This window comes from Heterocephalus glaber, unplaced genomic scaffold, assembly GCF_053883595.1.
Source record: "Heterocephalus glaber isolate CG9 unplaced genomic scaffold, H.glaber_assembly_v1.0 deba00001720, whole genome shotgun sequence".
Taxonomy (NCBI): Eukaryota; Metazoa; Chordata; class Mammalia; order Rodentia; family Bathyergidae; genus Heterocephalus; species Heterocephalus glaber.
In genome coordinates, this window is record NW_028258433.1 from 3402455 (window position 1) to 3463402 (window position 60948).

General features: G+C 37.0%; 1 long non-coding RNA gene and 1 pseudogene across 1 annotated transcript; both read right to left on the reverse strand.

Annotated features, from left to right (window-relative positions):
- Positions 1–21358: 21358 nt before the first annotated feature.
- LOC101696654 (protein LSM14 homolog A pseudogene) lies at positions 21359–31084 on the reverse strand (annotated as a pseudogene).
- A 2496-nt stretch (positions 31085–33580) lies between these two features.
- On the reverse strand, positions 33581–60682 carry LOC147821688 (uncharacterized). The gene is made up of 3 exons (XR_015446655.1): positions 60487–60682; positions 59717–59834; positions 33581–33891 (listed from the first exon to the last, which is right to left on the reverse strand). It is a non-coding gene; the product is annotated as an uncharacterized LOC147821688 (long non-coding RNA).
- Between the last annotated feature and the right edge of the window lie 266 nt (positions 60683–60948).

Below are 60948 nucleotides of genomic sequence, written 5' to 3' on the forward strand. Positions count from 1 at the left end.
TGTTGGATTTTGCTTCTTGACCCATTCTTCCAGTCTATTTCTTTTGGTTGGTGAATTGAGACCATTAATGTTGATGGTTATAACTGAAACGTATTGACTTGTCATTGCCATGACTTTTTCTTTTTGTTGGGTTCTCCCCCTTTACATTTAATTTCTTGTTGTGCCAGATGGGTTCATTCTGCTTTGCTTCCTGGGGTTGTGATCCTCAATGTCTGTTCCTAGGATATTGTGTAAAATTCTTTGGAGTGCTGGTTTGATATTCATGAAGTTCCTAAGGTGCTCTTTGTCCTGAAAGTATCTTATTTCTCCATCCATTTTGAAAGATAGTTTTGCAGGGTACATCAATCTGGGTTGGAGGCTGTTTTCTTTTAGGGCTTGGAATATGTCACTCCAAGCTCTTCTTGCCTTGATGGTTTGTGTTGAGAAGTCTGCTATGATTCTGATAGGCTTTCCTTTGTATGTGATTTGTTTCTTTTCTCTGACTGCTTGTAGAACTTTGTTCTTCTGTTGTGTTTCTGGAATCTTAACAATTATATGCCTATTTGTCGATTTTTTTTGATGAAGGCTATTTGGAGTCCCATATGCCTCACTTATCTGTATGTCAAGCTCTTTTCCCCTGTTTGGGAAGTTTTCTGCCAATATTTCTGTGAAGAGATTTTTTTATGTCATCTCCACTCTCTCCTGTTTCTTCATTGAGCCCAATCAGTCTTATGTTATTCTTCTTTGCATCATCTAGCAGCTGCTGGATTGATTTCTCATGTTCCCTTATAATTTTGAAGCAATTTTTCTTTTCCTGGTCACTAATTGCAATCTTATCTTCTATATCTGAAATTCTGTCCTCACATTGGCTCATTCTGCTGTGTAGACTTTCGATGGAGGTTTTCATGTCTTGGAAATCTATTTGCATCTTTTTTATGGATTCCATTTGTTTCTTATGTTGGGATTCCATCATGTTCCTGAGCTCCTCTCTAGATTTATTAATCATGTCTTGCACTAGGGGCACAATTTCTCCTGTTATCTGAGAAATTATTTCTGATTTCATTTTTTCCAGATCCCCTTTTATTGGCAGTTCAGTGGGTTCAGGTGGTTGAGTATCAGAGTGTTCCATCTCATTTCCCTTTAGGGTTGCTGTAGGTGATCTGGAAGTCTGGTTCTGAGACTTATTTACATGTTTTCTCATTTCGACTGGGGCGGGGGGCTGTTAGTGCCTGCACAGATTACCTCCTCTGAGCTGGGTTACGTGGGACAGGGGTCGGGAGCAGCAGTAGGGATGGTGACCCAAAAGCCCTTTCCTGTGGACTGGGAGCATCGGGAGGGATGGTGGCCGGGAAGCCCCCTCCTCTAGAACAGGAGCAGTGGGATGGTGGCTCAGAAACCCCTCTGTCTGGGCCAGGAGTGGTGGGAGGGATGGTGGCCTGGAAGCCCCTTCCTCTGGGCCAGGAGCAGTAGGACAACGGCTCAGAAGCCCCTACCTCTGGGCCAGGAACAGCGGCACTCAATACCTTGGTCTGGTGGCCTGGTGTCCTCTGCATCTTTGTTGTGTGGAACCAGGTGGCTGCTTGTCTGCAGTGGGGTGATTCGGTGTGTTCCACGAGACTCAGGACCTCGGTAGTGTGTGCACAGACCTTCCTGTGTGAAGCGGGCTGATTTGGCATGTTCCGCAGGACTTGGGACCTTGGTAGGGCATGGGCAGACCTGCCTGTCTGCAGCAGGCTGATTCGGCGTGTTCTGTGCAACTGAGGACCTCAGTAGGGCGTGGGCAGACCTCTATATAGCATTCTTTTCTGTAAGTATTTTTGTTATACTTGCTTTACTCACTCAAATATCTTAGTGATTTTCAGTGTGAGTCAATATATAGTCATCTACTTGTTTGTTAAGTGAGCACTAATATTTCACCATGATATTTAGAATTGGGAATAATGATGCCAAATAGTTACCTGTGGAAATTAGTGGATAAAGTGGCTAGAGCCTGTCAAACATAAGCAAAAGTTATGAACTATATGTAGTTGCAAATAAAAGCCTTGAGAAAAGATAATACAGAACAGGTAACCTGGAGTGGAGAATGAGGAACAAAAATGCAACATTAACTCACTTGGTTATGCTGTCAGCATGTTGTTTAGATTCTGGGATGTGTTCCTTGTTGTGTTGGGGATTCAGGATATAGTGTTGCATGGGACTAATCCCACCCTCAAGAAGTTTATAACTATCTAGTGGGGAGGACAGACACTACACAGTGATGCCCACTTATTATTATTACTGGAAACAGAGGACACTCTAACCCTGGGCAAGGTCCCCTTGAGGAAGGGAAATTTAAACTGGACCTGGGAGTTGAGTAGAATTTTGCTCAGCCACATGAAAATGTCAGTCTGGATTGGGGAATAAATAGTATTATAGATAGGGGAGTAGCCCATAGGAAGGTTTAGAAGCAAGAGGGAATATGGCCATAGCTATAATATGACAATCAATAGAAAAAAGAGCTTGTTTGTACTTGGTAGGGAGCTTGGTTGTACTTCTATGGAAATGAGAAGTCATTCAGGGTTTTGAGCAGGGCTGAGGCTTGTCCAACCTCATCTTTTAGACAGCTATATAGAGTGGTCAGGTAATGGGTGGATTCATAAAGAACCAGCCTAGAGTCAGGGTACCAGTTGTGAAGGTTGTGAAAATAATCCAGATGAGAAATGAAAATGACCCAGATTGGAATAATGGAGAGAAATGCATTGACTCAATGGACAATAAGGCAGAATTGAAGACTGGTTACTGGGAGTGAGAGACAATGTCCAAGTCTCTAACTCCAAAACTGAGGACTAGAGTAGGACAGAAATAAATCTTAACCCTACTGGTTAGGGTTGTCATCCATTTGTTAGTGTAGGTGAACTAGAAAGTGGTATCAGAATTCACATATTTGTATGTAAGTATGAGTAGTAAAAAGTATGCTCTTACTCCAGAACAAAGTTATTCATTCTCATTAATATGTTTTTGTTATTTGTATCATTTTAAATTAAAGAATTCCTTTTAATGTTTAGCTATATTTAAGTCTTTTGTCTTACAATTAATTATTAAGATCTTGGAGTGAGCAAAACCAGAAAAGTAGTACTGATCCAGGTTTCTGAGGTAACTCATGTGATTCTCATTGTAATCCTCTGAACTTGGAAGGCCAGATACTATTTTACAAAAGAAAACAAGTCCAGGAATTGTTATATAACTTGCATATAGTAATAGAGAACAAGTTTTGAGAATTCTATTCAGTTGATTGCTCTTCTGTCCTCAGCTAACTCAAAATCTGGAAAACAATGGCTGGTGTTTTTAACAGGCCAAAACTGCGAAGTCAGGAGGAATAGACCCACGTCAGAAGAGAAAGATCATTAGTAAGAGTCTCAGTGCTAAGACTGCATATTTCTCCTTCCCCAAATGATGCCCAAATGAGATAATAAAAAAACAATGTGTTTGAACTGATTTCATTTTTCACTCGAAGGAGCCTGTACATTAAGTGCCTTATCCTGAATATGGGTGATCTGAATAATATGAGCACAGAACTGCAGTGAGAATATATTTTCATACCTGTGGTCCCTCCACGGAGCTGACACTCAGAGTTGAGAAGCAAGTGACATCAGCATGCTTTAACAACCTCTGAACATGAGCAGGGTCAATAGGTCAGGTCCAAGTTCCCTCCCATGGGATTCTCATTCTAACAGCCAAGTTTCTCCCCTTCACACTGAGCTGATCCTCTGATGCAGTTGAACATGTATCCTTTTAGGCCCATGAACACCTAACAAAGAGATTTGATGAAACTTTGGTTTTATAAAATAATGCTATTCACCTAGATCTCTCTCTCTCTCCTATATCTCTGTTTCTCTCTCTGTCTCTGAAAAAGAAGGGGAGCTAATGATTTCTGTCTTGTTTTGATTTTTAAAAAATATAAGTACCAAAAAAATATGTAAGTACCCATACAAGTAAAAGATTTAACCTACTTTCTCCTATTGTGGGAAGAGCTTTTTTTGCCTTCATGAAGGTATGACCTGCTCTATAAGAAATAGATAATATATTGCATGTACTGAACTAAATAACTTTATGAAAAAGCCCTACTTCAAGCCCATACTCCTCTGTATCATATACAAAGGATCTCAACCAAACTGCACACTATTACCTTAAGAAGGATCTCTAACATGTAGACAAAATAGGACTTGTAAATTTGAGAAAAGTAGCTTTCCCCCTCCCTGTCCTCTCCCTTCTGATTGTTCTGGGAAAATGCTTAAGGGAGGCTCAGTGGTAATTTTGATTAGAGAGCATTTCATGGTCAATTTAGAGTGCATAAGTCTTTTTTTTTTCTGGAACTAAAAAAAAGACTTTATTTATTGAGGGCAAGAGGATGCAAACAATATAAAAATCAAAAGCTTATCTAGCATTTAACTTTCCTTTCTCTGCTTGTCCAATGAGAGCTGGATATTATTTGTACATTTTCTAAGGGTCCTGATCTGCTCATGAAATCTTTATACACGAGGAAACTGAGGGGCAGATTCTGTAAGTGGCCCTTTGGGAGAACTCTCATCTGGGCAGGAGTAAATGTTCAATTCTGCCTACTTCTTTCCCTTCTGCTTCATGTGCACTACAATATAATCATTGCACGCAATGGTGAGGCCTGCGATTAGTGAAAAGCAGCTCTGGAAGCCCACTTTGCCATCTCAGCACTGGTCCAGGTCCTTCATGATTTTGTCCACAGCCAGACGATCTTTTTGATTTTCCAAAAACCCAGGGAACTCCTTTTCCATGAGTACCCGCAGGTCTTCCTTAGTTAAGTAGCCTTTGTCCTCGGCAAATTTGTGAAATGTAAACATCATGGTTTCCATGACGTGTTCCATCTGGGATGGGATTTTGGGGAAGCCTGTCGAAACCAGGGCTCTCGGGCTGCAGGCGGCAGGAGGGCTGCCAAGTGCATAAGTCTTGTTGCTTTTCCTATTTTAAAAATGTCAAGCCAAATATTGGCTTTTGAAGCCACAGAGCCTCACTGCAGGGCAAAGCGGTACTATCTTTTCTTGGTCCTGTAGGTCCTGGATTAAAATAAAGGACTGGACCCATCCGATCTTCAGGTATATGGTATGAAGAGCTCCCATTGGGAGCAAGAGAGATAGGGAGCACCAGGATCACTCACCCATGCTGAGCTGTCCAGAAATAGTCCATTTAGACTGGGAAAAAGGCATAAATACTCATACACTCATTCAAAATTTTCTGAGTACTTGATATCTTCAAAGTATTGTGCCACACACTGGGCTACAGTAATACATAAATTAATCCCAGTCTCTGTCTTCATAATTTTACAGTTTATAACATAATAATGATATTAGAATAATAATAGAAGTATATAATGATATTATAATCACAGGCCAATTCAAGTATAGCAGTGCTTAAGGTTTGCTTTGAGAGAATAGATGATAACCATGAGAAAGTAGAAGAGGAAACCTTAACTTATATAAAAAAAAATCAAAGAAAATTTCCAAATGTAACATATGCTCTCTCTTCTTAGATCAGGTTGACAACATGATGCTCTGAAATATATGTATGCTGCTAGACTGGGCACTGTCATTCTAGAATTACATGGAATTTTTATTTTCTGAGATTAGGATTCAACTCTGAATTATAATTAACAAAGATGACCCATCCTTTAATGATTGTGAACTTGTCTCATTGTCACCAGCTGGTACAGGTCCTTGCTTTTAGTAATAATATAAATTAAAACTAAAGCACACATTTACAGAAAAACTGTTTTATTTGGAAAGTTAGAGGAAAGATAGGAAAGAACTCCAGCTTAGGTAGCTGGTGAGGGCGCCCTCTGATACAGGGATTCAGATGGGCCCACCCGCAAAGGCAGAAGACTGGCTTTTAAGGATTCATTGGTGGGCTGGGATCTGGTTGATCATTAGCTCAGTTCCGGTGTCATAGTTTTGGAATTGTTATGGCTGAGAGATGGTTTTATTCTCAGGAAAGGATTGTCTCTGTCTCTGGTGGTCTCAGTTATTCAGGGCTTTACCTTTCTTGGAATCTTGGTGATCATAGGTTTAGGACAATGGCCGGAGGGTTCTGGGTGCAGCTGAATGTGCTTGTAAACCTATTATCTTGCTATCTTCAGCCTCGAAGAGGGATGAGATTTTGGACATGTAATGCTACTCAATCCTGTCTGGCCAGCTGCTAGATGGGCACTCCCTAAATGATCAACATAACCCATATGCTGAGCAAAGACCTGAACCAAGATCGACAGTAAGAAAGGATACAACATGAAAGTCAGACTGTTCTGCTTTTAGTTACCTATTGAGCCTCTTCAAGCCATAGTGAAGAGTTATGGTTCATAACAAAAATAGCTTTTATGTCCTCCCTGGCTGTCCCAAGAGAAAACACAGTCATCTTTTTAATGAGCAGCAGGTAAGGGCCCAGGATTCTGCCTGTTTCCCCATCCCTATAGTTGTCCCTTACTATGTTGTTGTAGCTGGGAAGCAGAGTCCTGACGTGGTGAGTCTCAGGTTGTGCTTATATGATTAACTGGGTTTTCTAAGGGATACCTTTTCAATCCTCTGAGCTCATTATTTTTGTATAAATAAAATGGGCTGTGTTCTCCAAAGAGAAGTGGGTCCTAGTTTACTCTCTAGGTGAATGTTTCCATTTGTTTTGAAACCTTGAAGTTTTCCCAACCACTCACCAATGACCCAAACTTTATATGGGCCATGGACCTCATCAGCACAGTTAGAGCTTGTTACATTTTCATGAAGTAAAGTTTGAAACCACAGATTGTGTGGCTATTATCTATATCTAATGATTAAGAAAGCTAAGGAAAAAAAATCATATCTTCTTTTTCGTTCAAGTATAGCCCCCAGATGCCTGTCTCTGCCTCCTAATGACTAACTTTCTGCCTAATATTGTAACTTCTTTATCATGATATCACTAGGCCTCTACATTATCTTCAGGAGTGTCAGTAAACATCCACACTGCTTTGTGTCATTGAGAAAGTCCCTTACCTCTGTCAACCACAGGTAAGAGGGAAAAGAAGTAGGATGAATAGGTTTTCCACCTCTCTGACTTGCAATATGATCTATTATTTGCAAAATGAAAGCCAGAGCAACAATTTCCTTTTTTGAAATTTGAGATTGAGTTTTCTAAGTTCATCAGTTCTTTTAAAAGAAAAAAAGCAAAAAAAAAAAAAAAAGAAAGGCTTTTTTTCAGTCCTTCACAGCATCTTTAGGAGCAATTTTGTTTAATTGTTTGATATCTTCTAAATTTGAAAATCATTAACTCAGCAGGCTGTAAGCTCTCAGAAGGAAAGTGTACATTCAATTTAAAAATTCTTGAAAAACTACCTAAGGCCCAACATATGTATTGTTGCTCTCATTTTGAGAAATTTCCTTGTAGGAATTACTTGTTTTTCTTAAGGAAATAAGTGAATCCCATCTCATTTTTGCAAATGGTCCTCAGAGCATTTAACTCATAGCAACATCACAAAGGAAAATGCATTCACCACAAATTGTCAAAAAACCTGTAGTAGGGCTGGAGGTGTAGCTCAGTGGTAGAGTGGTTTAGCATGCATGAGGTCCTGGGCTCCATCCCTGGTGCCACAAAAATAAAACAAAACAAACAAAACTCAAAACAGTAACAAAATCCTGTAGGGATTTTTGGTGGAGAAGTAAAAAGAGAACTTACACATCTGAAGTGTTTGAAGCCATTGTTTTGGTACTTTGAAAATATTTATGGTGTGGATGGGGGAAAATCAACCACAGTTTCTCAAGTTTAAAGCTGGGTAAGTTGCTCAAACACAGAGGTTTTGTGCCAATGAAAGCAGAGAAACAAAGTATTCAAACACTGCACAGACAACCTGTGCTTTGTGGACTTCACCCACCATATCAGAGGTGTGACCTGCCTGCTCCAGAGAACCAGATAATGGCTTGGTATACATAGGTATAACTTTTTTTTAGAAAAAACATATTTTAATCTAATAAGGGAGATTCTACTTAAAGAATTCTGCTCTTCAATCTATCCTCTATATATTCTCTAAAATGATCTGTATAAAAAAATAAAGTGAACCACAAATCAGAGCATGCCTTGCTGTTCCCACTAAAAATGTTCAGTGATTGCCTGTTGCCTACCCTTGATCTGTTTTCAGAACCTTCAATTTGCTGGAACCAATTACAACAATAATAAGCAATTTCTCACTCTTGTAATGTGAAGTAAGGATTACTGCTAATCATACCCAAGGCCTTTGGTTATTGTATCTAAGTGGTCTTCAAGGAGGAAGACCATGAGTGCAGAGGAAACCATGGCAACACATTGATTTTCTTTTTTTAAATACTCACTTACCTTTCTATTTTGTCATCTTTGAGAAAAGTTATCCCTTTTTGTCTAGAGGATTTGTTCATTTCCACTTGAAGAATCAATTTTTTTGGTAGATTTGCCTGATTCCTACAACAGTTAGCTGTTCTGATCTATAATCCCGAAGTGTTTTTGCTTCTATGGTACCAAATGAGTGTGAGTGCAATTAAGCCTAAATGTCTCTGTCTCCTCCAGGACATTCAGATCTGTGGGGGCAGTGGGTCCTGTTTTATTCAGCTTTGTGTCTACCATGCTCTGCCATGCTTGATCTATAGTCAGTACTTAATTGTTTTTTGAAAAAAAATATTTTTTGTAAAACAAGGGTGAATCCTTTTAGGAAATGAAGAACTATTTTTGTGATGTAAATAATCATACCCCAATCCATTTGGTTTACAAGTCTAGATGTTTTTCGGTTTGATTTTCCGTAATTGTAGTGCAACAGAAGGTCATGTAGCTTTAGGGGGAGCAGGAATATAGGAAAATTATGTCAGCTATTCTCATTCCTGATATAGTGATTTATCTTTCAAAATGTCAAAAATGATTATGCAAAGTGGTACAAAGGCAAATGTAAGCCCCTGTCATCATTCTATTTTGTGATTAATTTTCAACTGTTGTCTTTATAACAGACTACAAAAGGTTTAACAAGATAATCTGGTTTGAGATTCCACTCCTCATCCCTCTTTCTACACTCAGAGGCAACCACCAGCGTCTTCACCTCATGTTAACAAATATTTGATCTTTAAACAGCAGGTATTTAAAGCTTTTCAAATACCAGGTCTTCAACTTTCTTTTCATCAATTTCCCCACCAAGTGATATAAGTGACAAATACATATGATGTTTAATTTGGACGATTCCTTTCCTTTTTCTTTTTTCCTTTTTTCTTCTTTTCTGTTCTTTTTCCTTTTCTCCTTCCTCTCCTTTCCTTTTGTCTTTCCCTCTAGAAAATATTGTAGCACTCCTTTAAATTAATTAGGAATCATAAATCATTACAAATAAAATTCTATGATGCTGTATCTTAAAATAGAATAAGTCGGGACCCTGGCTTTTAGTCTTGGATCAGCCCTGATCAATGCTACTTTGAATTAATTAATTTGCATCATTATTTTTTACCTGTTGTATAAAATAACAATAATAATTGACAATCCCTCATATAATAAGTGCAAAGATTATTTGAATAGAGTAGAAACACACTTTGGAAACTGTAAACTACTGCCTTTGAAATGTCAGTACTTCCTTCCATATGTACCAGACACACATAGTCTATGGTGTGCTTGTAGGCAAGCTCTCTGGGGGAGGGAGGGAGACAAAAACCAAAAACCCAATTTAGGTGTTTGGCTATTTCTATGATATAAATACTCCCATTATGGTTCATTTCAAGCCATTAATGGTTTAATATTCAACTTGCAAAATTCTTGAATATTTAACAATTGGTTCTTGATACAAGCTGGCTTCAGCACACTGAAGCATGTACTTCAGACTTGGTGCTCATTTAGTTACCTATCAGTTGAGGGCTCTTTTGCTTGATTCAGATAGAAATAATGAATTGACAAAGTACTTTACAGTTCTGCTAGTGGCCCTGATGCTGGGTGATGGTATCTGCCACTGCCAGCCACTGACCCTTTGACACCAGCTTGTGCTGCTGCCATCATTCCACACTGACTTGTGCAGGATGCCATTGGTCAGCTCTGCTGGTTGCTGCTTTCTGTCACTGATCTTCATTGACTTCTGATCTCTGTACCTCCTCAAGGCTAACAGCTTCTAGTGTTTATTGCTCTTTCTTTTTGGGCAACCATTCTGCCTACACTACAGAAGGTAAGAATTCTGAGTAGATTTACAGGACTTTCTGGGCCCATGGAACCTAAGCAATAAATGATGAGCAGATTTGTAGGACCACTGGAGCAAGGCTTTATTTTAACATGACCCATGTGCTGCACAGAGGGTCAGCATACCAGAGGGAGCCCTCCTGGACTAACCTAAAAAGTGTGAAGGAAGTACTGCTTAGAAAGCAGATACAGGCCTTTAATTGGTCCAAAGTTGGGCCTACTGATTGGTCCACATGTGTGTGGGGTCTTCGGCACCTGTGCTGGTGTCATGGCAGCAGTAGGAATGGCAGGTAGTTGCAGCTGTTTGATTGACAGCTTTCATGTCTCTGCAAAAATGGTGAGGCCAAGAGAGGGGAATCTTCAGAGGGGCTAGCTGTGTTAGTCACAGTTTAGTGGGGTCTGGGGAGGTTGGGATGGTCATTAATAATGGACCTGGATGCCTACCTTGTCTCTGTCACATTAAGGGTGATTTCCCCTCTGCTTCTTCAGCCTCTAGAGTGGCGTCAGTCAGGGAGGGGCTGATAGCAGAGCTCCATCTTCTGTCGGAGCAGCCAGGACAGTGGCCGCAAAGCAGCCTCAGGGGTTCGAGGAGAATACTGAGGCAAGAGGCCAGCTGTCCCAGTGTATCCTCTGGGGCCAAAGCAGAAACAAGGGGAAGCAATGACAGAGGTACCACAGCTGTGGGCCAAATCACACCCCACAGTGGTCTGCATGGGAGAAAGGGGAGAGTCAGGCACTTCTCATTGGTCTTATTTCAATAGATTAGGTCTTTGAAAAACAGCATAATAAAATAACAGATCAACCATTTGAAACACAGCAAGGTGGAAGATTGCTCCTGACCCTCACACAAATCCTTTTACTGTTAACACCCAAGCCTCCTGACAACTGTGAATATCACAAATGCAGGAAAATCATGGCAACGCATTGAGTTTTTAAGACTTAAATATCTTTCTATTTTAAAACAGCTTACAAAATAAAATTTATTATGGCTACCCAGTTGGGACTAAGTAGCTGAAGCACTCTCTTCCCATTTAATTATTTTGTCTTAAGTGACGTGCAGAAAAGTATTAGTAATTATTATTATAGCTAATGTGTAATGAATGCTACTCAGCTCTTCCTCACAACCTCCTGTGTGCCATGTAATTATAGTTCCCCATGTTACACAGCAGGGAAGTGAAGCCCACATGCAGAGCAGGCAGAGGGAGAAGCAGGATGCCATTGTAGAGCCAGGGCTCTTTACTACCAAAGGTCAGCAGGTCTGATTACCCATGTCTTCAGAATAGCCCTGACATAAGGAAGTTTTTCAGTGTGTTTGAACCTTTCCACTAATAGGAATAGCTAGTTGCACTTATTGCAATGCAGTTATGTTCCATTTCATCCACTGCATCAGGAAGCCTTCTAGAAAAATTCTGCTCATTAAGGGAAGAAGCTAATTTGTTTCTATTAATGGCTCAGATATTCATCTCATCATCTTGTTTTAATTTAGACTATTTTTTCAAGATGGTAATTGCAGATTCCCCTGTACTAGATGTGTAGCAGGATAAAGAATTTTCCCTAAGATAGTTGAAATAAACAGTAGAGTACACTCTCATTATGGAAAGCAAGCCGTTTTTCCTTTTTTTACTGCCCAGACAATACTTCTGTCTCTGGGTCTAAACAAAGTTCTCATTTGTGTGGGATGGAGCTAATGTTTGTAGCAAAGCAAAAGCCACAAGAGTTTAAGCAGCAGTTCAGTTTCTCCAAGGAAATATCTAGGAAAAACAGTATAAACAAACTACATTCATTTTATTAGGGAAGAATTCTGGTGTGCAAAGCTGTTCATTATCATGCTATACCATGCTCTGTTGGGAGCTTTTCTATATAAAAATAGAAGGATTTGGGAAGGACCTGGCACCAGGAGCCCTGTAGAGGATTCTACCTATCTTCATTATGGAAGACTTCGCCAAACTTCTTCAGGGCACAGGTGAAAATAATTTTCTGCTGTGCATTTCCTGGCTCTATATGTAAACCTGTCGAATGGATCCTTTTGCAAGTATCATCATTCATTTGACCTGTGATCTATCAGCATCTGCATTATACAACCAGTTGTGTTAGATTCTACAATTAAAAATTTCCCCTTATAGGTAATGATTTCTAGTCTCTCTATTCTCTCTTTTAACAATCTCATTTTAGAATCATGAAATTCATTAAGTTATTTCTGGAAGTACATGATGATAAAATAACCAATAAAGAAGCAATCTTACATATGCTATTAGATTTTTGTTTCTTGATTTAGGCTCTGAGTTCCAGAAGTATTTGATTAGGTGCAAATAGTAAAGTAACAATGAAAATGAGACATATGGGTAAAAGTGAATGCTATAATTTGAGTCATTCTGGTTCAGTTTGATTCAAATGCAATTTAAGTGGTAATTCAGCTAGAATCAAAGTTACACATTAAGAAACTACATAAAGGATGAGAAGCTGTTGCTGATGTTACTGTTGTTTTCTTTTTCAGTGCTGGGGATAAAATCCAGGGGCTCACACATGCTAGGCAAGCACTCTATCACTGAGCTACATCCATAGCCCAAGGAGACATTTTAAAACATTTCCAGTTATAGAAGAGGTTTTCAAATGGTGAATGTTTAACTGTATTTGTCATTTATTTTCATTAAGTTTAAGTGTCCCATTTTAATTTTTCTTAATGTAGTATAGGCACAATTTAAAAAATAAAATAATAAACTACATTTGGCACACACTCAAGTGCTCAATGAAGTTGTATAGAATGAATATATAGATTAAGAATTATATTCTTCCCCAGCCTTAAGCACAACTTCTAGTTCCCAAAGAAAACCACTTTTAACAGTTTTTGTTAAGGTTGACATGTCCCTATACTTTAAATGGTATGGTTATATCACTATTTATTGATTACACACATTAAACATGATTTCCATCTATGTTAGATGAAGATGTGAGTGCCCATTTCTTTCTACACTTTTCTTCTTTGATAACATCAGAGTTGGTCACATTTATGTTTCATTTTATATCTAAATTTGTCTTGAGTATTTATCCAATGAGCTATCTCTAAGAGTTACAAAATAGTAAATATATTTATGTAAGTGTAACTACTTGTATCTTGTTTATTAGGAAGCAATATAGAATTACATTTCATTCTCCACAGCTGCAATGCCCTGACTCATGTCATTTGAAGGAGACAATTCACAGCTAATAAGTTAATTTTCCTTTATTTCCTTTCTTGTTCAAAATCATGCCATAGCTTACCTTGCAATGACTGAACACGCCTTTCTTATACAGTTTTATAGGAAATCCTGATAAAATGGACAGAACTATAAACATTTGTAGAGAAGACCCATCCTCATACATTTGCTTAATAACAATGCCATGTCATACTACAGATCAGTGTTAATGAAATGGCAGAAACAGACCTTAGACCAGTTTTTAGTCTGAATAGGTTGAGACCTAGTGAGACAGAAGCAGGTCCTAGTGGGCTACAGACTCTCCCAAGGAGAGAAAGGACACCAAAAATCAGATTCCTGATTTTCTTATGGAAGGGGACTCTCCTTCCAAATAATAACCACCTTTCATTTCATCCTGCAAGCCAAAGATGTCAACTTGAATGGTGAATATAGTAGGAAATTGTTTCTGGTAAACTAGGGACATTTTATAACTTTTGGTGAATACACTAGGAAAATTATTGGTGTTTCTGGTAAATTATTCACATTATACAACCCTTGTTTATTATCCAAAGATAGTGAAGGGATGCTTTGAGAGGTTCAGAATGTGTTACGGGTATTTCCATTATTTCTTTTGGGAAAAATAGTCTTGACCTACAATCAATTTGAGTTGCAAGTAGCCCTTGTGAACAAATTGAGTTCATAAGTGAAGGGTCCCCTGTATAAGATAATTTTATTGTCATTGTATAATGCTTGGACTCCATTCTGTCCCTTTTTCTTCTTAGGATACAGTGGCTTCTTATTTAAATTTGAATCAGTTGTTTGCTAGAAGTTTTATATAGCTGTCATGCTCAGAAACATTTTCTCTAAGCTCTTCAGAAAGGTCCATTATTTCTTATATTGTATGACTTTCTCTTTCCCGTTGGTCTTCTGTTTAGAAAAGATGCATGAGAGGGAATGTTCTGCATTCTTTAATATCTAAAAATGCTTTCGTTTATCTTAGCTTTGAAAATTTGGCTAGGAGTAGTAGTCTAGGCTTAAAATCATTTTCCCTCAGGATTTAATGTTATCGCTTCATTTTCTTATGACATTTATTGTTGTTGACAAGCAATCCAAATCCTGTCTGAGCCTTGTTATTTGGTGTTTCTATCATGGAATTTTAGGGCCATTTCTTTCCTTTGGTGTTTTGAAATTTCACAGTATTACATTGTTATGGTTTAAATCTCAAATGGACCCAAAGCCTCATGTGCTTGGAAAGTGATTGGATTATGGGGGTAGCATAGCTGACTTGCTATATAGGAGGTGGAATCTGGCCAGAAGAGGTGGGTCCTGGGGGGTGGAACCTGAAAATTCCTTTCCCAGTTCTTCCTTTTTCCTCCCTGCTTCCTGGCTGCCATGAGGTGAGCAGCTTTCTTTCACTAAACCATCATGCCTTCTTGACTTGGAACCTATTGACTAAAATGTGAGCCAAAATAAATCTCTCCTCCTTTAAGTTCAGGGTGTAGGGTATTTTGTTCCAGTGATGAAGAACATGACTAAGACATACATATAGGGAATTTTTCACTACTTCTCTTGGATCACTGAAAACTTTTTTTAAAAAAGAACTTGTGCTTCTTTTAATCTACGGAAAATTTTTGCTTTTAGTATAAGATTTTCCCTCTCCAGTTTTCTTCCCTCTCCATTTGATATATTTGATGGTATAATCCCTGGATTAGAGACTCTTATCTTTTATGTCTTTGTTTTGTATTTCCATATTCTAGGATGTTTCCTTGATTTTAATCTTTCAAATTTATATTAAATTTAAAAGCAATATTCTGAAATTATGATTACTTCCTAAAAGATCTTTCTTGTTTTTCAGGTTTCTATTTATATACCCTGTTCTTGTTTAATAAGGGGAATATATTCTTTCTTTAAACAGCTATATTGAGGAACACTGTATTAGACAGCTTTCCTGTTTATTACAGGTACAAAATACCTGATATTTGCAATTTAAAGCAAAAGAAGTATAAATTGGCTCACAATTTCAAAGGGTTCAATCCATGGTCAGCTGGTTCCAAGACAGGAATATGAGGAAGTAAGGTGAAGTAGAGCAAAGCTTCTCACTTTATGGTACTCAGGAAGCAAAGTGCAGTAGAAAAGTTCTTTGAAAGGTGTACCTTTCGAAGACCTACTCCCCACATGGTCCACCTTCAACTGAATGCCACATCCTGATAGCACATTCAGCTATGAACATCAATTGGATTAATTCTCCTCTCCAGGAATCTCTCAATCTAGTCAAATTGACAAACTGAACAATCACATACACTATATATATATATATATATATATATATATATATATCCTTAAATTCTTTTATTCATACATTTTATGTATACAATACATTTACATTTATCATTGGGAACTTGGACCTGTACATGATGTATCTTAGTTCTTATTTTTTCCCCCATTCCCTGTGCTCCCTTCACCTCCTCCACCCTTCCCTATTTACATAGACTTCGTTTCCATTTTTTTTCTTTTCTTATAATTTTTCCTTTCCCTTCTTTCCTTTCCCCTGCCCCTCCCACCACCCCTACCCCTTTGGATATTTTCCTGTTTCAAAATATCAATTATTCGTTATTAATCCTTTTAAACCTTATTTACACCCTCAGTTTCTCACACTAGAGAAACTATTTGGTATTTGCACATGTGTGTCCTATTTATTTCACGTAAGAGTATGGCCTCAATATGCATTCATTTAGCTATAAGTGACTGTAGTTTCTTGTTCTTTGTGGCTGAATAGTATGCTATTTTATAAAAAAAACCCTACATCTTCTTTATCCAGTTTCCAGTTGATGGGCACTAGGCTCTTTCCAAGCTTTAGCTATTACAAACTGTGCCGCTATAAATATGGGTGCACATATATCACTGTGGTATGATTCTTTTAATTCTTTTGGGAAGATACCCAGTAGGTGAATAGCTGGGTCAAATGGGACCTCTAGTCCTAGTTCTTTGAGGTATCTCCATACTGATTTCCATAGTGATTGGACAAGTCTGCGCTCTCACCAACAGGGGAGAAGGGTTCCTTTCTCTGCACACCCCTGCCAACATTTGCTATTGGTTGATTTCTTGATAGCAGCCATTCTTTCTGGGGTGAGGTGGAATCTCAGGGATGTTTTCATCTGCATCTCTCAAATGACCAGTGGTGTTAAACATTTTTTTCATATGTTTATTTGCTGCTTTTACTTCTTTGTCTGAGAAATGTCTGTTCATTTCAAATGCCCATTTTTGAACTGGGTCTTTGAATTTGGGGGGTCTGATTTTTTTAAGTTCTTTATAGATTCTAGATAATAATTCTTTGTCTGAGGTACAGCTACTAAACATTTTTTTTCCCACATTATAGGTTGTCTCTTAGCTCTGTTGGTGGTTTCTTTTGCAGTGTAGAAGCTTTTTAGTAAGATGAGATCCCAGCTGTTGATTCTTTGTGCTAGTTCCCATGCTACTGAGATTTTGTTCATAAAGTCTTTCCTTATGCCAATGTCTTTAAGAGTTCTACCTAATTTATCTTCCAGCAAGTTTAGTGTTTCTGGCTTAAAATTTAGATCTTTAATCCACTTTAATCTTAGTTTAGTGCATGGTGATAGGTACGGGTCTATTTTTAAACTGTGGTAGGTTGAGATCCAGTTTTTCCAACACCATTTATTAAATAGGCTTTCTTTCCTCCAATGAGGACTGTTGGCTCCTTTGTCAAAGATAAAGTGGCTGAGTATGTCTGGAGGTGTTTCTGTATCTTCTAATCTATTTCGCTGATCCTCAGGTCTGTTTCTTTGCCAGTACCATGCTGTTTTTATCACAGTAGCTTTGTAGTATAGTTTCAAGTTGGGGATTGTGATACCCCTAGCCATGTCTCTGTTGCCTAGAATTGCTTTTGCTATTCTAGGGCTCTTCAGGTTCCAAATGAATTTTTGGATTGTTTTCTCTAGTTCTGTGAAGTATATTGTTGGAATTCCAATTGGCATTGCATTAAATCTATATAGTAGTTTTAGAAGCATAGCCATTTTCACTATATTGGTTCTTCCTACCCGGGAGCAAGGGGTGTCTTTCCATTTTCTCATATCTTCCTCAATCTCCTTTTTCAGAGTGCTGTAGTTTTCAGTGTAGAGGTCTTTTGCTTCTTTTGTTAGATTGATTCCTTGATAATTCATTTTTTTGGATACTATTGTAAAAGGAATTGTTTCCCTAATTTCTCTCTCAGTGAGTCTATTTGTGTATAAGAAGGCTGTTGTTTTTTGAGTGTTGACTTTATATCCAGCTACTCTACTGAATCTGTCCATTAAGTCTAGAAGTCTTCTGGGGGAGTTTTTTGGGTCTTCTATGTAAAGTATCATATCATCCACAAATAAGACTGTTTAGCTTCTTCCTTTCCTATCTCTATTCCATTTATTTCTTTATCTTTTCTAATTGCTGTGGCTAATGTTTTCAGAACTATATTGAACAGGGATAATGATAGTGGGCATCCTTGTCTTGTTGCTGATTTTAGTAGAAAGTTTTAAGTTCTTGACCATTTAGTATGATGTTGGCTGTTGGTTTTCACAGATAGTCTTAATCAGATTGAGATAAAGACCTTCTATGCCAATTTTCGGTATGGTTTTTATCATGAATGGGTGTTAGATTTTGTCAAAAGCTTTTTATGCATCTATTGAGATGATCATATGGTTTTTGTCCTTGGCTCTGTTAATATAGTGTATTACATTTATTGATTTACAAATGTTGAACCATCCTTGCATCCCTGGGATAAATCCAACTTGGTCAGGGTGTATGATCTTCTTGATGACCCTCTGTATTCTGTTTGCCAGTATCTTGTTGAGGAGTTTTGCATCTATGTTCAATAGGGAGATTGGCCTGTAGTTCTCTTTTGGGGTTGGGCCTTTCCCTGGTTTTGGAATCAAAGTAACACTTGCTTCCAGGAATGAATTTGGAAGTATTGCTTCCCTTTCAATTTCCTTGATGAGTTTAAAGAGTAATGACAATAGTTCTTCTTTTAATGGAATTCAGCAGTGAAACCAATCAGGACCTGGGCTTTTCTTTGTTGGTAAATTTTTTATTACATTCTCAATTTCACTTATTGTAATTGGGGTGTTTAAAATTTCTGTAGCCTCTTCATTTAACTTTGGGAATTCATATGTATCTAGAAATCTGTCCATTTCTTCTGTGTTTTCCATTTTATTAGAGTACAGGCTCTCAAAGTAGGTATTGATGATCCTCTGGATTTCTGCTGGGTCTGTTGTGACTTCACTTTTTTTGTTCTTAATCACATGGATTTGAGCCTTTTCTTTTTTTGATAAGGTTGATAAGGTTGGTTATTGATTTTATTTATTCTTTCAAAAAACCAACTCTTTGATTCATTGATTTTTTTGTATCATTTTCTTAATCTCCATTGCATTGATTTCTGCTTTGATCTTTATAATTTCCTCTCTTGTAGAGCTTTGGGTTTGTTATGCTCTTCTTTTTCTAGGAGCTTGTGGTTCTGCATTAGTTTATTTGAGTTCTCTCTGTTTTCCTAATATGGGCATTCACTACTATGAATTTCCCACATAGAACTGCTTTCATTGTGTCCCATAGATTCCTGTACATTGTACTGGCATTATCATTTACTTGTAGAAACTGTTTAATTTCTTCTTTAATTTCCTCTGTGACCCATTGCTTATTCAGGAGGGTGTTATTCAATTTCCAAGTGTTTGTGGGAGTTTTGCAGTTTCTTATGTTATTGATCTCCAATTTTATTACACAATGGCCTGATAATATACAGGAGGTAATTTCAGTTCTTTTACATTTACTTAGACATGTCCTGTGAGGTAGCATGTGGTCAGTTTTTGAGAATGACCCATGTGCAGCTGAAAAGAATGTGTGTTCTTATTTTGTGGGGTGGAACACTCTGTAAACATCTATTAAATCCATTTGTTTAATAGCTTGGTTCAGTTCTAGAATTTCATTGATAGTATTTTGTCTAGATGATCTGTCTCTTTGTGATAGTGGGGTACTGAGGTCCCCCACTACAATTGTATTAGTGTTTATTTGGTTTTTCATGTCCATTAATATTTGTTTTGTACAGTTTGGGATGTTTGTGTTTGGTGCATGTATATTTATGATTTTCATCTCTTCCTCTTGGATTGTTCCCTTCACAAGGATGTAGTGACCATCTTTGTCTCTCTTTATTTAACAGTTTTATTCTGTTTTAGAATTAAAACCTTGCTAATATTAAGGTGCACTGCAGGTATGCCATGCTGTCAGTTGTTACTGGGACAACAAATGCTCCCAATCAGTGACCCAGAGGGCTGGGAAAACACATGAACTCATTCTTTCAGACCACATAGAACTGTTATTTACAGTTTTGTTCTTGAAATCAGCCTGGAACATCTCCGTCTACGTAAGTATTGCCATATCACTTGCTGTGATGCTCAGAATGCCTCAGAAATGTGTTCAGTATTTGATTTGTGGGTCCTCCAAAGATTCTGTTGTTAACATGCAAACAAATAGTACTAAACAATATTATCTAAACTATGGCTGCCAAATACTGGATTTTAGTAATGAAAGCAAATTATAAAACATATCGTTGTAGAGCTATACAAAAGATATAAAATTAAAATTAAAAATGTCAACCATCTTTAAATATTCCAATTCTGCTACCATGCAGTTTTCTATACCTTTATCATTACTGAATGTTTTAAGAGTAATGTTAACAAAAATCAAAATAGATAAAAATATTTAAATCTTTGGATATATTAATTCCATGGGCTTCATAAAAACACAAAAATAGCTAATTTTTTCCATGATAGCTAAAATATCAAAAAGACTGATTAGAATTTGTAATTAGCAATGAACTCTATTCTGAGTCATTTATGGGTCACAGACCCAAAGAAAGTGTTAATGACGTGATACAGATGATGGTTGCCAAAATAATTTTAAAATTCCAGGTATATCAGGAAGAACAGGTTAACTGATACCTAGTTTCAATGTCTTAAAAAAGGGGGGAGGGTTACTTATTTGAAAATACAGCAAAGTATATTCTTATCTCTGATTATTTACATTTGTATACTGAAAATATCTATTATTTGAACAAATCCTGTGATACATCATTTGCTACAAAATGAAGTTCTAAGACTGAGTATGAATAATTTACCCTTTTGGAAGAATGTATCAAATCTTCATTTATGTTCACAACATTAAAAACAGAAATTAAAAAATCTTAAGCCTGGAAAGCTAAGAAAAAAAGAGACCCACTCATAACTTTGCTCCTCAGCACACCAACTTCTGCAAAGACACAGTCTGTTTGCTGACTTTAAAATGTTCATTCTTTAAAAAATTGGTTGCTTTTTATACAGCTATACAAAGTTCTTAATGTTTCTTTGGCAATGGAATATAATGAAAGTTTGCAACTATATAAAAAAGTTACCTTTGCCTAAGAAACTATTTACTGTGTGTACATAGTTGACTGACAAAATTCTCTACCATCCAGCACCCTAATTAACTGATGAAATAAGCTACCTCATAAAATTTCCAAAAAGAAAGAAAAAAGAAAGAGAAAGACACACACACATACATACACACACACACACACACACACGCATTCACAACCTTTTGTGGCTCAAAACACAGTATCACGGCCCTATCTGTAGGCAACTTGTAATAATTGCCAAATACAATTTAGTGATAAGAAAAATCCTCTCAGTAATGAAAAAATACTTATAAGTGCCATTGAAGTACTGCTTTAGTTTAACTATACATAAGAAATTACTTAACCTTCTGCTATTCCAAATATATTTAATGCTCATTTATAAAGATGAGCCTTCCCCAATCTCTTCTCAGCCTTTGGGCTAAGATCAAATGAAGATGAGCCTTCCTCCCCTCAAAAGTAACTGTGTAGTATCATTGAAATTAAGCAGCAAAATAAACAAACAAAACCCAGTGCTGGTGACAAATATATAGCAAATTCACTTCTTCATTCCTCGCAAAGACTGAATTAATTTTCAGGACCATGAAGAGCTACAAATTCACCCATTTTCAAAGACTTGTTCGAAGACTATGCAGCAACTTTGTTGTCTTTCTTTCAGAAAGCAGTAAGACCAATCCAGACCCTTTAGGGTCCAAAAGCTGTGGTTTTCCTATATTCAAAATCTGCAAACTCTCTTCCTCCACCACCTCCTCTGAATCCACCATGAAATCCCCGAGGAGTAGTGAAGGTACCACCTCTGCCACCACCACGTCCTCTGCCACCACGGAAACCAAGACCTCCTCTCCCTCCTCTGTACCCTCCACGGCCATGGTTTGGACAAAGTGGAATTCCAAAAGTTTCAGCATTTAATCTCCTTTCTTTAGCCCAGGTTGGTCTCCATTCTCTATTATCATCACAAGAAATATTATCAAAGAAGGATTTAGTTTTGTCATAATAGCAATTAGGTCGAAGTGGGTCTTCTTCATTAGCATTTCTTTCACTGTTTTGGGTATCAACTCTCGAGTCTCCCTTATCTTTACCATTTACAGGTTTCTCTTGTTTCTCAAGCTTATCTTCTTTTAATTTAAGCTTATTATGAAATTCTCTGTCAATCTCCTCTTTGTTAAATTGTGCATTCGCACTTTCGAAGTCAAAGTCTTTCTCAAATTTCGTTGGACCATCTCGCCGATTACCAGACCTTCACCGGCCATCTCAGTGACCTCCACACCCTCTCCTTGGAGTGGAAGGAGCACCTGGAACTATTTGTCTCTTGCTGTCATTTCTGAGTTGCTCATTTTCTGGCCTTGGAACTTTGTGGACTTCAGCTCTCCTGTGCTCTTGATTCTCTAATGCTTTTTGTCTGGTGGATGGCAAAGGCCTGCTTGATATAGGGCTCCTTCTCCCAACAGGTGCTGGAGCAGGTAAGTGGGCCGAGGAGGTCTGTACTGCTCCATGGTTGGACTTTTTCTCAAAGGGTCTAACTGAGGGCTTGAACGACCTTGAGATAACTGTGTTTTTATAGATCTTGTACCCTGTGTAAAGGCAGATCCAACTGCACTACTTTGGGATAAGTTACTGCTGTTTGACATTTCTCCTCCAAAGGATGTCAAAGAGCTTCCAGCAACACTAACAGCACTAAACTGTTGCCCAACCAATGAACTTGGACTGAACTGGCTGTATGTCGGCATCCTGCCAAAAGGTCCATAGGAACCCACTCCCACTGACTGGAATGAAAAAGTAGATGAACCTAATGAAGACTGAACAATAGCTGGGTCCTGAGGCAAAGAACATTGTGGTTTTGGTGGCTCACAAACAGTGAGGTCTTTAATATCACTCCTGCAGAATATAATGTATTCAAAGACTTCATCTCGAGGTGGTATTGGATGATCTCTTGGTCTGTCTTCTGTAACAAAGGATCGAACTTTGGAGAGGGCTACGGTGGAGTTCTCTGTGTGGATGGTGTAGAGGATGCCCTCGTAGTGGATCTCCGCCTTAGAAATGAGGCTGATCTTGCTGCGGATGTAAGGAGTGCCCCGCTCATGGCGCCGCTCTGGGCAGCTTGCAAAGAGGCAGATCCCACACCGCTGTCGCCGCTCTGCACGTCCGCTCACTCGCTCCTTGGGCGCCTACAGCAGCCCCCTCAGATGCAACATGGCGGCATCGCTGGCTCTGCTACCCTCCCCCAGCCTCTCACCCTCAAACCGCAGCGTGGTGGAGGCCCATCTTTGTCTCTCTTAATTAGTTTTGATTTGAAATCTACTTTGTCTGCAAATAACATTGCTGTGCCTGCTTATTGCTGGGTTCCTGTCACGTGGAGAACTGTTTTCCATCCTTTTACTTTCAGTCTATGAATTCCTTTTTCAGTTAGGTGTATTTCTTGTATACAGCATATTGCTAGATTTTGCTTCTTAATCCATTCTGTCAGTCTACTTGTTTTGATTGGTGAATTGAGGTCATTAACATTGATAGTTATAATTGACAGATATTGACTCATCCTTGTCATGATGTTTTTTTTGTTGTTGGATCTTTTATTTCTTTTTTTTTTTCCCCCTCTCCCTTTAGTTTCTTACCTTGCCTTGTGGCTTCCCTCTGTTGAACCTCATGGAGTTGTGACCTTCGTTGCCTTTTTCTAGGATATTGCATAGAATTTTTTGGAGTGCTGGTTTGGAGTTCATGATATTTCCCAGGTGTTCTTTGTCGTGGAAGGATCTAATTTCCCTATCGATTTTGAAAGATAATTTTGCAGGATACAACAGTCTAGGTTGGAAGTTATTTTCTTTTAGGGCTTGAAATACTTCACTCCAGGCTGTCCTTGATTTGAGGGTTTGTGTTGAGAAGTCTGCCGTGATTCTGCTGGGCTTTCCTTTATAGGTGATTTGTTTGTTTTCTCTAACTGCTGTAGGATTTTGTTCTTCTGTTGGGTTTTGGGGACCTTGACTATTATATGTCTAGGTGTAGATTTTTTTTATAGTGGCTGGGTGGAGTTCTATATGCCTTACTTATCTGTATGTCCAATTCTCCACCTCTGTCTGGGAAGTTTTCTACTATTACTTCTGTGAACAGTTTTTTTTATGTCAATTGTACTTTCTCCTGTTTTTTCGTGGACTCCTGTCAGTCTTATGTTATTATTCTTTGCATTATCTAGCAGCTGCTGAATTGATTTCTCATGGTCCCTTACTATTTTTAAGAAATCTCTGTTTTCATGTTCCTTCACCATAATCCTGTCTTCTATATCTGATATTCTATCTTCAGATTCTCTTAATCTGCTCTGAATGCTTTCAGTTAAGTTTTTAATCTCCTGAATATCTGTTTGAATGTGTTTCATGGATTCCATTTCTTTCTTATGTTGGCTGATCATGGTTTCCATTTCTTTCTTATGCTGGGTATTCATGGCTTCCAGCATGTTTCTGAGCTCATCTATTTTTTTTTATCTGTTTCTGTTCTAGAGCCTCTAATCATGTCTCTCACTCTGCTCAACATCTCTATAGTTATCTGGGAGATTATTTCTGCTTTGAATTTTTCTAGAGCCTCATTCATCTGTTTTGTTACTTCCTGTACTATCAGTTCAGGGTTTCCAGGTGGTTGATTATCAGACTTTTCCACCTCATTTCCCCCAGAATTTGCCTTTTGTAGGGTGGAATTCTGGGTTTGTGACTTGCTTAAATGTCTTCTCATTATGGTTTTTGGTACTGTCCTTGGTTTATTTCCTGGGTTGATATTTTGAAGTTGTTTATCGCAAGTATCTTTGTCCATGTATTTAAAACCCTTATGGAATGATTTCTTCTCAGAGGTGTCTTCCAGATATAGCTGGCCTTTATGTTTTGAGTCTCTAATGACTCTGAGGCTATCTCATTTTCATTATAACAGGAAGGACAACTGTTTATATCAATCACAACACCGTAGTCCAAGTGATACAATCAGCAACACAATAGCATTAAATGCATCTTAGAAAATGACAATTTGTGGCAGTTATTAATCTATCACCTTTAAAAATGAAGTGCCTCCTTCAGGGTATGTCTCTGCTGCCACAGTAGACAATGTGGGCTGCAGTGTGCAGTTATAAGTCAATGAGTCTCAGTAAGCTAGTCCCGGACCCATGAGATTCAGGCAGATTCCAGGTTCCGATGGGAGCTGATGATAAGTTGAGCTCCTTGTCCCTCCAACTTACCAATCATGGTGGTCTGGTGTGCCTTTATTACAGAGATTCCCCTAACTTTTCCAGTGGGCTTGTTTTCATCTTGGAGCCTGAGGCAGACCCTCTCCCTGTTATTCACTTCTGCCACTAAGAACAATGGCTTTTATGTCCTCCTGTGCCTCTGCAACATGTAACAAAGTAGCTGCACAGCCAAAAGGCCAGACGTGGGGGGGCCTGTTGTTGCAGGCACCTGAACAGCCAAGCCGTCAGCTGGTGGGCGTGCCTGGGGGGGTCCTCCTCACCCTGTCTTGGTGGCAAGCTGGTGGAGCCTGTCCTGGGGAGTTTCTTTAAAAACAGAATTACAAATTATTCTTAATGATCACAGCTTAGTTTCCAAAATTCAAGTAAATAAAATTGTAGTACAATCATAATAGCTTTTCCTTTTTCTTTAAAGTTTTCTGCCCTGCTGGAGAAGGAGCTCAGTAGTAAGTGCTTGCCTGGTATGCACAAGGCCCTGGGTTCCTCAGTACAGGAAAAATAAACCGCAAATAAAAATGAAAGACTACTATAGTTATTTTATGCACTTAAATAAAGTCACAATATACTTAACTTATGTGTTTAATTCTGTTTTATGAAACTATGTTTTGATTTTTGCAAATGTCTGGTCATTAAGCAAGATTATTTAATGTCCACTGTGTACATAGAAGTGATATACCTAAATTATTTTTTATTTTGCTAAAATATGTAAATCAATTCTGCATATACCCAATTCATGTTTTTCCAGGGAAAGTTGTTTTCAGTTGTTACATGTTGGTTTAATGTGTTGAAATAAACTGCATCATAGTCACACACAAAAAATTTCTGCCCTGAACTTTATTTAAAAATTAATTTTATTGAAAATCTTTACATATACATAATGATCACATTCATCATATGGAATTTGTACCCATACATGATATATCTTGATTCTTTTCTCCCCAATTGCCTCCTCTCCCTTTAATCCTTCCCCTCCTTATTTAAAAAGCTTTATTTCCATACTTTTCTATTTTTCCCCTCCCTTCCTCCCCCCTTATACCCCTTCCCATTTGAACATTTTCTTCCTATTTCCCAATGTATATTTTGGTCCTTATTTGCCCTTTCAGTTTCTCATGTCAGAGAAACAATGCAATATTTAAATATGTGTGCCCAATTTATTTCACTTAAAAGAATGGTCTCAAAGTGTATCTATTTACCTAGAGAAAAGTCTCAAGTTTATCTTCATTTATGGCAGAGTAGTATTCAATTGTATCAAAAAAAAAACAACCCATCTTCTTTATCTATTCATCCATTGGTGGGCATTTGGGCTGTTTCCAAGATTTAGCTATTATAAATTGTGCTGCTATAAACATCAGCGTGGATATATCATTGTGGTGTGATACTTTCATTTCTTTAAGGAAGACACCAAGATGAGGAATAGCTGAGTCAAGTGGAACCTCTAGTTTTAGTTTTTTGAGGAATCTCCACACTGATTTCCACAGTAGTTGCACTGGTCTATCCTTGCACCAACAGTGGAGAAAGGTTCCTTTTCCCCTAAAGCCCACCAGCATATGTTATTGGTTGATTTCTTGATAATAGCCATTCTTTCTGGAATGAGGTAAAATCTCAGTGTTGTTTTAATTTGCATCTCTTGAATCACCAGTGATGTTGAATATTTTTTATATATTTATTTGCTGTTTGTACTTCTTCATCTGAGAAGTGTCTACTCATTTCAGATGCCCATTTTTGGGTTGGGTCTTTAAATTTGATTTTTTGAGTACTTTACATAGTCTAGATATTAGTTCTTTGTTTGAGGAATAGCTGTCAAAATTTTTTCCCACCCTGCAAGTTGTCTCTTCACTCTGTGGGTGGTTTCATTTCCTGTGCAAAAGCTTTTCAATCTGATGAGATCCCAGTTGTTGATTCTTTGTTATACTTCCTGTGCAGTTGGGGTTCTATTCATAAAATTCTTTGCCTACACCTATATTTTCAAGAGTTCTACCTATTCTATAGTCCAGCAGATTTAGTGTTTTTTAAAAAATGTTTAGATCTTTGAGACATTTATATTTCAGTTTAGTGCATGGTGAGAGATATGGGTCTAGGTTTAATCTTCAGCATGTGGAAAGCTAATTTTCCCAGCACCATTTATAGAAGAGGCTATCTTTCTTCCAGTAAAGAAAGATATTTGGCTCTTTTGTCAAAGATAGGGTGAGTAGGTGTGCTTAGGGTTCTTTCTACATCTTTAGTATGTTCCACTGATCCAGAGGTGTGTGTGTGTTGCTAGAACCATGCTGTTTTTATTAGAGTAGCTTTGTAATATAATTTCAAGCCAGGGATTGTGAAGCCCCCTGCACTGTCTTTGTTGCCCAAAATTTCATTTGTATTTGTAGGTATCTTTTGATTCCAAATGAATTTTAGAATTGTTTTCTCTAACTCTGTGAGGTATGTTATTGGTATTGTGATTGGGATTGCATTAAATCTGTATAATAATTTTGGAAGTATGACCATTTTCACTATATTGGTTCTTTCTACCCAGGAACAAGGGATATCTTTCCATTTTCTAATAATTGACCTCCTTTTTCAGATTACTATACCTTTCAGTGTAAATCTCTTTTACTTTCTTCATTAGATGGACTGCTAAGTATTTCATTATTTTTGATGCTACTGTGAAAAGTGTGGTTCCCCTAATTTCCATTTCAGTGAATTTTTTATTTGTGTATTGGTATGGTATTGATTTTTGAGTGTTGACTTTATATCCAGCTATACTACTGAATTTGGTTATTAAACCAAGAAATCTTTTGGTGGAATTTTGTGCTGTTCCTTTTTTGTGTGTTTGTTAATAAATTTTATTGGTACATTTTAGGTATACAATATAATGACATTCATCATTGGAGATTTGTACCTTTACATAATATACATTATTAGTTTTCACCATTACCCAGCCATCCCTTCAACCCCTCCACCCTTCCCTATTTACAAAGACCTTGTTTCCATTTTTTCATTTTCTCATATTAATTCCATTCTTTTCTTTCCTTTTCCTTACCCCTCCCACTTCCCCTTTGCCCCTTTTGTTCCTATTTCACATTATCTATTATACATTTTAGTTCTTATTTACACTTTCAGTTTCTCACACCAGAGAAACTATTTGGTATTTACATGTGTGTCCTATTTATTTCAGTTAAGAGTATGACCTCAATGTGCATCCATTTAGCTATAACTGTCTCTAGTTTCTCATTCTTTATGGCAGAGTAGTACTGAATTTTATTTAAAAAACCCAAATTTTCTTTATCCAGTCTCCAGTTGATGGGCAATTGGGCTGTTTGCAAGCTTTGGCTATTACAAATTGTGCTGTTTTGAACATGGGTGCACATATATTGCTGTGGTATGATTCTTTTAATTCTTTTGGAAAGATACCAAGCAGAGAATGAGTCAAATGGGAGCACTAGTCCTACTTTTGAGACATCTCCATAGTGATTTGCACGGTGGTTGGACCAGTCTACAATCCCACCAGCAATGGAGCAGGGTTCCTTTTTTCCCCACAGGTCCACCAGCATTTGTTATTGGTTGATTTCATGATAGCAACCATTCTTTCTGGGTTGAGGTGAAATCTCAGCCTTGTTTTCATTTGCATCTCTTGAATGACCAGTGATGTTGAACATTTTTTTCATGTTTATTTGCTATTTCTACTTCTTTGTCTGAGAAATGTCTGTTCATTTCAGATTCCCATTTTTGGATTGGATCTTTAAATTTGGGAGGTCTGATTTTTTTAAGTTCTTTATAGATTCAAGATAGTAGATCTTTTCTGAGAAACAGCTGGTAAAAATTTTTTCCCATGTTGTGGGTTGTCTCTTAGCTCTGTTGGTGGTTTCTCTTGCGTGCAAAAGCTTTTTGTTTGTTTTTTGGGTTTTTTGGTACCAGGGATTGAACTCAGGTCCTTGTGCTTGTGAGGCAGGCAGCTGAACCACTGAGCTAAATCCCTGGCCCCAGAAGTTTTTTAATGAGAGATCCCACTTGTTGATTTTTTGTGCTAGTTCATGGGCAACTGAGGTTTTGTTCATAAAATCTTTTCCTACACCAATATCCTCAAGAGTTCTAACTAACTTCTCTTCCCACAGGTTTAATGTTTCCATTTTAATATTTAGATCTTTAATCCATTTTGAGTTTAGTTTAGTGCATGGTGAGAGATATAGGTCTAGTTTTAATCTTTGCAAGTTGAAACCCAATTTTTCCAGCACCATTTATTAAAGAGGTTATCTTTCCTCCAGTGAGGTTGTTTGGCTCCTTTGTCAAAGATGAGGTGGCTGAGTGTGTCTGGAGTTGTTTCTGCAGCTTCTAATCTGGTCCTCAGATCTGTTTCTTTGCCAGTACCATGCTGTTTTTATCACAGTAGCTTTGTAGTATTGTTTCAAGTTGGGGATTGTGATGCCCCCTAACTTGTTTTTGTTGCCTAGAATTGCTTTTGCTATTCTAGGTTTTTCTTGTTTCAAGTGAATTTTTGGATTGTTTTCTCAAGGCCTGTGAAGTACGCTGCTGGAAGTTCAATTGGGATTGCATTGAATCTACATAGCAGTTTTGGAAGTATGGCCATTTTCACTATTTTGGTTCTCCCTGCCCAAGAGCAAGGGATGTTTTTCTGTTTTCTGATATCCTCTTCAATGTCTTTTCAGAATGCTACCATTTTCAGAGTAGAGGTGTTTGATTTCTGTAATTCTTTCTTAATAACTCGCTACTTCATTTTTTGGATGCTATTGTGAAGGGTGTTATTTCTCCAGTTCCTTTCTTAGTGAGTCTGTTGTTCATGTACAGGAATGCTATTGATTTTTGTGTGTTGACCTTATATCCAGCTACTTTACTGAATTTGATTATTAAGGCTAGAAGATTTTTGTTGAAGTTCTTGGGGTCTTCTATATAGTTTATCATGTTGTCTGCAAATAATGACAATTTGACTTCTTCATTTCCTATCTTTATTCCTTTTATTTCTTTCTCTTGTCTAATTGCTGTGGCTAATGTTTCCAGAACTATATTGAACAGGAGTGGTGATAGTGGACATCCTTGTCTTGTTCCTGATTTTAGTATGAAGAATTTCAGCTTTTGACCATTTAATATGATATTGGCTGTTGGTTTTTCAAAGATGGCTTTGATCAGATTGAGGTAGAGACCATCTATTCCAATTTTTTGTAGGCTTTTTATCATGAATGGGAGTTGGATTTTGTTGAATGCTTTTTCTGCACCTATTGAGATGATCATATGGTTTTTGTCCTTGGCTCTATTAATGTAGTGTATTACATTTATTTATTTGTGTATGTTGAACCATCCCTGCATCCCTGGGATTAATCCCACTTGGTCAGGGTGTATGCACTTCTTGATGATCTTCTGCATTCTATTTACCAGTATCTTGTAAAGGATTTTTACATCTATGTTCATTAGTGAGTTTGGCCTATAGTTCTTTTTTTCGGTTGGGTCTTTCTCTGCTTTGGGGATCAAGGTGATGCTTCCTTCCAGGAATGAATTTGGGAGCACTGCTTCCCTTTCAATTTCATTGAAGAATTTAAACAGTAGTGGCAGTAGTTCCTCTCTAAAGGTCTTGTAGAATGCAGCAGTGAAGCCATCAGGATCCGAGCTTTCCTTAGTTGGTAAGATTTCAATTATGTTTTCAGTTTCATTGATTGATATCAGGTCATTTAGAATTTTTAGGTCTTCTTTGTTCGACTTTGGTAATTCACATGTATCTGGGAATCTGTCAATTTTTTCTGTTTTCCATCTTATTGGCATATAGGTTTTCAAAGTAGGTATTGATGATCCTCTGGATTTCTGCTGGGTAGGTTGTAAATTCACCTTTTTCTTTCCTAATTGCATGGATTTGGGCCTTTTCTTTCCTTGTTTTGATAAAATTGGCTAAGAGTTTGTCAATTTTGTTTATTCTTTTGAAGAACCAACTCTTGGCTTCATCTATTTTTTTGTATCATTTTCTTAGTCTCCAATTGCATTGCTTTCTGCTCTGATCTTTATAATTTCCTCTTTTGTACATGCTTTGGGTTTAACTTGCTCTTCTTCTTCTAGTAGCTTAACATTTAACATCTGGTTGTGTATTTGAGCATGCTCTGTTTTGCTGATGTGGGAATTCATGACTATAAATTTTCCTCTTAGGACTGCTTTCATTGCATCCCATAACTTCTGGTATGTTGTATTTGCATTATATTTAATTGTAGAAACTATCTAATTTTTTCTTTAATTTCATCTGTGACCAATTGGTGGTTTAGGAGAGTGTTATTTAATTTCCATGTGTTTATTCAGGTTTTGTGGTTTCTTTTGCCACTTATTTCTAATTTTATCACACTATGGTCTGATAATATGCATGGGATATTTTCAATTCCTTTGCATTTGCTTGATCATGTTCTATGAGCTATTATTATATGGTCTATTTTGAAGAATGTCCCTGTGTGCAGTTGAAAAGAATGTATATTCTGATGTTGTGAGGTGGTAGACCCAGTAGACATCCACTAATTCCATTTGTTGAAAAGTTTGATTCAGTTCTGATATGTCTTTGTTGATTTTCTTCTAGTTGATCCTTGTATTTGTGACACTGGGGTATTGAGGTCCCCTGTTACAATTGCATCAGAGTTTATTTGCTTTTCATGTTATTAATATTTCTTTTATATAATTGGGTGCACCGGTATTTGTTGCATTGATTTCTGCTCTAATCTTTATAATTTCCTCTTTTGTACATGGTTTGGGTTTAACTTGCTCTTGATTGTTATCTCTTCCTCTTGGAATGTTCCCTTAAGTAGTGTGTTGTGATATTCTTTGGCTCTCTTGGTTAGTCGTGGTTTGAAATCTACTTTGTCTGCAAATAGAATAGCTTCCTCTGCTTTTTCTGGGTTCCTATCACATGACATATTGCTTTCCATCCTTTCACTTTCAGTCTATGAATTTCTTTTTGAGCTAAATGTGTTTTTTTGTATGCAACATATTTTTGGATCTTGTTTCTTGATCCATTCTGCCAGTTTGTTTCTTTTGATTGGTGAATTAATTGATGGTTATAACTGATATGTATTGCCTTATCCTTGTCATGTTATTTTCCTATTGTTGGTTCTCTTTCTTTCCCCTCTGTTTAATTACTTGCCTTGCCTTTTAGATTCATTGTGTTGGGGTTTGTAGAGTTTTAGCTTTTTTATCTCTCTATATAATATCCTACAGAATATTTTGTAGAACCTGTTTGGTGGTCATAAATTTCTTTAGCTGTTCTTTGTCATGGAAGTATCTTAATTCTCAATAAATTTTGAAAGATAGTTTTGCAGGGTCCATCAATCTGGGTTAGAGTTTACTCTTTCAGGGCTTGAAATACTTTACTCCAAGCTCTCCTTGACTTAAGGGTTTGTGTTGAGAAGTGTGCTGTGATTCTGATGGGCTTTCCTTAATAGGTGATTTGTTTCTTTTCTCTAATCTTCTTTTCTTATGTTGAATTTGTGAAATCTTGACTATTATTTGCCTTGGTGTAGATTTTATTTGATCATGGGTAATAGGCATTTTATATGCCTCACTTATTTTTTTGTCAAATTCTTTTTCCATGCTTGGGAAGTTTTCTGTCATTACTCTTTGAACAGTTTTTTAATGTCATTTTTGTTATCTTCTACTTTTTCATTGACTCTAATCAATCTTATGTTATTATTTCTTCACTTGATCTTGGCCAAAAGGCTGAGAAGTGATTATGTTATTATTTCTTTGCATCATCTTTCAGTTGTTGGATTTTTTTATAGTGCCTTGCTATTTTTACAAAATCTTTTTTTCATGATCATTAACTGAAAACCTGTCTTCTACATCTGATATTTTCTCCTCATATTGGTTGATGCTGCTTCTTATACTTTCAACAGAATTTTTAATCTCTTGGATATCTGTTTTAAACTGTTTCATGGATTCCATTTCTTTGCTATGTTGGGCATTCATGGTTTTCATAATTTTCCTTATCTCTTTTATATTTTATTTGTATCTCTAGATTCATTAACCATGTCCTTTATTATGGTCATCATCTCTGTAGTTATCTGAAAAATTATTTCTAATTTTATTTTTCTAGAGCCTCATTCATCTGCTTTGTCACTTCTGGTGTTACCATTTCAGAGAGTTCAGCTATTCAGAATTGTTCCATCTCTTGAGTGAGCCTTGGGTGAGCTGGAAGTGTATGGTTGCATCTTGCTTCTGTATCTTCTCATTTTCTTTCTTTTTTTTAGTTAGTTTTTCAGCAAGGAGCTCATCAAGATCCACTTATTCACCACAGCACAGTACATGCCGGGAATGTATCATCAGTGCCCTTGTACCCAATTCATCATGAAGTTTGTGCATATCAATGTTTTGCCTCATTTGAGAAATCATACTCATTAAAAGTTGAAGCTTTCTACAATTTGGTGGGGGAAGTAACAACACAACTGCAGTGCATTGATGGTAACTGTCTCCAAATGAGGTTACAGAAAACTTTGTGTGCTAGTCAACATAGCATTTTGGTTGTTTGTGACTACATGACAGTTTCAGATAGATCCACTGGGATACATAAAATTGAAGATGATCCACAGTTTTCAAAAATCCTTCACTTAAACAGTTTGATTTCCTTCAAATCAAAAGAGTGTCTTCTCAGTCTGCTTCACAAAGACAATAAAAGAAGAATCAGATTCTACTGATTACCAATAAGTGATCTAACAATAGGTTATCAAAGATTTCAAGTGAGATGTGCTAAGAAAATGCAGCTATTTAATTTAAGAAACAGAAGAGTCAATTCTCAATGCTAATGATGTAATGGGAGGAAGTTGTCACAATTTAATAGGCTTAAGTAGTGTGCATGTTTTGTCCTCTAACATCAAACCAAGGTGCTTTTCTGGAAGCAAATTGTAGGTATGTCATGGTATTCAAGTAAAAAGATGTCCAGTCCCTTCCATCCATCAGTTCTGAAAGCAGAACAACAAAATAATGAACATTTTTAGAGTCAAAGCCCAAACAGGAATCTCTATTGAATCTTCATTCAGAGGAAAGTAATCATAAACCACTGTGGTGATAACTTTAGAGAGAACTTCTACTTTGTTCAAGACCAAGAGGAGTCATATCATGGGGAATGCAAGACAAAACGGGGTTGAAGATCTCAGAGTTTGCTTTTAAGAAGTAGTAAAAGAGGGAATAGTTAGTGGCTGAAATGATCATGAAACCAAACTTTGAACGAAGTAGTACAAGTTTGCAAAGAGCTATAGAAAGTGATTGGAGTCAATAAAAGACTGTGCAAAAGTACTATAGAACTTTCAGAAAACTCTTGATTTTCATTCTTAAATGTTGATCTGGGGACAGTCCTTATTCCTGGTGGGATCAAAACAGATTATATAATTATACCACCAATAACTTCCTTCTGGTTTTCAACAGTAATCTTCATTGAGTAAATAACAATTGTTTTCTATGACTTCATTTTTCTTTTCTTTTTTTCAGTATCAGGGATTGTTGTCAGGGTTCTGGAGTGATCTGGGCTCCTTCTAGAGATTCATTCTAGGTTCTTGTCATGAACAAAGAATTTGACAAGAAACATGCAAAAGGTAGCAAAGTTTTACATTTATCAGAAGTAGGGAAAGAAACATGCTCTACAGAGTGAGTGAGGGCCAATTAAAGGAGGAAAAGAGGTATACTCTGCAGGATGAGAGCCTGCCACTGGAAGGGCTTACAGTGGCTACTAGGTTAGCCATCTTTTGTATCCCCTCCTCATCAGGCTGACATCAAATGTAGACTATTCTATCAAAAATCTGTTTGATTTTGCACCAAAAGAATTGAAGATAACAATTTCCGGTTGGTTTGAGGTGGAGTTTGGAACTGCTTTTCTGTGCCTGCATCCTGGATTTCTGTGAATGACAGGTCATGCCTGCTTACCCAACCGGCTTGCCACACCCTCTTCTCCTGCCTCAGGATTGCCCCAGACTCTGTACTGAGCTACATCCCCAGTCCTTTTCTCCTCCTCTTTCTCCTTCTCCTTTGCCTAGGCTAGAGTCAAATTTGTAACCCTCCTGCCTCAGCTTTCCAGAGTGCTGAGATTACAGATACACTGGCTCATTTTCTATTTTCTATTTTTTTTTGTATCGGGGATCAAACTTGAGACTTTGCACTTGCAAGGCAGGCAGCCGAACCACTGAGCTAAATCCCCAGCTCTTCATTTTGTATTTTTAGTGATCTTACTTTTGAAGCTTATAGTAGCCACAATTTAAAATCAAGAAAAATGTCAATTCATTTTGAATGCTTTTATTGTATTTTTTGACCGAAAAAAAATCCATCAGAGTTGAATTATAAGCAGTAGTTCTTTATAATTCAACAGAAGTAAGTTTGTTGCAGCCTCATTCAGACTAGCCAAAAACTTGAAGCAAATAAAATGTTGGAAGACAGAAGAATGAATATAGATGGCATATTCAAACACTGGAGTATTACTCAGCTCAGATCAGGACATGCCCCCCCAAAACTAGAATAACCACTCAATTAAGTCCAATCTAAATTTATAAAAACTATATTACATATAGTTCTTAGCTATTAAGTTTGAAGCGGTTTTTTTTATGCAGCTAACTGACACACAATGAAAAATATACATTCACCCCTCTCTTTAAGGGAAAAAGAAAAATCAGAGATGTAGTTCAAGAGAATTACCAAGGTTATCTTTTTCTAAAATACATTTAAGAAAAGAAAGGTGAGAAAATCTTAGAAAATGTTTGAGTTACATCTTTTCATCAGTGAAGCTGAAACAATGTCATGAAAAAGTCTGCAATTTGAAAAGATATAGAAACACAATTACCAAATTGAAAACTATCTTAAGACATGCATAATAGATTTGATAGTAAAAAATTAAACTTTGAATGAGAAAGTATCCCTCCAGAAATAAAAAATAGGAGGCTTAATTTAAGATATCCAAATTACAGATTATTAGACTTCTAAGAAGGATGAATACAAGACATAGAAAGAGTAGTCAAATAAATAGGGGCTTGTTTCCTGATCTGAATAAATAAAATCTAAATTTAAAACTGGAACAATACTTTGCTATAAGAAAAATAATTTTAAAAAGATAAATTCTGAAAGAATTTTCAAGAATTAAGTGAAGACTCTAAAGCAATCAAGAAGAAGATATTCAAATTACCCACAAAGAAAAACAAATCAAACTGGCCTTAGAGTGTCATTCAAAATCAATGAACACTACAAGACAATGAAGTAACACTTGAAGCTATCAGTACAAAGAGACTGGAACTGAAGTTCCTATGTAAAGATCTGAGCACCATGTGAAGATGATCAAGGGCAGAAAACACAGATTTAAAGAACAATGAAAGAGCTTGAGAATGAAAACCAGAAGTGGCTGGAAAGGATTAGCAGGGAAATTTGAAACCAAGTAAAATTATGGAGGTAGGTATTGCTATTGTTTTAAAAAGCCACACAGTTGATGATTTCATATATTTTTTGAGGAGGTTGTTTAATTTGTGAAGAAGGTAAGGTGTTTATTATCTCAGATTCATAAGAGCCATTGTGAACTGAAAAGGAAGATATTTGAAAAAAAAGTGTGGAATGAACTTTATTTACATTGGATCTTTTAAGAGAAATGGAGTTCTCATTCAGTATGGAGGCGAAGTCTGACATATGCAGTCAGCAAGCTGCAGACCTGGGATTCCTGAAAATGTCAAGTTTCAGATGGGTCTGTAGGAAGAAGAGTGGTACCTCGGTTTGAAGACAATCAGGCAGATGAGACTCTCTCTTACTCACTCTATTTTTGTTTTACTCAGGCCTTCAACAGATTGGGTGAGGCTCTCCCTGATTGGGGCGGGGTGGGGGGTAATCTTTTTACCAAGTCTACTGATTCAAGGGTTAATCTCATCCAGAAACACTCTTAGGGATACAACCAGGTTAATGTTTAACCAAATATGTGGCCTCTCTGTGGATACTGAGTTGACACATAAAATTAACCATCTCAATATCTTTCTCTTTAAGCTTAAAATGTAGTTCATCATATGAATAATAACTTTCTTGACAAAATTTATGCTTAATGCAAGCAATCCTAAAAGCAAGATGTTCATATCCAAATGTATGCCAGAAATAATGTTAAGAGAACCATTTTATAAAGCTATTATGGTTTGTGTCTAGATGTCCCCCCAAAACCTTGCACAGTAGGTAGGGCTTTTTCAAAGGCTGGATTTAGAGTGTGTGACACTGGAATTGATTCATGGTGTAATCCTAGTCTCAAGGGCACTAGGATTAAGGGTGTGAGTGCTACCCACCCTAAGTAGTCTGGATAAGACAAAAAGGGACAGAAAGATGCTGTTAAGGTCCCTTACTTGCTGTTGCTGTCTTCTGCCTGCCATGTGCCCCTCTGTCTTGGAGCCAACCAATTATGGACTGACACTTCTGCAAACTGTGAGCTGAAAAAAATCCTCTCCCCTTTAACTTTGGATGTCAGGTATTTTGTCCTAGCAACAAGAGAAAAGTAAGTAATACAAGAGCAAAACTGTAAAAGAAAAGACATATCAAATCATAGACAAAATTTTAAAAGTATTAAGGGTACTGTAGACTACCTACATATTAGTAATGTGAAATCCTTAGCTCTTCTATTACTGCATTTCTGTGGTCCCAATGTACTCCCTAAATGCATGTGTAGGAAATGATCTCCAATGCAACAGTGAGGTTTTTGAGAGGTGTTTAGGCCATGAGGGATCCATCTTCACAACTACATCAATATCTTTATCAAATGGGCTTTCAAGAATGCGTGCACTTTTTCTTGCCCCTTTGCTTTCCCTCAGGTGAGAACATAGCAAGAAGGCCCGCACTAGAGGCTCACACCCTGAGCCTGAACATCTCAGCCTTTAGTACCATAAAAAACACATTTCTCTCAATGTGCAAAGTACTGTTTCAGGTATTCTGTTATCGCAGCACAGAATGAATTAAATTCTACACTACCAACTAATCAAAAGTTACAGTGAGAAAAAATGGATAGTTTTTACAAAAGTAACTCCAGCACCAAATTTCTGAGAATAACTTAACAGTACTGCATGAATCTTAGATGACTTAAAATGAATTATTACTGAATGATAGTTAACAAAATTAAACAAAGAAATACCATATTCTTGAGTGAGGAATTCTAATTGCAAACCTAATAAAATATTATATCTTAATGCTAATGGTTCTTCAGATAAGACAAACAAAGAAAAGCTATGACATTTTGAAAGAAGAGGCCCCTTTTCCCTGAAAGATACCAAACATAACATGAAGTTACATGTGAAACATGCTAACTCAATGCTGATTTTTATCCCTGTTGTCATGTCTTCTTCTTACAGAGACTGTAAAACCCAAACCAAACAACCCTTTCCAAACTTCTATAATTACCTGGGCTCTCTTTCCATTAATAATGACTCTATAACATAGATATTGCCTCTTTGTTTTCCTTCTTCCTGCAAATGAGTATTTGGAGAATTGAATTATACTAGCAATTGCTAAGTTTGGTGATGCAGAAAAAGAAGACTTCTGAGTTCCCAATTATATCTTCAGGAAATGAATCAACCATGGATTACCAATCCTTAACATAGTAAGGATTTTATTAAGTTGAATACAATCCAAACTGATGTATTATGAAATTTAAAATTAAAATTATGCACCACTATATAACAAAAGATATATAACTATTGAGTAGAAGTATTACTTCTATTATATCTTATTATATCAGTATTACTGATATAATAGTAACTAAAATATGATGATCCACTCAGATGGCAATAAATTATATAAATTATTTTCTGGTAAAACAGACTTCACATTATAGTAAATTCCATGATCAAAGAGACACACCCAGGATATAAAACTATAAGAAGTACATTTTAGAACAAATATATTTTATTTTTTTATTTTTTATTTTTTTGGTACCAGGGATCAAACTCGGGTCCTTATACTTGTGCAGCAGGTGGCAAAACCACTGAGCTAAATCTCTGGCCATAGAACAAATATATTTTAAAACAAAATGCATCTTAAAAATTTTTAACTGATCTCAAAATAAAGAATTTCTTAATATAAAAGAATTAAAAGAATTTTTGATTTGACTTTATGAACATATGTGAATATCCTGTATGTACATACAAACATAAGTTTAAAAGTCAAGCAAGAGATTAGAAATTATTTATCCCAAACTTGATAAGCAAAGGCTACTTTCCTTCATATATACACATTAAAAACAAAAACAGTAAAGAAAAAGGAACAGAAGATGTCCAAGAACATTCACAGGAAAAGAAATATAAATAAGCATAGAATATGTTAAAGTTCATTAATAAGCAAAGGCATTTGAGATAAAATAATGAGGAACTTTGGGTTTAGAATGTAAAAAATGTAAAAAAAAGGTAAAAAAATGTAAAAAAGAGAAAACAACTAGAAATGGGAGTAAAATTTTACATAGTGATATGTTCTTTTGATTGCCATCCCAGTTGGGTTATTTTCATTAGAGTAGTATAAGTATTTAGCATATATTTGAATTTCAAAATATTGCTTTCAATGCCTTAAAATTATTATGGGTGCATATTTCAAATGAAAATTATTTTGTATGCAGAAGATTCTCTGTCATGCATTTGGTTGGTTACCCAGTAGGCAATGACATTAAAAACTCTAGAAGTTTATGTCAATCTTATAATTTTCAAAGCTAAGAGAAGTGGCATGACCAATACAAGTGTGGTGAAGGGCTTTTAATCCAGTCTACAGATGAAATCCTCTTAGCTGTTGACTAAGAGGAACTATGTATTCCAGATAAGGAAAAACCTGGATTAAATTTAACAAAACAGAAAATGCAAAAACCTGATATTTTTCAGTACATCTCAAAATTATACTTTTCATTTTTCTAAAGGATTAAAAAATAATGATTACAGGTATAGATTATGAAAACCATCATGTCACTGTATTGCAAGTGATAACTATTGATGGCTCAAAGCAGTTTGTTACAATATTTAGACTAAATAAAATAGAAGGCTAGGAAGAATACATCATGTATTTTACATATCACTCATTGTCAAATGGCTATTGCATTAATGATATGGCTTAAAATCTAAAGCTTCCAAAATGAAAGAAATATGATATACAGAGAAGGAATATAACAAAACATTGAATACAGTTATTTCTGGATTATGAAATTATGATTAATTTTGGTTTCCTTCTTTATACTTTCTCTCTTTCCTAATTGTTATGGTTTGTATCTAGATGTCCTCTCAAAGCCTCATGCAGTCATAGGTGTGGCTTTTTCATAAGTAGCTGGATCTAGAATATGTGATGCTGGGATTAATTCATGGTGTAATGCTACGATCGAGGGCACTAGAATTAAGGCTGTGAGTGATACTCACCTTAAGTAGCCTGAATAAGATACAAGGGGGATAGAAAGAGCTTTTTTTACCTGCTGTCTGCCATGAACTATTTCTCCACTGTGATGCCCCTCTGCCATATGCCACTCTGCCCTGGAGCCAGCAATTATGGACTGAAACCTCTATGAACTGTAAGCCAAATAAACCTTTCCTCCTTTAACTTTGGATGCCAAGTATTTTGTCTCAGCAATGATAAAAGTAACTAAGATGCTAATTTTCTGTAATGAACATTTTTCATTTACAAAACAAAGCTAAATGTGTTCAAGTGATTGAATGTTATCTACATACCACTTAACTCTTAGTCTAATATAGGCTAATATCTTACTCAAATTGTCTTAACTCTTAGTCTAATATAGGCAAATTCCCAATGGACCTTAATTTGGGTATAACTTGTTTATTTTTCCAGGCCTATCCTACATCTCTGATTTCTGTTTGTTGCTTCATAAATTATTAACTTCTTGTCTTGTGTCCTTTGCTTTGTCTTTCTGTAATATCCATGAATACTCCCAATCCCCTAATGTGGGCATTAGTTTCTAACATATCCCAAAATATTCTTCCTATTTTAACCAAACTGCTTTTCTGTTTCTTTAAATCACACCTCACATTTCAAATTTCTTCAGCAGGACTCCTCTTAGTAGTCATCCTTTCTTTAATTAACCTTTCTCCTTGTTTATACTCATGGAGATTTGTATATATTCACCGCATACCATGGATGTGGTATTATAGTCCACATACAATAGAGGGGCTTGGTTCTCTTTCAATAACTGAAGGGGATTTGAGTTTAATTTAATTAACTTTGGAGGTGCCTGGTCATCAATACTTTTGAAAAGATTTTAGGTGAATCGGTTTTACCTATAGTTGGGAATCACTGAACTGGTTAACCTTGGTCAAGGTGGCCTCTACATTATATAGCTGTTATGGTTTGGGTCTGGATGTTCCCCCAAAGCCTCTTGTAGGTTGAATCTAGAGTGTGTGATTCTGGGATTAAGGGGAAGTGATTACTAAACCACTACACATGAGTGATTGGTTTGGCACCACCCTAATCATGGTAGTCTGGATAAGATAAAAGGGACAGAAAGAAGTTGTAAAAGTCCCTTGTTGCTTTTGCTGTCTTCCACTGCCATGAACTGTTGCCCCTCTGCCACACTGCCTTGGAGTCAGCCAATTATGGACTGGAATTGAAACCTCTATGAACTGTAAGCCAAGTAAACCTTTCCCCCTTTAACTTTGGATGTTGGGTATTTTTTTCTCAGCAATGAGAGAAAAATAAGACAATAGGAATGTACATCATACATAGAAATTACCTGAAGGTGTTCTTAAAATGCAGATTCTGACTTAGTCTAGCTAAGTCCTGAGATTTCACATTTCTAATAATTTTCTGGGTTTTGTTGATGATACTGGTCCACTGTTTGTAAAGATATAGACCATATAGTACAGAACTGTTTACTATATATATCACACTGAAAATGACCTGTAAAAGTTTTTGACAAACTGCAAGGGAATTTTTTAACCAACGAAAATATTATGGAATGATATCTTATCTAGTCATTGGCTGAGTTGTTAAAAAATATTTATTGAGGATTTTTCATGACAGACAATATGCCAGTTTATGATAGGTCTTAAAATCTAAAGCTTCTAGTAGGGAAGCTTCTTGATACAGCTGGAGAAAGATCTTCATTTACCTCTTAGAGCATATCAATAATGCACTCTCAGAGTCAAATTATGATAGCATGCATAGATTTACCTACTATTATTTGTTGTTGCTTAAGCTTATTTGATTGTGAGGCCCAATGGCTCTTAACATTGGCTTCTGTGGGTTAAAAGATATGGTAAGAGATAGATGTTAATCTACTAACAGAAGTATAGCAGGATGGAGTTCACAGAGCTCAGTAAAGCTACCTCAGTCCCTGTCTTAGGTTTTCCAATTAGAAACTCCCTTCCATGTGTTTTAATTCAATATCCAGAGAAATAAGTGTGACCAGTTCCTCTGTTGTTAAGCCAGGGCACATGTTGTAGGTTACTGTCTAGAGTATGGTCAGGGCCACTTTGGATCGGATGTCTACTCTATCCAATAGTCAATCAGCCGTAATCATGCCTAGCCACTCAATAGACCCATCAGTGTAAACAGAGAAGGGAAGAGAGGTCACCAAAATATTTCCAAAATTTAAAAATTTTATATTTTCACAAAGATGATTTACTATAAGACTTTTTAGCTAGTCTTAATGAAAAACAAGCAGAAATTCCAAGGTTTTATTTATTGTTAAATTTTATACAAATAAATTGGTGTCTCAAAAACATTATTTCTCAAATAATTTTCAAAAGTTCTTGGAACTAAGTAAATGATTGCCCCAAAACTTCAGGAATTCCAAGTTTCTATTATCAGCAGTGTCAGAGAAGTTTAATTTAAACTTAGAAAGGAAACGAAGTAGCTATGTATTGGACTAAATATACCTAATCAGGAAGCTCCCAGCATAAGAAATTGCTCAAATAGAAGGAAGACTATGGGAAATCTTGTTTTTCATTAAAATTTTTCCCAATCTCAATTTTAGCATATGCCAACAACTGAGAAAAGATTAGTTTAAACATCCTCCCATTCATAGCAGACTTTGACAATGACAAGTCTGAACATTTTAGGAAATAATTAATGTAAATTTAAATTCAATTCAGAATAGCCACATGGGCTGAGAGTTCCCTGGCTGTCTGGAGCCCTGCTCCATCCGGCTCACCATACCCACCTGTGGCCAGACAGATGGGAGGACCACCTCAGCATGCCCACTGGCAACCAGCTTAGCCACGTGGGCTCTTGCACCCCCCCACCCCCAATCTCCTGGCTGTGTCTCTACCTGGTTCCACACTACAGAGGCACAGGGGGCCATAAAGGCCATTGTCCTGAGCTGCAGAAGTGAACAACAGAGAAACAGCTTCTCTCAGGCTCCCTGATGAAAACTGAAGCCCACTGGAAAAGTGAAGAGAATCCCTGCAACTAAAGGCACACCAGACCACCATACTTGGTAAGTTGGAGGGATCATCACCTCCCATCAGAACCTGGACTATCTTCAGGGGAAGGGCAGCTAGAACGTGCAAGAGAGCCTTGCATAGTTCAACCTTGCAAGAGGACAACAAGCTCAACTTGGGCCTTGCAGCCAGAAATCTGCCTGAATTTCACAGGTCTGCAACTATCTTGCTGAGACTCATTGACTTATATCTGCTCACTGCTGCCCACGTTGTCTATTGTGACAGCAGAGACATACCCTGCAGGAGGCCCTTCATTTTTATTTTTTATTTAAAAAATTATTATTATTTGCTCATATTTTTAATTTTTTCTTTTTCTACTCTTTTCAAATTTTTGTTTTTCTCTTTTTTCTTTCTTATCTCTTTTCTTTCACTCTCTTTCTTGCTATCCCACATTGTTCTTCATCTCTCTTTGTGTACCTGCTCTGGCCCTAATTCATATTTCTTCTTTATTTTTCTTTTCTTCTCTTTTTCCTTCTCTTCCCTGTCCTCTGGCCTCACTGCTAACCTTTGCCTATCCTTCTACCTATCTATCCCTCCCTCCCCAACTCCTTCTAACTCCCCATCCCAAAGGGTAAAGTTGCTATATTGAAGAGTTTGTTCACTATAAAGATATGTTGGGTTGGTCCTCTATTTTTATTTAATTCACACAGTTAAAGGTCATAGATTAATAACTACCACAAATTGTCATTTTCTACGATGTACTTGATTCTATGGTGTTGCTGATTGTATCACTTGGGCTAAGGTGTTGTAATTGATCTAATCAGTTGTCCTTCCTGGTATAATGAAAATGAGATAGCCTCAGAGCCATTAGAGACTCAAAACCTAAAGACCAGCTATATCTGGAAGACACTTCTGAGAAGAAATCATACCATAAGGGTTCTAAATACAAACAACAAAGATATTTACAATAAGCAACTTTGAAATATCAACCCAGGAACCAAACCAAGGACAGTACCAAAAATAAAAATGAGAAGACATTTAAGCAAGGCACAAACTCAGACTTCCACCACAAGAAAAGGCAAATTCTGGGGGAAATGAAGTGGAAAAGTCTGATAATCAACCACCTGGACACCCTGAACTGTTGACACAGGAAGTAACAAAACAGAAGAATGAGGCTCTAGAGAAATTCAAAGTAGACATAATCTCCCAGATAACTATAGAGATGGTGAGCAGGGTGTAAGACATGATTAGAGGCTCTAGAACAGAAACAGATAAAAAAAAATAGATGAGCTCAGAAACATGCTGGAAGCCATGAATGCCCAGCATAAGAAAGAAATGGAAACCATGATTGCCCAAAATAAGAAAAAATAGAATCAATGAAACAGATTGAAACAGATATCCAGGATATTAAAAACTCCATAGAAAGGCAGAGGAGGCATCTGAGCTACTGTAGCACTGCTCCCAGCACAGAGGAGTCTTCTGGGCCATGGTATCACAGATTCCAGCACAGAGGAGGCTTCCAGTCCACCGTAGCACTGCTCTCAGCACAGAGGAGGCTTCTGGGCCACTGTAGCATAACTCTCAGTGCAGAGGAGGCTTCCAGGCCACTGTACCTCTGCTCCTAGAACAGAGAAGGATTCTGGGCCACTGTAGCACTGCTTCCAGTGCAGAGGAGGGTTCCAGGCTCCCATAGCAGCACTCTCAGTGCAAAGGAGGCTTCTGGGCTGGCATACCACTGCTGTCAGCACAGAGGAGGTGAGCTGCGTGGGGGCTAGTAGCACAAACACACATCTCCCCCCATCAAAATGAGAAGACTCATAAACAAGTCTTAAAACTAGCTCTCCAGATCACCTACAGCAACCCCAAAGGGAAACAAGATGGAACAATCTGATACTCAACCTCCCGGACTCCCTGAACTGGCAACAAAAGAGGATATGGAAAATATGAAATCAGAAACAATTTCTCAGATAACAGCAGAGATCGTGCACATAGTGCAAGACACAATTAATAAATCAAGAGAGGAACTGAGGAACTTGATGGAATCCCAACATAGGAAACAAATGGAATCTATAAAACAGATGCAAACAGATTTTCAGGAGATTAAAAACTCCATTGAAAGTTGACACAACAGAATGAGCCAATGTGAGGAATTTCAGATATAGAAGATAAGATTGCAATTAGTGACCAGGAAAAGAAAAGTTGCTTTAAAATTGTAAGGGATCATGAGAAATCAATCCAGCAGCTGATAGATGATGCAAAGAATAATAATATAACACTGATTGGAGTCAATGAAGAAACAGGAGAGAGTGCAGATGACATAAAAAAAACCTTTTCATAGAAATGATGGCAGAAAACTTCCAAAGCAGGGGAAAAGAACGTCACATACAGATAAGGGAGGCATATAGGATTCCAACTAATCTTGATAAAAAAATCTACACATAGGCATATAATTGTTAAGATTCCAGAAATCCAACAGAAGAACAAAGTTCCACAAGCAGTTAGAGAAAAGAAACAAATCACATACAAAGGAAAGCCCATCAGAATCACAGTAGACTTCTCAACTCAAACCCTCAAGGCAAGAAGAGCTTGGAGTGATGTATTCCAAGCCCTAAGGGAAAACAGCCTCCAACTTAGATTGATATACCCTGCAAAATTATCTTTCAAAATTGATGGAGAAATAAGACACTTTCATGACAAAGAACACCTTAGGAACTTCATGAATACCAAACCAGCACTCCATAAAATGTTAGATAATATCCTAGGAAAAGACAATGAGGATCACAACCCCAGGAAGCACAGCAAAAAGAAACCATCAGGCATGACAAGAAATTAAATGGAAAATGGGAGAATCCCTAAAAGAAATTCCCAAAAAGAAAAAAGTCATGACAATGATAACTTAATATGTACCAGTTATAACCATCAATGTTAATGGTCTCAATTCACCAATCAAAAGAAACAGACTGGTGCTATGGGTCAAGGAACAAGATTAAGCAATATGCTGCATAGAAGAAACACACTTAATTCAAAAAGAAACTCATAGACTGAAAGTTAAGTGGTGGAAAACAATACTCCATGTGACAGGAACCCCCCAAAAAGAAGGAGTAGCTATCCTCTTTGCAGATCAAGTGGATTTCAAACGAACACTGATTAAAAGAGACACACAAGGACCCTATATCCTTGTAAAGGGAACAATCCAAGAAGAGATGACAAACATAAATATATATGCACCAAATGCTAGTGGCCCCACTATGTAAAACAAATACTAATGGACATGAAAAGTCATATATGTACTAATACAATAGTAGTGGGGTACCTCAATACCCCACTGCCACAATAGATAGATTGACCAGACAAAAAATAAGTAATGAAATATTAGAACTCAATCATACTCTTGAACAAATGAACTTAACAGATGTTTACAGAGTGTTCCATGACACAAAATTAGAATACACATTCTTTTCACTGTACATTGGTTGTTCTCTAAAATAGACCACATACTCACTCATAGAACATGTTTAAGTAAGTGCAAAGGAATTGAAGTTATCTCCTGTATATTATCAGACCACAGTGTGATAAAATTGGAGATAAACTGCAAAAATTTCATAAACACATGGAAATTGAACAGCACACTTCTGACTAACCAATGGATTACAGAGGAAATTAAAGAAGAAATCAGACAGTTCCTTCAATTAAATGACAATGATGATACAACATATCGGACTCTATGGGACACAATGAAAACAGTCTTACAAGGAAAATTTATAGCAGTGAATACACATGTTAGAAAAACAAAGTGAGTCCACTTAACCCAATGCTGAATCTCAAGCTTCTAGAAAAAGAAGAGCAGGACAAACCCAAAGCTCATACAAGGGAGAAAATTATAAAGATCAGAGCAGAAATCAATGCAATGGGGACTAAGAGAATGATCCAAAAAATCAATGAAGCCAAGAGTTCGTTCTTTGACAGAATAAACAAAACTGACAAACCCTTAGGTTTGTCACAACAAGGAAAGAAAAGGTCCAAATCCATCCTTATCACAACAAGGAAAGAAAAGGCCCAAATCCATCCAATTGGGAATGAAAAGTGTGAAATTACAGTGGACCCAGCAGAAATCCAGAGGATCATCAATACCTACTTCAAGAATCTATACACCAATATAGAGGGAAAATATAGAAGAAATGGACAGATTCCTAGATACATATGAAATACCAAAGTTGAACAAAGAAGACCTAGAACTTCTAAACAAACCAATATCAATTTCAATGAAATTGAAAACATAATTATAAACTTACCAACTAAGAAAAGCCCAGGTTGAGAGGTGAGCTGGTCCCAGAACCTGGAAGGAAGCTCCCCCACCGCCATCCCAAGCTCCTAGGGCAGAGAAGCCAAGCCGGTTCCAGCACCTGGAAGGAAGCTCCCCCACTACCATCCCAAGCTCCTAGGGCAGAGAAGGTGAGCTGGTCCCAGAACCTGGAAGTAAGCTCCCCCGCCACCATCCCAAGCTCCTAGGGTGGAGAAGGTGAGCTGCGTGGGTGCCAGAAGCAACCCCCCCCCCACCGTGAAAATGAGAAGACACAAAAACAAGCCTCAAAAACAGACTTCTGGATCACCTACAGCAACCCCAAAGGGAAATGAGATGGAAAAATCTGATGTTCAACCACCTGAACTCTGTGAGCTGGCAAAAAAAAGAGGATCTGGGAAAAAGGAAATCAGAAATAATTACTCAGATAACAGCAAAGATTTTATTCATGGTGCAAGACATGATTAATAAATCTAGAGAGGACACAGATAAAAAAAAAATAGAGGCTCTGAGGAGCATGATGGAATCCCAGCATAGGAAACCAATAGAATCCATAAAACAGATGCAAACATTTCCAGGAGATTATAAACTCCATCGAAAGTCTGCACAGCAGAATGAACCAATGTGAGGATAGAATTTCAGATATAGAAGAAAAGATTTCAATTAGTGACCAGGAAAAGAAAAATTGCTTTAAAATTGTAAAGGAACACAAGAAATCAATCTACCAGCTGCTAGACGATGCAAAGAAGAATAACATAAGACTGATTGGAGTCAATGAAGAAACAGGAGAGAGTGCAGATGACATAAAAAACTCTTCACAGAAGTGATAGCAGAAAACTTCCCAAGGAGGGGAAAAGAACTTGACATACAAATCACTTCTAGGCCTTTTGGCTAAGATCAAGTGTAGAACTTGACATACAGATAAGTGAGGCATATAGGGCTCCAAATAGCCTTGATCAAAAACAAATCTACACATAAGCATGTAATAGTTATATGAATTCCAACAGAAGAACAAAATTCTACAAGCAGTGAGAGAAAAGAAACAAATCACATACAAAGGAAAGCCCATCAGAATCACAGCAGACTTCTCAATGCAAACACTCAAGGTAAGAAGAGCTTGGAGTGGTGTGTTTCAAGCCCTAAAGGAAAACAGTCTCCAACCCAGATTGATGCACCCTGCAAAACTATCTTTCAAAATTGGTAGAGAAATAAGATACTTTCATGATAAAGAGCACCTCAGAAACTTCATGAATATCAAACTGGCACTCCAAAAAATTTTAGACAATATCCTAGGAAAAGACAATGAGGATCACAACCCCAGGAAACCCAGAAGAATGAATCCATTAGGTGTGACAAATTAAATGCAAAGGGGGAGAATACAACAAAAAGAAAAAGTCATGACAAGATGTTTAAAACTTTTGACTTCATCTCCCTAATGAGTGTATAATTCAATCTTATTATTGTACTGCTTAGTATTTTTCTGATTCTAGAGTTGCACACCTTTCCTTGTGCTGTACTGGCTATTTATCATCTTCTTATGTCTACATTTTAATTGGGTTGTCTATTAATGAACTCTAAGAATTCTTTATATATTCTGCTCATAGGTTATATGCATTATAAATATGGTCTTTTTAAGGACTACTTTTCATTTTAATGATGTCATTTAAAGTTCTAAATTTTGATGGAATTTCATTCATTAATTTTTTTCTTTTATACATCATGTCTTTTGTATACTAGGTAGTTCTTGCCTACCCTGCATTCATAAACCTTTTCCTTTATAATTTCTTCTTAAAGTTTTAAACTTTAGGCTTTCATATTTAGGTTCATAGATCCCTTCAAGTTATTTTCCTGTATGGAAATAAAGGGTTGAGGTTAATTTTTTATATACGGATACCAGGTGTTCTAGTGCCATTTGCTGAAAACACTATCTCTTCCTCAGCTCTTGAATTGAGTTTATATTCTATAAAGTGGTAATATTAAATAGTCTTTCAAAACTCAGTGGACCATATATGTGTGGTCCTATTTCTAGATTCTCTGTTTTATTCCAATGATCTATATGTCTTTTCTTACACCAACACTGCCTTGATTACTGTAGCTTAAAAGACGTCTTAAAATTAGGCACTAAACATCTTCCAACATTTTTTTCATTTTTTTTTAACTTTTCTAGTCATTTCTACTCCTACATAACTTTTAAATTTCAATATCCAGTTCTTCATTTATAGCAAGTATACACAGACCTGAATTTTTACATATACCTTGTGTTTTCTAATCCTGCTAAATTCAAGTACAAGTTCTAGGGACTCCTAGAGATTTCTTAGTATTTTCTCTGTAGATGATCATTTCATCTACATATAAAGATTTTGCTTCTGCCCTGCCAATCCTATCCTAATGTGTCATTTTATTGCCAGACTATTTTGGTGGGGCCTAGGTTTCAAAGTTTAATGGACAGATAAAGAGTAAGCATATCTGCCCTTGTTCCCCACCTTAAGGAGAAAGCATTGTATATTCTCCATTCATATAAGGCATTCTCACTGGAAGTATGGAGTACATGTCTTTGATCTGTTGAGAAGGTTCTGTTCTACTTCTAGTCTTCTGATAGCTTTTACCATGAACAGCTATAGAATTTGGTCCAATACTTTTCTCCAACTAGTGACAGGATCATTATGGCTTTTTCCTTTCCTCTGTTAAAATGATGACTTTCAGGGGTGGATCCTCCAATGCTGAACCAACACTGCCATCCCTATAACAAAACCACTTTCTACATACTGCCAGATCTGACTTCTAATAGTTTATTTTGTTAAACAAATTTCTATCTCTGTTCATACTTTTTTCTCCTATTATCTTTATCCAGTTTTAGGATTAGCACAATGTTGAGTTCCTAAAATGAGGGGAGAAGTGTTCCTTCTTTTTTCTGCTTTAATTGTTTGATGTAATTTATCAGTTAAAATGTTTATGAGCCTGCTGTTTTCATATAGGTAGGCTTTCAAGCTAGGAATATATTTTCTTTAATAGTTGCTATTTAAATTTTATATTTCCTCCAAAGTTAGTTTCATTAATTTGTCTTCCAAGGTACTTCTTAGAAGTTGTCAAATTTATTTCAAAGTAGATTTTTGTAATATGCTTTCTATATCCTTTTAAATTCTGTAAAATGTGTGGTAATGTCTCCTACATCTTGATATTTTAATTTGAAAAATGTATAATTGATATTGTGTAACAGGAAGAAAAGCTCTAAAGTTGCAGGGAAAGTAGAAGGGCTAGGGGAAAGGAAAAAAGGAAAAGAAAAAATATGAGAAAAGGAAAAAAATGGAAACAAAGTCTTTGCAAATAGGGAAGGGTGGAGGGGTGAAGGGAGGGCAAGGGAAGGGGGAAAAAAGAACTAAGATACATTATGTAAAGGTACAAAATCTCATTCATGAATGTGACTGTATTTTATACTGAAAATCTACCAATAAACTTAATGGGAAAAAAAAAGAAAAGAAAAGCTCAGGTCCTCAAGGTTTTACTGCTGATTTCTACAAGACTCTTTAGAAAGGAACTACTGCCACTACTGTTTAAACTCTTCAATGAAATTAAAAGGGAAGAAATACTCCAAAATTCATTCCTGGAAGGAAGCATCACCTTGATCCCCAAAGCAGAGAAAGACCCAACCGAAAAAAAGAACTATGTTCACTAATGAACATAGATGCAAAAATCCTTAATAAGATACTGCTCAATACAATGCAGAAGATCATCAACAAGATCATACACCCTGACCAAGTGAGATTCACCCCAGGGGTTGCAGGGATTGTTCAACACGTGCTAATCAATGTAATACATTATATCAATAGAGCCAAGGACAAAAACCACGTGATCATCTCAATTGATGCAGAAAAAGCATTTGACAAAATCCAACATGCATTTATGATAAAAACCATACAAAAAATTGGAATAGATGATCTCTACCTCAATCTGATAAAAGCCATCTAAGAAAAACCAACAGCCAGTATCGTACTAAATGGTCAAAAACTGAAATCCTTCACACTAAAATCAGAAACTAAAATCATGGATGTCCACTATCACCACTCTTGTTCAAAATAGTTTTGGAAACATTAGTCATGACAATTAGATGAGAGAAAGGAAAAGAATGAAGACAGGAAGTGAAGAAGTCCAATTGTAATTATTTGCAGATGACATGATACTCTATATAGAAGACCCCAAGAACTCCACCAAAAGTCTTCTAGACTTAATCACCAAATTCAGTCAAGTAGCTGGTTACAAGGTCAACACACAAAAATCAATAGCTTTCCTCTACACCAATGACAGACTCACTGAGAGAGAAATAGGGCAATAATTCCTTTCACAATAGCATCCAAAAATCTGAAATACCTAGGAATCAACCTAATGAAAGAAATCAAAGACCTCTTCTCTGAAAACTATGGTACTCTGAAAAGAGAGATTGAAGATGATATCAGAAAATGGACAGACATCCCCTGTTTCTGGGTAGGAGGGAGCAACATAGTGAAAATGGCCATACTTCCAAAACTGCTATATAGATTCAATCCATTCTGATTGAAATTCCAGCAGTGTACTTCATGGACCTTTAGCAAACAATCCAAACATTCATTTGGAACAAGAAGAGACCCAGAATAGCAAAAGAAATTCTAGGTAACAGAGACAGGGCAGGGAGTTTCAGAACCCCCAACTTGAAACTAAACTACAAAGCTATGGTGATAAAACAGCATGGTATTGGCAAAAAAACCCAGACCTGAGGACCAGTGGAACAGATTAGAAGATGCAGAAACAATGCCAGACACTCTCATCCATCTCATCTTCAATAAAGGAGCCTAACACCCTCACTGGAGGAAAGATAACCTCTTTCATAAATGGTGCTGGAGAAATTGGCTTTCAACTTGCCAAAGATTAAAACTAGACCTATATCTGTCACCGTGCAGTAAACTAAAATTAAAATGGATTAAAGATCTAAATATTAAAACAGAAACAATGAACAGGCTGGAACAGAGGTTAGGTAGAACTCTTGAAGACTTTTTTGTAGGAAAAGGTTTTATAAAGAAACCCTCAGTTGCCCGTGAACTTGCACAATCAACCAGTAGGATCTCTTCTTATTAAAAAGCTTCTGCACAGCAAGAGAAACCAACTGCAGTGTGAAGAGACAACCCACAACTTTGGAAAAATTTTTCACCTGCTTTTCCTCAGACAATGTTCTACTATCTAGAATGGAAAAAGTATTTTAAAAAATCAGACTCCCAAATTTAAAGATCCAATCCAAAATTGGGCATCTGAAATGAACAGACATTTCTCAAACAAAGAAGTAGAAATAGCAAATAAAAACACTAGAAAATATTCAACATTACTAGTCATTCAAGAGATGCAAATGAAAACAATGCTGAGATTCCACCTCACACCAGAAAAAATGGCTGATATCAAGAAATCAACCTATAACAAATGCTGGCAGGGCTATGTGGAAAGAGGAACCCTGCTCCACTGCTGGTGGGAGTGTAGACTGGTGCAAGCACTGTGGGAATCAGTATGGAGATACCTCAATGAACTAGGACTGGAAGTTGCATTTGATCTCAGTATTCCCCTGCTGGGTACCTTCCCCAAAGAATTAAAAGAATCATACCATAGTGACATATGTGTACCCATGTTCATAGCAGCACAATTTGTAATAGCTAAAGTTTGGAAGCAGCCCAAATCCCCTTCAACTGGAGATTGGATAAAGAAAATGTGTTTTTTAAAAAATAAAATGGACTAATACTCAGCCATAAAAAATGAGAAATTAGAGACATTTATAGCTAAATGGATGGACATTGAGGTGATACTCTTAAGTGAAATAAATAGGACACACATGTGTAAATACCAATTAATTTCTCTAGTGTGAAAACCTGAAAGTATAAATAAGGACTAAAAGGTATAGCAGATAATTTGAAATAGGAAGCAAAGGGGCAAAGGGGAAGGAGAAGTGGGAGGGGTAGGTGAAAAGAAAGAGGGGAATGGAATGAATGTGAGAAAACAAAAAAATGGAAACAAAATCTTTGTAAATAGGGAGGGATGGAGAAGTTGAAGGGAGTACAGGAGAAGGCTCAAAAAATAAGAACCAAGAGAGATTATATAAAGGTGCAAATTTCCAATGATGAATGTCATTTTATTGCATACCTAAAATGTCCCAATTAAAAAAAAACTCCATTGACAGTATGCACAGTTGATTATGGGAATGTGAAGATAGAATATCAAATATTGAAGACAGGATTGTGGTTAATTACTATAAAAATAGAGATTTCTTAAAAATATAGAATAATCAATCCAGCAACTGCTAGATGATGCAAAGAAGAATAACATAAGACTGATTGGAGTCCACAAAAAAAAACCAGGAGAAAGTAGAATTGACATAAAAACTGTTCACAGAAGTAATAGTAGAAAACTTCCCAGAGAGAGGTGGACAATTGGACATACAGATAAGTGAGATATCTAGAACTCCAAACAGCCATGATCAAAAAACATCTACATCTAGACATATAATAGTCAAGATCCCAGAAACCCAACAGAAGAACAAAATCTTACAAGCAGAGAAAAGAAACAAATCACCTACAAAGGAAAGCCCATCAGAATCACATCAGACTTCTAACACAAACCCTCAAGTCAAGAAGAGCCTGGAGTGAAGTATTTCAAACCCTAAAAGAAAACAACTTCCAACCTAGACTGTTGTATCCTGAAAAATTATCTTTCAAAATCAATGGGGAAATTAGATACTTCCACAACAAAGAACACCTGAGAAATTTCATGAAAACCAAACCAGGACTCCAAACAATTCTAAACAATATCCTAGAAAAAGGCAATGAAGGTCACAACTCCATGAGGCCCAACAGAGGGAAGCCACCAGGCAAGGTTAGACACTAAAGGGAAAGGGGGAAAGATAAAAAAATAAAAGAGTCAACAACAGTAAAACATCATGACAAAGATGAGTCAATATCTATCAATTATAACCATCAATGTTAATGGGTTCAATTCACCAATCAAAAGAAATAGACTGGCAGAATGGATTAAGAAGCAAAATCCAGCAATATGCTGTATACAAGAAACACACCTAACTCAAAAACAAATTCATACACTGAAAGTAAAAGAATGGAAAACAGTTCTCCACATGACAGGAACCCAGAAAAAAGCAGGCATAGCAATCTTATTTGTAGACAAAGTAGATTTCAAGCCAAAACTAATTAAGAGAGACAAAGATGGTCACTATATCCTTGTGAAGTGAACAATTAAAGAAGAAGAGATGACAATCCTAAATATATATGCACCAAATACAAATACCCCCAACTATACAAAACAAATATTAATGGACATGAAAAACCAAATAAGCAATAATACAATTGTAGTGGGTGACCTCAGCACCCCACTACCACAAATAGACAGATCATCTAGACAAAAAATTAACAATGAAATTCTAGGACTGAACCAAGCTCTTGAACAAATGGACTTAATAGATTTTTACAGAGTGTTCCACCACACAAAATCAGAATACACATTCTTTTCAGCAGCACACGGGTCATTCTTCAAAATAGACCACATGCTAGTTCATAGGACATGTCTAAATAAATGTAAAAGAATTGAAGTTACCCCTGTATATTATCAGACCATAGTGCAATAAAATTGTAGATCAGTAACATAAAAGAGCGCAAAACACCCCAAAAACACATGGAAATTGAATAACACCCTCATGAGTAACTAATGGGTCCCAGAGGAAATTGAAGAAATTAGACAGTTTCTACAAGTAAATGATAATGCCAGTACAACATACAGGAATTTATGGGACACAATGAAAGCAGTTCTATGTGGGAAAATCATTGCAGTGAATGCCCATATTAGGAAAACAGAGAGAACTCAAATACCCTAATGCACGATCTCAAGTTCCTAGAAAAAGAAGAGCATAACATACCCAAAGCTCATCCAAGAGAGGAAATTATAAAGATCAGAGCAGAAATCAATACAATGGAGACTAAGAGAATGATAGAAATAATGAATCAAAGAGTTGGTTTTTCAAAAGAATAAATAAAAAGACAAACCTTTAGCCAAACATCAAAAAAAAAAAGGAAAGAAAAGGCTCTAGTCCACGCAATTAATAATAAAAAAGGTGAAGTCACAACAGACCCAGCAGAAATCCAAAGGATCATCAATACCTACTTCGAGAACCTGTACTCTAATCAAATGGAAAACACAGAAGAAATGGACAGATTCCTAGACACATATGAATTGCCAAATTTAAGTGAAGAAGCTACAGAAATTTTAAACACCCCAATTACAATAAGTGAAATTGAGAATGTAATAAAAAATTTACCAACAAAGAAAAGCCCAGGTCCTGATTGGCTTCACTGCTGAATTCCATTAAAAGAAGAACTATTGTCATTACTCTTTAAACTCATCAAGGAAATCAAAAGGGAAGCAATACTTCCAAATTCATTCCTGGAAGCAAGTGTTACTTTGATTCCAAAACCAGGGAAAGACCCAACCCCAAAAGAGAACTACAGGCCAATCTCCCTATTGAAAATAGATGCAAAAATCCTCAACAAGATACTAGCAAACAGAATACAGGGTGTCCTCAAGAAGATCATACACCCTGACCAAGTTGGATTTATCCCAGGGATGCAAGGATGGTTTAACATTAGTAAATCAAAAAATGTAATACACTATATTAACAGAGCCAAGGACAAAACCCATATGATCATCTCAATAGATGCATAAAAAGAATTCGAAAAAAATCCAACACCCATTCACAATAAAACCCCTAGAGAAATTTGGAATAGAAAGTCTTTTTTTTTTATTCTTAAGTTGTTTTATTGGTACATTTTAGGTATACAGTATGTTTGCATTTATCATTGGGTGTTTTTTTTTTTTACATTATGATGACCAAGTCAGTATTCCACATGAGAAAAATCAAAACAAAACAAATGTATACAATAAATATATCAGTGCTGAACACAGTACTTGAAATTTAACCCAAGCTACATATGCATAAAGTGATCTGACTACAGGATTATACAAAATAATTTTTTTTTTAGAACACCAGAATGTCAACCATTCTGACTATAAACTGACTTATTCCCCTAAAGAGTATTTTGAGACAATTTCTACATGACATGAAAAGAACTGACGTAACACTTAAATACAACAAAAATAGTTGAAAACATATTTGTAATGCAGTTCTCTATAAAATATACAGTTAAACTTATTACTTACAAAATTGAAAAACAAAAGACCACCCTGAAAAACGGTGAAAACCTCAACAAAAAAAAATGCTCATCATTTGGATATCATTGGCAGAAAACTGATAAGATTTGGCTGAGGGGAACAAGGAAGGTATCTAATGAAGTCATTCATGTAAAATTTTGTTCAAAAATGTTACTAAAATTGCAAATTTCTGCTTGTAACATCTTAAAATATTATACCATGAACACACTTTCTACTATTTAACTGGAGGACAAAAGAATATCTTGAAGAAAGTGTTTTTCAAAATGAGGTTCAAAAGCCCAAAAGAATTCTAATGTGGGCTCAGTAATAAACATGGTAAACAAACACCCTGGGTGATTATTCTACATTCTGAAATGCCCTACGGAAAAGAGCAACACTTAAAAGCAAGATCCTAAGCACATGTCTGACATGTTAGAATTCTCTATAAGTTTATGTTGTGAATACTGCTTTTTGTTTTAAAACAAGTTCCAGGCATTAAGAGAAACATACATGCCTTGGAAATGAACATGTGAATGTCTATAAACATTTTCCTTTGATGTTTTCCTTAGTTTCAAACTAAGTTATATGAAGAAAATACAGTACATGACTACAAGCTTTGGAAAAGTAATAGTTCTCATGAAATGGGGCATCTGAAAAAGATTAAAAGATAATTTATTAAATGTTTACAAACTTTAAATCATTCTGAATTCAAAACTAGATCATTAACTATAATTAGGATGCTATATATCATCCTTCTGTTTTAGTATCATTTTTATGCCAAGGGTTTGAAAGGTAACCATCATCATCTAAATATAAATAAGTTATAATGATACAATCTTAGTTTAATTTAATTTTAGTTAATGATCCAGTTTCAAATTTAGAACAATTCAAAATTTGTAAACATTTAAAAAATTATCCCTTAACCATTTTCAGATGGCCCATTTCATGAGAACTATTACCCTTCCAAAGCTTGTAGTCGTATATTGTGTTTTATTCATATGAAAAAGATACAAGTATATGTGTTTTAATTCGAAGTTGTTGCTATTTTTTGGATTTTCCTGAAGACTACATAAACTGAGCCCAAAAGGTACAGGTAATGTGGTTGGAGAGAAACTAGCATAGGTAAGATATTTTACTGAACAGACAAATTGTTTTCTTGTATCATAAGTAAAAATAAAAAATATTAGGCATTATGTCCCACTCAACAAATGGAATGTATATACAAGTGTGGTTAACAAGCGATTGGGTCATTGTTATTTAAATAAGTTCATAAAAATCTAATCAATGAACAAAAAATTCCATATTCTCTACTATAGACAATAAGAATCAAGTATTACATCTAAATATAACTTCAAAACAATAAATTAAAATTAGCTTCCAAGCAACTGTGAAATGGTTAATTCTATCCAGGCTGGTAGCAAGTTTTTCCAAGCATTAAATGGCAACATAAGCAAAATGCATAGCTGAAAAATGGGGATCAGACCCCTTCTTCTTCATATATTGTAAGATGATTGATATATTCAAAACCTGCAAATTCATATACATCAAGCACCTTCTTGATGTCATTATCATCTGGGGTGAGCCGGACAGGTTGGTTAGTAAATTCAGGATCAAAACTGTCCAAATGGAATCCCTCTGAGATATTTGGTTTAAAGGGTGGCACCACCTGCTTTTGCTCCATCATGCCCCAGTCCATATTTTGAAAGCATGGATGATTCTGAACATCAGCAAAGCCCCCATGAGGATGACAACCCAGTTGTTCTTTTGGGTCCCTGTTCAGAAAACCCTCTAGGATACTTGCAGCTTGTACAGACAGACAAAGAGGTATGACAATGTCTCTCCAAAATTACTTGGAAGAGATTCTCAATTGAGTCTCCATAAGGCTTATCAGAGCTCTCATCAAGATGGAATGGAGACTCTCCGATCATCATCATATACATCAGTACTCCAAGAGCCCACCAGTCCACACTGAAACTGTAATCTTCCTCTCTTAGAATTTCTGGAGCCATGAAATGAGGAGTGCCACAGAAAGTGCGGGTTGTGTCTCCTGGCTGTAAGCCTTCCTTACTCAAGCAATAATCGGTGAGTTTAATGTGCCCTTCTGAGTCCAGTAATACATTTTACATTTTTAAATTTCTGTGAATTATTCCTTGCTGATGGAGATAGTTGACTGCTAAACTGATTTCTGCAGAGCAAAACCTGGCATGTTCTTCAGGAAACGTGCTTTGTTGCTGCACAAGAAACAGTAGATCTCCCCCACTGACATAGTCTAGAACAAGGAACAGTCTGCTTTCTGTCTGGAAGCAAGCATGCAGTGCAACTAGAAAAGGACAATTGGATGTCTGCTGTAGAATGCGTCTCTCTCTGTGTACCTGATAAATGTAGAAATGCTCTTTTTTCACTGCTTTCATGGCATACATATGATGTGATTTTTTCAGTTGGACTAACAGTATTTTTTTTTTTTTTTTTGGTACTGGGGATCAAACTCGGGACCTCGCGCTTGGGAGGCAGGTGCCAGAACCACTGAGCTAAATTCCCTGCCCTGGGACTAACAGCACTTTCCCATAACTTCCTCTGCCAATCACTCGGAACAAATCAAAGTCCTCAAGACCTAGACCAGATGAAGCTTCGCCACCTTCCCCAGTGTTCCCTGCCTCGTTCTCTTCATCAACTTGTTCTAAAGCCTCATGAGTTGAAAGGTTATGTGGGATCGCTGTGTGTGCAGGGTCTGAGGCCATGGATGATGGATCAATTGGCACCATGGGCTCTGATGGTAAAGAATGCTGTCCACATTCAATTGTGACAAGTTTGTGGGGCTTCTTGTGAACCGAGAGTTTACAGTTGGTGCACTTATACACCTGGTGGCCAAGTCCCCCTACACGGTCTGTGCAGACAGCACAGTGAGCTCACCTGCTGAGGCATTTGGCCTGAAAAGTGTGGCCATTCGCATAATATAGCTTTCTCCAGCAGCCTGCAGCTCCGTGGTGGATGGATTTCTCTCCTCCCGGACAAGGCACTTTAGGATGTTCTGGTATACAAGGCGATGAATGAATTAAGAGCTCAGAATCTTTTTTTAGCTCAGAAAGCCTAATGGCCTCTTCTAACTCTAACTGAGGTGACACAGTATACGTGTCTCCTTCCTTCTCTACCCAGTGTGTGGTGAAAAGCTGGTTATTGTCCAAACACCGCACATCTCGATCTTTATCACACCAACCCTCAAAGGAGATAGAATTCTCAAGAGTTCTTGTCATGATGTCTCTTCCCAAAATCAGGGCCAATTGGGTAGAGGTGTGGGTGGTGGAAGTACCTGGGAAGAAGGGACCATAGATGGGTTGGCTGCCCAAGGAAACAGGCAGGCAAGGCTCAGAGAACAAGAGTGGCCTGACTGCCCGCAGGAACCACACTGGCTAGAATTCTGCAAGGCTCTCTGTGAAGTTGTTTCCAAAAGTGGTGGCCAGGCCTGGATGGATGTACACCAGGCTTCTCAGTGTCTCTTGGGGGCCGGTGGCTGTGACTTCAGTCTGCCCCCTGGACTTTGACTCTCTAGGTTTTCTGTGCCTGGCTCTGGGGAGACCTGCCCAGAGCTACTAGGTGTTTCTGGGCCTGGTGATACTTGCCCCATGCTCTTCCCAGTTTCTGTGCCATTGGTATTTGGGCTTAGGGAGACCTCACTGGGGTACCTTGATTTTGGTAGATCACTGGTGGTCACTCCCGGGGAGACCATCCCTGGGGTGTCTCTGACAGTCATGTGGCATCTGGATGGAGTCAGCTGTCTTCTCAGTCTTTCTCAGATACTTTCTCTACCTGGGGTCCTGAGGCTGCGGCCTCTCAAAGTGGAGAAGCAGCTCAGCATGTTCACTGTTGACTATCTCTGGCCAAGTGAGCTTGGGAGATGGCTGTTTCTATATTGTGACACCCATTAACTAGGGTTCCAAGTTCTGTTTGGAGATGTTGTCAAGGAAGTGAGCTCATGTCTTGGGGTTCCATAACCTGAGTCTCCATGTTATAGAAAAGCCTATAGCCCTGTAGGGATAGAGACCCCTAGGCAGGGAGAGATGAGCCCCTCCCCAAAGGAGTTCAGATAGCTGGACAAACAGGCTTAACCACCCATAAAAAGCTGACAGTCTGCTGAGGTCGCACCT